We start from the raw sequence: 61,245 nt of genomic DNA, 5'->3' as shown, positions 1-61,245 counted from the left end.
AGAGGAGCCTGCATTGTGTCAACATTAGCTAATTCCCTTACTCGTGTTTATGGATATACTGAATCCTGTATGCCTATGTGACTTAAAAAGTAATAATGATACACAAACATTTTGTGACATTCTCCTTCTTATAGGCCGGTTAATGTTTTTTTTGCTCTCTCATGTATAATTAAATATAAAAATCCACAGGTCTATGAAGAAAAATATTACACCTCGGAGGTATTAGCATGTAATCCACGGCATTTGGTCTTCTCTTATCGTAAGGCAGTATGTGCACAATATACCATATACAGATAAAGCACAAAGTAGAGCTGGGGGAGGAGCAGAGAGAAAAATCAGATTATGATTCCTGTCACATTGTCCTGGCACTGTCTCGGGCCTCTGATTGAATTGACTAAATGTCAGCATATGGAGATGAGACAGAAAGGAGCAAGGCAACACTGTTTTTGTCCACTTTAAACCCTGTTAACGATGTCTTGTCTCTTTTTGTGGAGTCAGCAAACCATGTTTCAGACTGAAGAAGAAATGCTACAGTATGTTCTATGGGTGCTTGAGAGCTAGAGAGAGCAACAATATCCTTCCATAGAGCGGACCTGATTTTGCCTTGAATTGTGGATAAATGTGATACTTGTACACCATCTAGTGTTGAAACTGTGTGTAGAAAATGCACATCTCTTCTCTAAAATGTGTTTTGTTACTTTGTTGTTTCACTTGGGTGCAGAGTGATGGTATGTGCAGAGTTTGAAACTAGAAAGCTGTTTCATCTGCTGAAGGGCTGGAAAAGTGTAACGTGGAAAGTTGGTAGCCTCTGTTGCACATGCACTGAGAACTTTTCAGTGAAATAAGAGACATGTCTGACAATTATACTTTTTAAATTAATATTTGCATATTGAGAGATTCTTTATTTTCTTTTAAGAGAATGTGTGAGAAGATGCAATTTTAAAAAATTCAAACAATGTTATTGAACTTTTTTGGGGAACCACATTAATTATTATTCCAAGCATAGTAAATCTACATTGTGCTCAACATGTCTGGGACAAAGACAATATCAAATATGGATATGGCATCCATGACCTCACCCATAGTTTCTGATGAGCCAGAATGAAACACATACAGTGCCTCTTTCTACTCTAACCTGTGTGAATAATAGGCTGAATTAAAAAACAGATGTCCTACTTCAGTAACTAGAAGTTGCTGTTGATTTTTAACACCCCCTTGCACACCTCTAAGATTGCCTTAGTTGACAATTACCTGGAGAAGTCACTTTGTGTTGCTTTATGTCCAGAAGAGGAAGCTGATGTTAATGAATGCCTTTTGTATAAACATATTTCTCAGGGTTTAGTACCCGACCAGCATCTTCACCTTGCAGGACATGTTTGCAAATCAGTTACACAGCTTAGCTTGGTAGGCTGTGGGATCCTGGCATATGCTCCAGTGTGTAAAAAGGAAAATGTAACATTGAGAAACAAGATATGCATCATACTTTATTAGGTATTTAGAAACAAATGAATTTACAAAGTAGCTAATTGGGTGACTGTAGTAACAAAATAAGAACCAAGGAAATAACGTGTATTTAAAATAATGCATTGTTAATATGTTTTTGTTGTCGGAAGTCAGCCTGAAATGAACTTCAAACATTTATGAAATAATACTGTAAATCAAATTGTAGGATTTATGTCATCAGCATGCAAATATATAATACAAACTCAGAGTGCCCTTAGTGGTGCCAGGGTCTTTCAAAAGAAGTTTAAAGATTAGTAAATTCACAGTTTTAACAATAAGCCTGTATTTTGATTTCTTTAGTTTCCTTGTTTCAACCTTGCCGGAAGCCCATATTTAGCAACAACCAGTGGAGCTTTGCTTCTCCCATGAAATCATTGAAGGGATTAGGTATTAAGTCCTTTCTTTTATTTATGCCACTGAGGGCCGCGTAGTACAATACATAAATAAATCTAAATCATAAACAATCAATCATGCACTTGCCTTTTAGATGTAAAGTTTCTGCCGTGTCTCAAATGGGGTCAAGGTAAACACTGTAGTGTCATATCGCACATATTGTCAATCCTGAGTGACCTACCCGACTCACACGGTCCTGCGGGCAAGAGAAGAAATTCAAGAACAAGACAATACAAGACCATTTTTACAGTGGTTATTGAAAAGTCACTCCGTTTTTTTCTTCTAAAAAAACTAAACAACACACAACTAAAAAACAAAAGTGTCAACCTCATGGTGGTGCTAGATGATAAGTCATGGATCAAAAAAAGTCAGAGGGATTTATCCTCTGGGGACTTTGAATATACAGAACTTCATGGCTATCCATAATAGTTGTTTAAATGTTGAACCAAGTCTGAACCAAAGACTGACCAACATCGCCATCCATAGAGCCACATCCCTACAGTGGCTATAAAGAATAGAGTAAATAATTGGAAACATTGTGGGCACATCAGTGGGGATATATTGTGCCAAGTTCTGTATTCATTCATTCATTCATTCATTCATCTACAACCACTTGTCCCTGTCGGGGTTGCGGGGGGCTGGAGCCGATCCCAGCTGACATCGGGCGTGAGGGGGGGCACACCTGTGACAGGACGCCAGTCTATCTGTCTCTAGAGGCAAACGGAGATGGACAACCATTCACATCTAAGGGCAATTTAGAGTCATCAATGAACCGAACACACGCATGTCTTTGGACTGTGGGAGGAAGCCGGAGAACGGGAAGAAAACCCACGCAGACACGGGGAGAACATGCAAACTCTGAAACACAGAAGGGCAGGAACCCTCTCACTGTGAGGCGACAGTGCTAACCACCACACCACCGTGTCGCCCAAATGAATGAAAACTTTGGATTTCTTGATGATGAAAAAACAAGTGATATACATAGCATGCCATTGCCGTCATTCTGTAAACAAAAGAGGCATGCCATGTAACACCACTTCGTTGGCATCTAGAGTGTGTGTGCGTGTAGTCCCGTCGTGCTGGCCATCCTTTTTACATTTCGATTCCGCTCTACCTCCGGCTGCTGGCTTAACGGAGAAACTTCTGTCCCCCTCCATTCTGTGTCTGTACTTTTATACAAAACGGCGGGGCAGATTAGCTGCTCAACATTCCCACCTTGAAGAGGCTGTGTGAAAGGAGCTACCAATGAACACTTTATAGTAAGTCAAAAACATTTTACTTTTATTGCACGTTATGCAATTTTTAGTGTCAAAGCTCCTTTTGTAATAAGTAAAAAATAAGTACCCAGGTGTGAAAGGAAAGACACCTGTCCATGAGAAGCCTGTGTGTCATTTCTTCCTGAATGATACATTTTCCATTGATAGGGCTGGAAGTGCCATGACACATAAATGCACACTTTCTGGTAGCATTTCAACACAGACCCTTTTTCATTGCTAATCATTGACACACTTCAAATAGTCATATTATTGTTGGAAGAATTTACACTTCACCCATTAACTCAAGAGGACATCCTTTTCAGTTAACCAATTCAAAGAGGAGGTTGCTAAAAGCTTTAAAAGAGATCAAGAACCTCATACTACAAAAAGCATCCGCAAAAGCTGTCCCCTATTGAGATTGTAATAGTTAGTGAAACAGACCGTCAAGGATTTTTTTATTACTAACGGTACATCTATCTTTACTGTGATGAAGATGTTTGTGGATGAGCGGATTGTGACTCTGTTCAAAAGGAATGCCCATCACACACTGACCTACTGGAGTGTTTTCTTCAGCTTCGGACTCTGCATTGCTTTCCTTGGACCTACAATTTTGGACTTGCAATGTCAAACGAATTCAACACTTAGTGAGATTACCTGGGTATTCTTTGCCCAGCAGTTCTGCTTGTTGATTGGCAGCTCTATTGGCGGTGTTTTCAAGAGGACGTAAGTATCATCCCCTCTGTGAAGGTGTTTGGTGTACATGAATAATCTGAAAACATTTGGTTTTCATTATAACCGTATTTGTCTCTTTTCTTTCTTAAAGGTTGTTCAGTGCTCTAGCTGCCTTATTTGTCTCTGCTCTCACCATCTCTGTCATATTTGCCATCATCCCCCTGTGCAATAATGTTCTCCTGCTTGCCATCGCCATGGCTGTGTCTGGGTTTGCGATGGGCATTATTGACACCATCGCTAACATCCAACTGGTATCCATCTATCAAAAGGACTCGGCTGTGTTCTTACAGGTGAAAAAGCCTCTTGTACTTGAACCTTATCTGTACAAATACTGAAATGATCACATTTGCATTCAATTAATTAATAATAGCCAATTCAGACATAATGTTTGATTTGTCTTTCTCCACAAATATTAACAACTTAATGAGACTTTTCTACAGGATATGTTGAGTTGGCTTATTTTCTCAAGTCATGTCTCTGACTTTTGTCTTCTACATTTTTGCAGGCTCTTCATTTCTTCATTGGGTTCGGAGCCCTGGTGAGCCCACTGATTGCAGATCCTTTCCTCTCAGAGACAGGCTGTGGGAATCACACAGGGAATGGGACAGAGATCATGCATCATTTCAGGAACATGCTGAGAAACAGTCCCATTGTAGAGCACAACATAACTCAAAGCCACCTGCCCCACATGGGAGGGGAAGAGGAGTCTGATGTGCACTATGCTTTCTGGATCATGGCACTTATTAATGTAAGACACTAAATAAATGTAAACTAGTAGATGTGCTTTTTTATTTATCTTATATTTCATTTAAAAGAAAATAATATTTATGCACCCTCAGCTGCCCGTGCCCATTGCAGTCCTGTTCCTGATGTATCGGGAGCAGCTGATCCCATGTTGCCCCAGCGGCACTCCTCGTCTTCTGGACAAAGATGAACTAGCAATGGAGAACCAACAGGGCGCTGAGGGCTCGGACGTGGAGCAAAAGGAACATGAGGCTGGAGGTAAATAGGTGGAAAAAGATATTTTTATATAGGAGTCATATTGTAAGATGAATAATGCATACTTCTTCAGTGGCTTTTCAGTTGGTTTAGATGAAGAAGGAAAAAAAAGATCACAATAAATGCCATGTTGTGTGCCACAATCTGTCATTTGTGACCTTACGCTTTGTTACAGGTCATGGGGATATCTTTAGCTGCTGTCAAAATGATAACCTGCGCGGGCTGCCAGTATCCTTCTTTATGATTCATATCCTTGGTGGGATGGTGCTCTTCATGACCGATGGTATTGTGGTGAGTGAAGGATGCAGATAAATAATATGATGTGCATTTCACCTTCAATGTTCAACATAAAATTTTATGAATGCATCCAAAATCTGCTGCACATAACAGGTTTGAAAAGTAAATCACATGAAATAATCATCCTTTTCCTTTCAGGGTGCATATGCCGGCTTTGTCTACACCTACGGTGTGACCCCACCTATATCATTGCCTCATAAGACAGCGGGTTACTTGGCCAGTATCTTTTGGGCAGCAATCACTGCTGGTCGTCTATTGTCCATTCCTCTCTCATACCGTTTCCAGCCTGTGAGACTGCTTATGTTCAACCTGGTAAAGCCAATAAAACATTAAGAGTGCCATCACATTACAGATTAGGTGAAATGAAACTTAAAGGTCAAACACTTTTTTGAAAATATTAATAGTAATACTCTCTTTTTTTGTTTTTACAGGCAGGTGCTATTGTTACTGTCTTGATGCTGCTTATTTTCTACACCAGCAGCACTTTTCTGTTTGCCGGGACCTGTTTATGTGGGCTTTTCCTCAGCAGCATATTCCCCTGTATGCTTGCCTATACTGAAGACATACTTGATTATCAGGGTATAATGAAGTTTTTCACAGCACAATAATTATACTTAAGTAATGGAGTCAAAGCAAGGAGTGGAAATAAACTATACATTTCTTTTTTACAGGATGTGCAACGTCAGTCCTGGTGACAAGTGCAGGGATGGGAGAGATGGTAATGCAAGTTCTGGTCGGCTCAGTAAGTCTGATGAGTATCTTCATTTCTATTGAAAAAAGAATATGCAGAAGTAGAGAAATATGCTTACAATTGCAAAAAACAAGCCCAGTGGAGATTTACATAAGTGTTCAGCAGTTTAATGTTGCTATTTCATCCCCAGATTATCCAGACTGAAGGCAGCTACAGCTTCCTGTTGTGCGGAATGATAATCGCCTGCCTTGGTTTTATTCTCTTCATTGGTCTCCTGCTGTTTCATCGAATGCACAGAAATTACCTCACAGGTATAGCATCAGCCAGTACCCTCATACACTGCTGCCTAGGGTTTGTTTTCATTCATTTCACACTCATCATCCCCCACTCACATACTCCCTCTGCATCCCAACAGGAACAACGAAAAAGTCAGCCATGGTAGAGGAACCAGCAACACAGCAGAATGTATCCGCCAAAACAGAACAGAAAGAAGCAACAGAGATCAGCTGAGAGGGGCCGTAGCTGTGTTTTGTTCTTATGGTTACAACAATCTTCAAAGATGATAGATAAAAAATATTTTACCAAAGCCTATAAAATGAAGATAGTGCCGATGTACTTTTGTGCTGGAAATGAAATAGTATTTCCAAAGTACCTTGTGCTACTTTTAGATTGTTTTATTGTTTTGTAAATCATGGACAGCATTTTTATATTGCATCAGGTTTTGAAATTTACAATGCAAGGGTTGTGATTACCTGTAGAATACTTTTAAATACCTAATTTTCTGTTTGTTTTTTTATTGCAATCTTTTTTTGTTTTCATATTTTTAATGTGTATCTTCTGACACGTGTATATGGAATAGTGTCTCATATGTGTATTAAAGCAATGGTGCACATAGTGTAGTTTTGATTGATACAGACTGCATTTTGACAATAATTGACAAGAAAAGAATGTGGTGCAGCATACGTACAACATTTAAATGTTTATTTTCTTTGCTTTCAAATTTAACTAGTCGAGAGGACAGCCTCAGGTTTTACATTGTTAAACATCTGATGTAGAAGGAAAGACTTTGTACTCAGAGAAGTAAGCCCCTGAGAACTAAGAACAAATGTAAAACAGAGTCATCCAGCCTTTGAGCAGTTAACAGTCAATCTATAACTTCTGTTTTAGGACCAGTTGCAACAAGAACAGGAGGTGTCAAAGACCAGACCAGCAGCACAGTTCTCAAAGTAGGTCTTGCCATTGCTGCAGTTGTAGAATTGGTTCTTGTTTTTTGGGTCTGCGTACATGCCACTGGCCTTTCCAGCACAGAACCCGCTGTCCATGCCGCTTGTGCCCGAGCCCCCACCAGAGGGGCTGCCTCCACTAGAGCCTCCACCGGAGCTTCCTCCAGAGCTGCTTCCGGGAGTCGTGCTTACTCCTGCGATTGGAGGAAGGCGAGTGGCAGGAGGGGCGCAGGCTGAAAAACACCGCAAATAAATTATTTAATCAAAGTCATATTCTGAGAACACTGTGCTTCACAATAATCACCATAATAAAATAATTAAAATAATTACATTCTTGTTCCAGATTAAGGCCCTTTTTGAGAACATTAATCAGTGGGTATTTTCCCTGGTTACAGTAAGTGCCCATGTAGTCATCCATATCAAGAGTCCACACCATGGCACCTCCAAAGTTACTCTTTGTCAGCCAGTCAACCTTCAGACAACCAGAAGAGGGTGTTGTACAAGCATTTAGAGGTCAAAAACATAGAAACTTCATCAGAAGATGCAGCGTTTGCTGACGACTGCACCATGATCCACATTCAGAAAAAAGGTCATATTCTGCTGTAGCACAGTGGGGAAACTTTCACATTGTTTAATACTTAATGTAAGTCTTAACAGTTAATGGGGATTGGGAAACTATTTAAGCTCAGAGGAAATTTATAACAGATTTACCTGTCAATGGAAAAACAAGTATTCAGTGCCGTTTTGTTACCTTGATCTGGAAGCTCTTCATGTTGTCATATCCCACCCACTGGTTTCCCTTGTAGGCATATGGCACATCCTGGGCCTGATTCCAAACCTCAGTAGCTCCATTTTTCAAAAAGCCACAGATCTGTAATTTCAAAGCAGTGCATTTATGACTAGTCTAGGAACTTATTCACTTCTTTAGCTGGAGGCTGCAACACTATGATAAACCAATCTGATCTGTTTATCGAGCATAGAGGAATATTAACTGCCACTGAACCACTATAAACATTCAAGCTTATCGTTATAACTTTTTTACAATAATAAGAAAGCATACCTCAAAGTAAGCAAGCTCTCCGGCCTCTTGTGTGTACTTTCCTGGAGTTCCAGCACCCGCAATAGCTGCTCCAACACCATGGTTAGCCGGGTTCCTAAGAGTGAATGTGTTGCCATATGTAGGGAAACCAACAATCAGCTTCTCAGCCGGAGCTCCCTGATTTTTCCAGTAGTTCATGGCATAGTCCTGGAACAAGGAAATTGGACATATATAGCTTTGTTTTGAAATAGATAGCTTTGTGGATGACTTAATGTAGTTGCAGATAAAGCTTACAGACTGCATATTTATACTTTACACAAGCCCAGTTTTGGTAAAGGATGTTCAAGTACTCACCACATTGAAATAGATGAAGCCACCCTGGTCCTCTGGGCCTCTGAACAGGGGACTGCACTCGCCAGTCATGGGGTCCCAAGATCCATGGAAGTCATATGTCATGACGTTGATCATATCTAGGGCCCTTGGTTTTAAAAAATCAAGAAGGGACCAACTTAAATTAGCTTAAATTAATAACTTAGATTACAAAGTGTAGATTCTGAGTTGTTTTGTTCAACTGTGACTTATTAAGTTGCTGTAGAGAAGATTGGACACCACAGATATTGTTTCAAGTGCTTACTGTCCAAGCTTGGGAATCTGATAAGCAGAATCAATGGTGTCCTTTCCAGCTGACACAGCAGCAGACATCAGAAGACGAGCCCTGTTGCTCTGCTTGGCCTCATTCTCAAAGGCAGCTCTCATCTCCTGTTGAATGTCAACAGAAATAAAATATTAAGTGTTAACTGAACTCCAGGATTCATAATCCAGGATTTGTAGCATGGTCAAATTTTGAGTTGTTTTGATTTTATTCAGCAAAGGGTGAACTCATTCACAGTAAAAGTTATTCACAGTAAACCCCATAGGGATTTATTGTGGCCCCAGAAATTTAAGGCAAGCTTGAAGAGTTATATTTGCTACCAGGTAGGAAATTATGGAATTATTTAAATTGAACAGAGAGAGAAAAATAACCAGAAATTGAGCAGTAAACAAACATAGCAGACGAACCTCCAGGAAAACAGAGTAGTACTGCTTGTCCTGAGGAGGGCCTCCTCTGTTGGCTGGATACTCCCAGTCAATGTCAAGCCCATCAAACTCATACTGCCTCAAGAATAAAATGACTGAGTTGATGAAGGTCTGGCGGTTGGCAGGGCTCAACACCATTTGTGAAAACCTAATGTGTGAACAGAAATAAGTATTAAAATAGAAGATATCCGCTAATAAGGCTACCAAGTCTGCTGATGTCTGTAGTTTATCTCACCCTGCAGAACCAAAGTTCCATCCTCCAACAGACAGAAGAGTCTTCAAGTTACCATTCCTGCAAAACAGTCAGACACTTTTTTAGTTGTTTTTGTTCAAGGCGTTATTTCCTTTTTTTCAAGAAGAAATAGACATTTTTCAGCGACCCACTTGTTCTTCAGGGCGTTGAACTGACTGTAAAGCTCCACATCGTTCCACTCATAGGTGGCTAGTTTGCCGTTCTTTATGGTGGCGAAGGCATACAGAAGATGGGTACAAAGGCATGGGTCGATGTCATTGGGCATAAATATGGTTGGAGGTGGTCTGTACTGCGCCCAGTTGGTGAAGTAGCATGACAGTATGAAGGATGAGCCTTTGATTAACAAGAAGTGTATTATACACCAATTGACCAAACGGGTATTGCAATGCAATTTCTGACCATAAAAAGACATACACACTATGTCCCATATGCATATATTGCTTACCAAGCTGTGCATGCAGCAGCAGGGCCAGAGCTGTAAAATGAAAAGTCACGTTATTTTTGAGCAAAAAGACATTTGCTGGGAAAAGTGCTCAAAATTGTCTGAAATAGATTTACTGTATATCCGGATCCTGGTAAAAGTACAATATTATGCATCTAACCATTGCAGACCCTCTGCTGCACATACAAGAGAAAAATGTTTCAAAATACGTCAGCACTGACTTACCCGTCACAAACAGTACTTTGCCCATGACTACCTTGTACAAGCAGGTCATCTAACCGGTGAACTCACTTTTATACACTCCCAGTTTGCTCAGACTTAACAAAAAGGTGTTTATTGACAAAAGATTGTTTAAGAGAAGATTATCAAAAGTGCTCACTTAGGGAGTAAAATGCGATTACTTATCATGTTTCAAGGCACGTTCACCACAGGCACACTTTCTCCTTGTGTGAAGGACTCATTTATCCAAAGCAAGCATTATCAAAAGCAAGTACAATGCAGAAAGTATGCCTAAGGCTTGTTTTAAAAGTAACACAAATCACCCAAAAAAAAAAAATTAAAGAATTTGTCACAAATGTTAAAGTGGATTATCTATGCATGCACAGCAAAACAAGAGGAGAGACAGATGTTTGTTGATTTGACTAAAGTGCATGAATCTACTTTATCTTATCAAATACGCCTTTCATGTTGCACAGGGAAAATACTGTCTCTGTTCAGCAGTGACACAAAAGGTTAGAAGTCAACTTCTTAAACAACGGGCAAAAGTGCCTTTGAAAAACTACTTAGACGGCAGATATGTGATGATAAGTATGTTTGATAGCTCTCATCATGCTGAAAAGAGGATTGTGATATGTCATGAACAGGGATTTCACATTAAAATCAAAAGCATTCACATAGTAAATGGAGAACTTATCTAATCATTCCGCTTCTATTATAATGCAGCCTTCTTTATCTCTAACACTTTGTTTATACATATTTAACGAAAGATATGCTGGTGTCTTGGCTGAGCCAAAGCCTAGGACCAGAGGTAATGCCGTTTGCTTTTCCAAAACAATCTGCTTTTCATGGTGTGTTTCAAACATTTAAAAACATGTCACACAAATGTTGAGGGAACTGAAAGTGGGATGTTTCATTCACCCACTGATTTTCTTACTTGTGAAAAACTGTCCAATTTAAATGTCAGGGCTATTTCATCATCTTAGGAGAGTTTATGACTTAAGATTTATTCTTTTCCCTGAGGTGCAAATCATAGACTAATCTATCGCATATCATAAATTTGCTTAAATTGTACATCAGCTCAGTTGAAAAGAAAAGACTGGTAACACTGTGACCTCGTCTAACAGCAGTCTGAATATTCACAAACTTAAAATGAGTTTCGTAATAAGTGGTAAAAGCTATTTTGTATATGTGTATCTGTGCCATAATTACCAGATAAAACTATCCTATATAAGGTTAAATAGTTTAAGTAAGCTGTGGTTATAAAGGAAACTTAGAAAAACTGATTTGTGTCCGTGGTTGTTGTAACCTTCATGCTGCTTGCTTACTTATTGCTCAGCACCAGTGCATGTGTCACCGACACCGTTCTGTTTATTCCCCCGAGTTTGACCTCAAAGGACACATTCACGTCATTCCAGCTTCCTCCTAAACTCAGAGAAGCTATTCATCTATGCTACTACTATACATCAGTATTATTTAATGCACTGTCAAGTTTGCAGATTGTAATAAAACTCAATGTTTTAAAATATGATCCATGAAGCTCAGTGTGATCGTGTTTGGAAAAGACATGTCAGTGTTCCGTAAACGTGAACAGCATTGTAATCTCACATGTCTGCTCTCTGACACAATCAGCCCAGATTACACAACGATAATAAATCTCACCTTGTGATATTTGTCATTCGAATATTTTCCTTACTACAGTTGCTACACCATGTAAACATGCCTATTTTTTTTGGCAATGTCTATTCAATTTGGACTGAAACCATTTTAAATATTTGTTGGTTGTTATAAATACTATAACATAGCAATTTGTGCACTATCAATGACAAAAATGAATCAATAAATATAAAGATGACCTACAAATTTAACTGGGATATAAATTAAACATACAAATCTAAATGTGATATTAATTAAGAATACAAAGTCAACTCTTGTCTTCATAGGAAAACTGCACCACTAAAAACAGCAAAGTCAAACCCTGTGAATGCGATATGCACATGGAATTATACATGGCATCAGTTACAGCATTATTAAGACATTAAAAATGAACAGCGGCGCAAAATGGCAAAGAATCATATTAGATGAATAAAAGACCGATGATGTACTCAGACGAATGCAATGGATGTGAAGCAATGGGGCAGAAGTAAGAAAGATAGAGACTTTGTAGCGTTCTCACGACAGGTTTCTGTTCAGCAACAGAGAGACTGTTGTAATGCATGGTTGTGAAAAACTGACAACACTGCAACATTCTTATTTCATTTTCCTCATGTAGCCTTAATTCACCATCTGTCTTTCTAAATTACAAAAAAAGGATAGATCCCAAGATGATACTTTACTGTAACAAACACAGTACTGGTCTTTAGTGCCACCTGCTGTTTATGTAAATAAGAGGGACTTACAGTTCCCACTCCACAGTATCCCCACACAGATGGAGAGAAGATACACAGGAGAAACATTTATGTGCTGTAGGATCTCAACACAATAATATACATACAAACAGGCCTACGCAAATAAACATTGCCGAAACCACATGACTACCTAATTGCACAACCTTTCCACAAAGAAATAAGAGGAAGCGCTGCACCCTTCTGTGTCATAATGATCTTTCAATTCCCATCATGAAGACCTCACGGATATCTCTTGGCTTCTTTAATGGTAATAGCAGCTTTTTAAAATACTGTAGCTGTGTAATGGCAGAGACACTTGAAAAGAGTGATTAACTTGTTTTTTTGCAATTCACAGCTCCATTTCTCTGTCTCTTCTGGATAACAAAGCACCCAGTGGACTCAGTCCAGTTGTCAGCTCCAAAGGTGGTAACAGGAGCATACGGAGGTTCTGTGACAGTCCCTTGTCAGTATGACCGTCAGTTCAAAGAATACACAAAGTACTGGTGCAAAGGACCAATATATGATCTGTGTAACATAGTGGCGAAAACACCCAGGAGACGACCCAGTAACAGAAGCTCCATTGCAGATGATAAGGAGGCAGGAGTCTTCACTGTGACTATGAATTCTCTCAGAGAAAGTGATAAAGATATGTACTGGTGTGTCATCGGCAGACATGGAAGGAACATCCACACTGGCGTCGAGCTCCACATCTCCCGCACAGGTATACTTTCGCTAAGACACTGCATCGAATGTAATACAATGCTTTTGAACTGACCCAGAAAGACAACAGCTCATATAACTGGCTCTAACTTTTAGACTAAACTTAATTGTCTTATGTTCCTTTAAGTGTGGTGAAGCCAAAGACATTTTTCCACATTATGGACAAAAAGTTAACTATCAAAATGGACTTATACTTTAATGTGGAGTGTTTTCAAGAGCAATTCATTTTTCACTCAAAACCCCTCCTCTAGATTATTAGTTATTTCACCCATTATATTTCTTTTCAGGGTTTAAACCCATTTGACCCAGTATGTAGATCATTATACCAATATATTGAAATAAAAGCCTCAGACAAAATACATTCTTATTACAGCAGGTCTGCTTTCCCTCAATTTGGGGCAGGAGGTCGGAGACCTTTATACATATGTAATTTTAAAAAGACATTTATGACACGATACAATTTACTTTATTGTCCCTGTAGGGAAATGTGTCTTGATGCTGCACACATAGCTGTTACATTGTAGTGATGTAATCTTTTTATAACACCACTGAAATGTGTAAACAGTTTAATTTACATGTTCTCATGTAAAGGTGATATGGCAGGCCATCATGTTATATTTAGTTCATGAATCTTGGGCTCTCATGATGGTTAGTAGATCATAAATGTAGTTTTTAGGAATCCGGGTTGATCAGTCAGTAAATGTCATTTGTTGACTTTTAATGCAAAGTGTTCTTTTGCACAGTGATGACAACAACGACCAGCACAACAGCCAATCTGAAACTGGAAGAAGAAATAAGGTGAGAGGAGTTCACAGGGATGATATACTGCAATTTCCATATTTTGCTACCGCCATTGACAACAGTGTATATAATTAAATAAATTAATAAATATTATGAATTCATATGACACCAACAAAAGTGAATCATTCTTATCCCCAATGTCTGTCTTGTTTTTACTAGATGGTGGGCGATTCTCCGTTGGATTGTCTTTATTTTACTGTTGGGTTGTTTGGTATCAACACACATCGCTGTGTGGAAGATAAAGACTGCAAGGAAAATACAGCTGCAACAAAGATTTCCACATCAAAACTCAAACATCTATGATTGAGAGTCATGGGAGAACTATCAACTCATTCGTACGGATGCTACAAAACAATTCTACCAGTGGACATTCTCAGTGTGATTCTCATTATCAGTGTGTATATTCAACTAATACTCCATATTAACTAATAACTCATTCAAACTAATGAATCAAGTGAAAATGTGGCTTTTGGCCTTTTTTAACTTTAGTATCTAAATGATTAAAACCTAATTAATTTCTGTTCCAGGGGTAACTTTGGTTCCAACTTTTAAATATCCAGTCAATCAGTCGTCTTAAAATAAGCACCTTTGGAGAAGTGAGGCACTTGGTTTTCATCTTATTTATTTACAGATTGTTTTTGTATGATTTACAGTTGTATGGGCCATGATAGAAGTTGATATTTTTGTTACATATATCCAACAGTATCTAGGGAATTAATGCAATATGTTAGTGGTGTTCAGCCTGGCTCTTGGCACACAGGTATGAAGTCATTTATTTACCACTAAATAATCAAAACAAGTCCAACAAATAGATGTGAGGAAGCTATGAAGGGAGTATGTAGCGGGTGAAAATGTGCTACATCTATGCTGGCTGTAAAGCCAAGGGGGGAAAAACCTGCAAGCTTCTACTGTGGCTTATATGCGGTGTGTCCCTTGTCACTAAATCCCTCCAGCAGGTCTGAGGCAAAGAGCAGAGCAACAGAAAAGTGCACCAACTACAGCGGTTGTCACAAATAAACGGTAAATTAAAATCCCCGAGAAAATGTGACATGTCTTATTCTCCAGGGAAGCAGTGGTGATTTGTGATCCTTGTCAAGTAGATTTCAAACAGATTTCTGAAACACCTTTGAGCTCTTTTTTCACAGCAGACATTTTGACTTGTCCTAGTCGTCAAAGCACAGGTTTTACTCCTTTAGCTCGGTTATATTCAATCCCGGTAAGCCGTGAGCCAGCAAGCCTCATATTTGGGCCCTGAAACTGAAGTAGCTTAATGAAATGTATTAGTTGCACCTGTGCATTTCCTACCATTAGAAATGTATTTTATGAAAGTTAGCAAAAGTAACACATCAACATATCACAGGATTGAGTAAACGTACAAACAAAAGAACATTTAAGTTTAGTATTTGTTTCAAATCTGTGTTTTCATGTTTTTCTGGCTCAGCTTAATATATAAATACAAATGACATGTTTGAGACCCAAATGTCTTAGTGTCTCTTATCTATTTTAAGTTTAAATATATCAGTCTTGATGTATGAAGACGTGTTGTGGAAGAGGTAGAACTGAGATTCAGGTGAGGATGCAACGTGTGAGCGATTTAGGAGGTGATGTCACCACTTGTGCTGCAGGAACCTTTCGCATGAACTCGTGTCAAGGTAGCTACCATAACCGGAGATGCTTAGCTTTCAAAGTAAAAGCACAAATTGGAAGCGGCATACCCTGTATGACTAAACGGTGTTGGAAGAAGTAGGCTTTTATTTGAATAAAAGTAGCAAAATAACAGTGTACAAAATATTCTGTTACAAGTAAAAGTCCTACTTATGTAAGTAAAATACATGAGTGTCAGCATAAAAATCTAGTTATATAGATACCAACAAGTAAAAGCACTCATGAGGCAGAATGGCATATTTCGGAATAATACTTAGTCTATAATATCACTGGATTATAGATAGTGTTGCACTAATGTGTGCATCAGTACTGTTGCAGCAGTACTGATGCACACTGCTAATACATCACCGTGTATTATTGAATTATATTTATTTTATTGATAAAAGGATCTGCAAAATAACCAGTAACTGATGTTGTAAATGAGTAAAAAAAAAAGTGCAATACAGGCTTCCAAAATGTACATAATAGTGTATTAAGTAGCATACAATGGAAATGCAACAACTGCAGTAGTACTTGAGTAAATGTTTATTATATGTGAATAAATTACACAAAAACGACATTCAGAATCAGCTTTAATTGCCAAGTAAGTGTGACACATACAAGGAATTTGAATCTAGCTTTTTGTCACTCAATGTACAGACACAGAAATAGACATACAGCTAAAACAAGGATAACAAAATGAACAAGGGTAAACAAACATTTCACTTATATGTACAAATTTAGAAATAAGTATATACATTTAAAAAAAAAAACAGAACACATTGCACAAAAGTGCAATGGTGCAGAGTGTAAGGGGCCCTTGAATAACTATGGGAACATTAATGTTACAGGTAGCTTTGTACTGGTTTTGTTGGGACTATGGATATTAAGTGCTCATCATGGGGACATCTTATGATCTTGAAAGATCTGGTGGTTTTGGTATACAGTGTTCTGTGGCGCCTAACAGAGGGAGAACATACTTCAAATTAACCACTGTATATCTAATTATGACATTGTATAGGTACTTTGGTAATTGGTACCTTTCTATAATGTACTTTGTAGCGTCAGATTTAGCAACGCGTGCTAAAACGTTTTACTTTGAAAGGTGATTTCCGGTGTTATTCTCTGTAACTTGACAGTCGTAGCTGAAGTCTGGACTTACTCACTGCAAGTTGCTGATCGCTGGTGCCAACGCCCGGCGACAAATACACAGCTAACGTTAGCTAGCGGAGATACGAAGGGACATTGGTACGTAAACACAAACATTTCCTGACATCCCCGCCCGCTGTTAGAATACAAATACAAGTTCTGATATTGTTTTCATGCTTCGTCGTGTTAGCTAGGACTCAGATAACAACAAGCAAACCAGTTCACAAGCTAACGTTAGCCGGTCGGTTTCCATGCTACTTGACGCTAGCTAGCATTGTGTAGTGATTGCTAGCACTGCATTAGCTTAGCTTGCTAGCCGAAACACAAACAAATGTTCACTATGATTACACGCTTAATAAAGTATGTTGTGTCTTATTGAATATTTCCAAATATGAACGTTAGCAGTGTGATATTAAAAAAAGCGATTAACAAGCTAAGCAAGTGAGTAACGTCGCTAACGTTAGCCTCCAGACCCGTTTTTGTGATGGGGTGTGACACTAAACTAGCTTTCCTGTTAGCAAAGCTGCCATTTGCAGTTAGATACAAGGGGGATACTAAGACATCCTGCAATTATTTCACTGAGCAAATTTGAATACAAGCCTAACATATTTAATGTCCTAATCTCTCTCAGCAGCTAACAGTGATTTATCCAGCAGAATTAAAAAAGACCAGAGATGCAGACGATCAAATGTGTGGTGGTGGGTGATGGAGCAGTGGGGAAAACCTGCCTATTGATTTCATACACCACCAACAAATTCCCCTCCGAATATGTACCTACAGTAAGTACGTCTGGTGTGTTTCAGTCAGATGCATGCTGACACACACACACACACACACACACACACACACACACACACATTCTGTTTGTTAAAGTAAAACATAACAGTTAGTCTTGAACGAACTATAACCAGGGTTCATATTGGTGCTGGGAAAAATAATAACAGGAACAATATAAACAATATTTATAAATATTTTCAATTTACACTAATGCCATCCCATATAACATACATTTCAAGCCGCTTCAAGCACTCAAAATCCACGTACCTTTCAAACCTTGAAAACACCACATTATAATTTTAAGTGTTTTCAAGGTTCGAAAAGTATGTTGATTTTGAGTGCTTGAAACAGCTTGGAATGTATGTTATATGGGATGACAGTGTACATTTAAAATATTTATAAGTATTGTTTATATTGTTCCTGTTATTCTTTTTATATTTCACTGTTTATATTGTTCATGTTTTTTCTATATTTCTACAATTTATTGTTTCTTAGATGCTTTTTCAATGTTTGCTATCCACTTGCTGCTGTATAAAGGAAATTATATCTTATCTTATAAATTATATATCGTAGCGAAAAATAGATCTACATATTTTAGTGACTATTAAAAGCATTTTCTGCATTTTTGCATGAAAAATTACTTTTGACAGTTAACAGATTATCAAAACATTGATTATATTTCTGTCGATCTAAGTCGACTTAAGAAACATTGGTTTCCTTATATTCCCTCTGTAGAATGCTGTGTAGAAACATCATTTTGGTTGTTTATAGCACAATAAATTCACATTTTAACACGGTGAGCAAGTGCAATAAGTAAACTGCAAAAACTGTATGTGCTGTAAACAAATGTATAGTTTGCCACAGCTGTAAGGTGCTGGAATAGCACGAAAATGCACCTTGAAGTGCTTGAATTTGATTTTAGAAAAGGTGAAGGAACCCTGTATTTCACACAATTCATTCTTTTATTACAGGTTTTTGACAACTATGCAGTAACTGTAATGATTGGAGGTGAACCTTACACCCTTGGCTTATTTGATACAGCAGGTAAGATTTTTATTTTATTAAATTGCATTCCTAATTGAATAAACTACAGTTTTGAGTCTGTCACATGATAAGTTAATCTGTACTATGGTCTCTTTATAGGGCAGGAGGATTATGACAGGTTACGACCACTAAGCTACCCGCAGACAGATGTCTTCTTAGTCTGTTTCTCAGTTGTATCACCTTCCTCGTTTGAGAATGTTAAAGAAAAGGTGAGTACAAAGTGTTATCTAAAAGCAGTGTTGCCCGCCTGCAAATCTGATTACATTATTAAACTGCCTTTATAGCATACTCATATAGCGCTCTGCTCTGTTATTAAGTAAATTGAGGATTGTAGCAAATAGGTAATGTATAGATTGGTTGATAGTATGGGGAATGATAAATCGAGTAGAAACTTCAAAAATAGTATTAGTACATTGTCAAAATACTAAAACAGGCGGAAACTAATTAGAGCATAAGGTATGAAACGTTTTTGGATATACCAATAGCAGAGAGCAACCCAGCGTCACGTAAAGGCCACACCCCCTCGCCAGTGAAAACAAGGGTGAAGACCTCATTGTTCTATAGGCGCCAATACCAAAAACAGGAGTGAGTATTCAGTTTATAAAAAATTATCTGATCACATTTGAGGAAATACATTAGTCTATGGGAAATACAAGTAATATTTCCATATTTATTGATTGAATGATGGCAGAAAGATTGCAGTGAGTGTGTAAGAGAGAAAGACATTTAACCATAGGTGGACAGAGCCACCTGTTTGTTTTGTTTTACATAGCCTACTATAACGACAGAGAAAGGGATCGTTGTCATAGAGCTCCATTATCTGGCGATTCAGTGAAGAAGGAATAACTGGGAGGGTTTGTCACCTCTGGCAGCTGAGTGGGGTTGTTTACCCACCTCTCCTCCGTTAAACTGAACAAACATTTCGTCACTTTTTAACCCCCCCCTCCATATAACGCCGATCATCGCTCGGCAACAACGTACTATAGCTGTTTGCCTGACTAAAGTTAGTCATTGCAGGAGGTTTCCAGGCCGGTTAACGTAAAATAGGTGAAATCAGGACAGATCACAGCGGGATTTGTATTTACCGCCAGTCAAAACAGTTTGTTTTCGCCGGAATGGGGGCGTGGCCTTATATATAATGTTTCATCTGAAACATAATTTAAGTATGTGGGTTAAGTACAGATGTCGACTCTAAATGTAACACATTGTACGGCTCAGTATTTCTCCTCCTTGCTGCCTCTGTCATAAAACACTGGAAGGCATATTTTTCCAGGGAAACAGGATCCTATGATCTCGGAAAGGGATGTTGGGATTAACCGATTTTGCTATAACCATGGTTACATAACATCAGTTTCATAACTGTAAGAACTGTAGAAGGTATGATATTTATGGCGTCCTAATTCCTGTCGTGTTGCCCTGTGAAAACGAATCTCGCGAGTGAAGTCTCCTCTTGTGAGTCATGTAACTAGTGTGTGTGCGGTGTGCCGGTTTGCTGCCATTCACCTGAAGCATTGAAAAGAAGAGCTGTAAAAATGTCAGAGGGAACATGAGCACCATGCACCGTACAAGCACAGTGATATTTCCATCGACAATATTGTTGATCAAAATCAAAGTATCATATTGTAAGTACCCAATAATGGTCTAAATAAAAGTCTAAAGTGAGGGATTTCAAAAAGCCAGCTGGCCAGATAAACGTGAAACCCATAGATTGCACCCATGTGATACTGAAACTGTTTTTCAAAAAATTTAAATATGATTTAGTCATACATGGAAATATGCAACGTTTCAGAATATATTTCTTGAGGCATTTCTGAAATATCCGGGTAACTGTTGATCCTATTTTTTAATAGAGATTTTCTATCCATGGGCATTCCTGGTCATATTGGTTTAAAATGACTATTATATATACAAATGATATATGTGAATGATAATAATAATAAAAGTGCTGAGATATATATAGTATGTACACATTTATAATATAGTGTAGAACCATGCCAATGAAGGTTATATTATTGTAAAACATCTGCCTTCATTTTTTTTCATGCCAAAACCTGTAACGCCCCCCTCCTTCATGTCACCCTCTTACCTTTTTAGAACAATTATATTTTATCATCAGAACCCACTTCATAGCATTTGAATGCATACTCTCCTACATGGAGCATCGGTGTGTATCTAAACAATTGTATTTGCCTTGTGGTGATGAGTGTTTTGTCTCTGTGTTTGGAATCTCCAGTGGGTTCCTGAAATAACTCACCACTGTCCCAAGACCCCGTTCCTGTTGGTTGGCACTCAGATCGACCTGCGTGATGACCCCTCCACAGTGGAGAAGCTAGCCAAGAACAAACAGAAGCCGATCACCCCTGAGACAGCAGAAAAGCTGGCTCGTGACCTTAAGGCTGTCAAATATGTCGAGTGCTCAGCCCTAACACAGGTAAGATTTCCCGTAAAAGAACAATTTAAAGCCGTCAGTGTCGCAAGCATGTGCTTGAATGTCACTTTTCTAACAAGGGTGGAAATACTTTGCCTTGTCTTTTGCTAACAGCATTTGGCTAAAACTCCATCTAACTCTGTGTTGTGTGCCTGTCTTTCTCCCTTTTCCTCTTTCTGTAGCGGGGACTGAAGAACGTATTTGATGAGGCTATCCTAGCCGCTTTAGAGCCCCCTGAAACTCAGAGAAAGAGAAAATGCTGTTTGTTCTGATGTATTCTTGCATCTTGCTATGCCTCTCGATTGTCTGCTGCTTAACTCATTGTAAAGAGATGTCACTAAAATAACAACAATGCTCTTTTAAACTTCAACACTTCATGCCCATTACACTTTTCCCTTCTGTTTATGCATGCTTTCTTTTCAACTTGGCCTAATCACAATTATCCATGCTGCCTGATATAACAAAGAGTGCCAATCTTTAGTTCTTCTTTCTGTTTTCAGCACCTTGTGTGCAAGTCTGTGAAACTGGATATGAGTGTGTGTTATTTTTGTTATTTAAATAGACGTCCAGTTATTATTACCTCAGTATTGAGCTCTTAAGCATCAGTTGTACCCTACAAAACATTTATGTCCACAATCTGGTCTTAGACAGTAATAACCTTTTTTTTTTCTACTGCAGCATCCAAATTCCCTATGGGCTTTTGTCTTTACTCAGACAACTTGATCATGAAGGAGTCTTGTATAATGTTATTTGAATAAAGGCAAATTTTGATCGCCCCGCTCCATTTTTACTCCATGCCTTCTTCCAATTAGTTCCCTGAAGATGTTAATTTGTATTTGGAACACAGCCCTGTTTTGAATATTAATATTTTATTTCCACAGAAAGGATTAAAGAATGTGTTTGATGAGGCAATACTGGCTGCCCTGGAGCCTCCTGAACCTAAGAAAAGACGTAAATGTGTTCTGCTCTAAGTTTCGTCGCAGCCTTCTACACACCACTTTCCAAATCTAGGTTAACAGTACAGAAGAGGTTTGTTGCAGCACATTCCAACAGGAGTTAAAATATTATGAAATATCTGCCCTCTGACCGACTTAACCTAAATACATATCCAATGTGTTGAACATGATTTTAAGATTGAGTAACATTTGTTGCCGTTTGTGATGATTTGCCATTGACCTGTTCTTATATGATGTAAACAATGAATACTTACGATATATCTAAACAAACCGTAGGTGTTAAGTAGCATTTAGTTTGACCACATTGTGTTTAGAGTTCATTTAGCAGATTCCAAAAAAGAGCTATGAAATGGTATTTTAACAGAACCCCGGTTTTATTGACTGCCCTGTAAAACACAAACAAGCTGATAATGTTGCGTCAGTGAGCTGCTTTAATTATGTCTCAGTATCCCACATCTTTTGTTTTTACTTTTCAAGTCATTCCTTTAAAGTTTATCCTTTTATACAATATTTTCAACCCTGGCACACACGACTGCATGTGGTTAACACTGCATCATCATAGAACTTTGTGATTCTGTTTCTTATCCGTTTCAATCATCAGTTATTTCTTGAAGTGACACATTTCTCAAAGGGTTAATAAAAGTTGCTGTATTTGACTCATTTTGGACATAATTTCATGTTCAATGTCAACACAGCCTCCAGGCAAATCTAAGACATATTTGACTGAATATGACATTTCTAGGCTATGCTCCATCATAGTTCTAGTTGGCCAAAACATAACCTCATAAATTGACACATGTCAAAGTAGAGGCAGAAGCTGACAAATGATGACAGAAATGTGTGACGTTTTAAATACAATTTTAACATGAAGGTGATGCGTGCCCTGAATGCCTATGAAAAGTTGAAATAGCTGAACTTTTTAGGAGCATTCCAGCCTATAACCCCAGGGCAATGAACTATTTTGTAAACTGAACATACTTGCTGCTGAAGTCAGATAACACCTTGTGACAGTTCTTACAAAATGCTATACATAGTTTGAAACCCTGTGAAGATTTTTGAGTGACTGAACTAGAACTATTTGCATTTGTCCTTTACTATAACCATGCCTGGATGATGGGCTTGAATTCGATTTGTAAATGTCGTGAGAAAAACTCATAACTTATTGACTGAATACAATGTGTGCATTGCTGATACAGAGATTTAGAGGAGCTGAGACGACGCTGAAATTAAAGTAACCAGGAAAATGTTGACAGAGTGAGTTTCTTGGACTCTTTGGTTTTTATTCAGTTTGTCATCAAAGTTGTACTGTATCTTGCTTGTGATAAAGCATCACAATAAACCAGTATTATGAATAAACCTAACTTCAAATACTACACGTTGTTGTCTGACTTATTGGTTATACAAAAAAAGGTTATGAGCTTGTATACATTTTCCACAGATAATGCTTTTCAACAGACCTTACAGCATCACAACTTACATATTACAGAGCAGTGCAAAGAACAGTATTTCCATTATTAAGGATGGTTTGTCAGTGCTGCAGTGCTACAAAAGCATATAAAGACAGAATCCCTTTTCTTCTTTCCATCTTTCAATGAATAGGACTGAGAAGCAAACATAACAGATTCAAGTGAACGTTTTCATTCAAAATAATGTGGAATATGGAAAATGATGTACTGTTTTGTGAACCTGAAACTGATTGTGACATGGCTGTTTTCAAAGTGACTAAGTGTGCATGAAGCCCATTTTAAAAAAGGGTCAAATAGATGCCATGAAAGGTACTGATAATTAAACTTGAGTAAAATAATGTATACTTCCGCTAAATATTTCAAATGGTCTCTTAGAAGTGATTTTATTTAACGCTAGGATTTGCATATTTAAGAATTTAACATTTTCAATCCCACTTGTCATTACAAATATGTTAAGCCCGTTCAGGAATATTTTAAATTAAGGTCTTTGTAATAACAGCTAGTTAATTAGGTAATAAGCCTTATAAGGCCTTGACAAGATGTTTGACACATGTTAATAAAACATGAGTGTTAATAGCATCACAAACATGTTTATTGTTAGATTATAATACATTTATAGGCACTTATAAGAAACTATGCATTCATAAGCAGTTAAATATTTACTTGGGCAGCTCTTATGACATTTGAAATTGTTGCATGCCAATCACTCTTTATAATAATAAAAGCTTTATCCACTCTATAACAAAGCCTTTTTCTCCCTTTAGATCCAGTAGCTACAAAAAGCGTAGTTGACTGTTAATGCGTGTAGAGTTAACTGCTAATAAATGTTTCTTATAAGTGCCTATATATGTCTTATAATCTAACAATAAATGTGTTTTTGCTACTATTAACACGTGTATATAGACTTAACACAATATTAAAAAGCATCTTACAAGGCCTTTATTACCTATTTAACAATATTCCAATGACCTGAATATAAATTGTCACCTAAAATTTCAGTTCTACTACTTTTAACTGATGAACTTTGTTAGGATACCATGACTCTACACGTATGTCTTCTTAATGTGCGGCATTTAGAGTATTTGTGTCATAACAAAACTGATACACATACAGTATTCATAGCCTTCTACCCGAAGAACCGTTCCTTCAACATGTAAAATGACTGCAGATTATATAAGGATTAAGATTTGGTGCAATTTACAAAGAGAAGGTGCATTTTTAGGCAAAGGCAGGAAGCAGGCATTAGATGAATCCCTGAAGGCTATGTTTCCATTGCTGGACATATCTCAACACAGCTGTCGGTAACACGAATTCCGTACCATCCTGCCCAGAACTGCGTGTCTTTGCCTCCGTGGATAAAACGGATGTATCTCACTCCTGGTCCATAGTTCTGGAATACATGGGTCATCTGAAAAATACATCATCACTAAGTCTACAGTTGTACTTGAGCTTTGTACCTCCTGTGAACTCGATCGTATTAATGAATTCCTCATGCTTTATACATACCTGATTCCATTTCTGTTCGTTCCACTGCTCAAAGTTAACGGTCTCAGGAGCAAATGTCTGCAGAGGCTTCTTTCTTTGATTCAGCAACTCCACCCGGATCTCGTATTCACTGCCACAATCCCATCGTGGTGCATACCTTGTATAACAAGGACGCAAAAGCATATGCACATAGATCAGACGTCTGCAATTAGGTTCAACCACGGGGGCCAGCTTATTCCACAATGCTAATTGGAGGGACAAATTACAGCCTCGGTAGAACACATTCATTTAGGTTTTTCCAATATGTTTCGTTTATTTATTTTAATTGGTTTGAGAGTTAAAGCCGTTTATGTTAATCATTGTTTGGCAAAAAATTACTCAAATGCAAACGCATGTTGCACTGAGACTTGTAAATAATTTTATTTTGAGTATAAAATCATGTAGTGTCACAGTACACAGTACAAAAAAGAAAGATTACAAACAGTGGCCTCCATTTATAACTAAATGAAAGCTCTATTGTCGACACAAATCTGTTGTGATCAAATAGGCTAAGCTTCGTTATTTACCTGTGTTATTATTTATTTTGGAAATGTATTAGACGTCATTCCAGCACCATGTGCCGGTTTCACTTTATGTGGGGGCAGTAATAGACATTATAAAGTCATATTTATTGAGCCTTTACATGAGCCTTGTATTTATATTGCTATCTGAAAATCACATAGAACATCAGCTTTTTTCAGGGGGCCAAACATTTTTTGTTTAAGGGCCAGATTTGGCCCCCACGATGCCATCTGTCTACAATTGCACTGGGTGCTCATTAACTTGGATTTTATTTAGACATAGACAACGTTAAATATAGATGTTAAACGTTTAGATGTCATTTTGGTCAGTCAATTTCAGAACTTATATTTAAATGTAGTACTTCAATGTTTTTATTAATGACAGTTTTTAACACAGCAAAATAACTAACTAAAAAAATCTGGACAATGTTTGTGACTGATTCAATTTGCCATCATTATGAATTCATTTAGAGCTGTGAGAGTACATTACGTGCATGTGTTCTTCTCACCAATCAGATATTCTGATGTCTGGCTGGAAGTGGTCCATGAACGATGAGTTGTAACCTTCCGCCTCCAAATCAATCAGTTGCGACTTCCTGCACAATCTGCAGAAAACAGACAGGGTTTTAGCTACTACATAATTGAAATGTAGCATATCATAATATTATCATGCCATTGTGTTTTCTGGACCACTGCTTACGAAATACTCACTGGTAAGAGGTCACAAAGTTTTTCTTGACTTTCTCATTTGGATGTGGAGCCATAACTCCCTCCACTTTCCAATTATCACCACCATTCTCCAGTATGTGCCAGTTCTTCATTTTATCTATGAAATCAAAGATTGATTATTTTGTAGAGCAGATCTATTTTTCAGCAGGACAACAATAGACCTCAAACACAGTCTAATTTGTTCTGTGGCTTCTTACGTTCTCCCCTTGGATTCTTGAGAAGATTTCTTCTCTTCCTGCACACAAAGTAAAACAACCTCCAGTCTTTGGGTATCTTGGAAGCATCTCTGAGGTGATACCCTTCTCTTCTGCATCGCTCTCTCCACAGGGACTCACTGTCAGCCACTTCTTCCCACTGATGGCACACTAACCGGCAAACACTAACCACCTGATGGGGAGGAAGATTCAGGAAGATCTCCTCCAGGATCTCCAGAGGAACAGGGAACAGCTGTGCAGGCAACACACAGGTGGGCAAAAACTCAGTATAACGTGTTTAGTTTTCCAGCACTGGCTTTGGACTGATGTCCTCCCACTGCTTACATAACCCCAGCATCTTAACTCACTCAGTCCCAGTATTACACAACCACTTAAAGCAAAAATGTATGTGTCGACTTGTAGCTTAGTTTCTGAGCCAATTGTGTTTGGTCCTTTGTGTAGATGCTTCCTTTTTGTTGTGCTTTTTGTTTTTTTAAATGATTTCTGTTTATTGTTTCCCCCTTCAATAATGAAAGTAGTTTCCTTCAGGCTACATGCGCCGCCTCCGCAAAATAAAACAGTCTCGCCTCAGAAACCAAAAGAGAAACTCATAAAGTCAAAAATTCAAAGTTTATAACCAGCCAGTAGGGGAAAAGTCCACAATGCTAGATTTTCCAGACTATGACATTTCAGTTCAGTGGTTGACAACAAGTGCAGGCTATATAATAGTGCACATTGACAGTGTGTTTAGGCCTACCAGTGAAAACGAAATGTACATAATCAGATTGCAACATGTAACAGCTGGTAGCAAAACAAGGGTAACTAAGAATACCCCTAATGCAGTCATGTGAAACTCCTGGAGCGGGTTCTTTATGTCGGGAATAATGTAAAGACTCACGTCTTCCTGTGAAAGCGAGGCTGCAGCTGAAGACACAGTCCGACCTGAGGCTGAAGCAGAGCTGTGAGTTGTTCCCATAGCTTTAGCTTTCCTTTTCATGCCTGGGGCAGACCCAGGCTACTGACGGTTTTAGTACAAGTTAGTTAGTCAAATGTAGTGAAGCCACGATGTGTATAGCCTAGTTGCTTATAAAGCTACTGTGTCACAGTCATTTATACCCCATAACACACAACGCGGAAGTGTTCGAGGTAACGTTAAAGACACTTGACAGGCCCAATAGAAAGTGAGGTGAAAAAAAGCTACAATGTTTCCCACAACCCCTAAATTTAACAAATGCCTGACATGACAGACATTTTTCACTTGTTTTCCCAAAAGACACGAGTCTTCAATAGCAGTCGACGGAGATAGCGCTCGTTATTCACCCCAGGACACTGGAGCAGGACACGAGAGACAAAGGCGGAGCTAGCCTCCAAAGAGTACGCGCACTACATCCATGGCGATTCAGGACATCCACAACAACCGGGATGCTGAAATAAACAGATGGTTCAGGGAAGTAAAGTATGGCATTTGGAAGAACGTAGGCTTGTTTTTGCTGTTGACTCCGCCCACCTAGAGGAGTTTCGTTGTACGCCGGTAAAGTTTATTAGCTAACCCTCTTGAATCCTTCCTTTAAGAAAACTTCCGGTGTGTCTCGTCCCTGTGGGCGGGCGAAGCAGAGGCAAAGTCACTGTCACTCGATGTGTTTACACAGAAACACTGCTGCTGTTGCAACTCTGTCGAACTTTATATGGCCTCTCTCTTCTTATTCTCAATACTATCCAGCTGCAGACCCGGAGCACAAGCCCCTTGCTTGACGGAAGTGACGCAGAAGTTGACGCAATAAGTTTTTTAAACTTAATTGAAAACGTATAAAATATAGCAACAGTTAAAGGAAATCATTTTTTTTAACTTTATTGAAAAAGTACATACAATTCTCCTCAGTCAGGTCCCAGTCCTTCACAAATAGTTAGTGTATATTCATCAGTTAGTGTATCTTACAGTTAATTTAGTCCCGAATTTTGTGACATTACAAAAATAAAATTTAAAATTATATATTACAATGTGGATGTTTTAGTGAAGATAAACATCTGCAAAGTTTTAAAGGAAACAAAAATGAAATGCAACTTAAATAAAAAAAGAATGTAAAAAGCCCTTTATAACAGGGTGACGTGAAATTTCAAAATAAAAGTAGTTGGCAGTAGAAAAGGACGATACTTGAAGTCAGTCCACGACCACAACAGTCCTGTGGCTGCCAATAAATATTAATAAAATTGAAAAATATAAAAAAAATATATCAATTTATATTAATAATAAATGACTGAGTTATGTTTAGTTAATGCTTGATATAAATTAGGGAGACAAGATTGCATGTAGTTAGCAACATTATCAACATAGCGACGCTTGCGCTGTTTTTAAACGTCTCCATTATCTTCATCATTTTCAGCCGTGACGGGGAGTATGCTCAAATTCCCGCCTACTTTCTCATATCATACGTCACCTCCGTCAAGCCAGGGGCTCGTGTCAAGTGAGGGGCTTGTGCTCCGGGTCTGCAGCTGGATGCTACTCCTTATTCTTCTAGCTGGAGAAATAGCACTTTAGTTTTCCGTCACATAATCAATTCAATTTATTAATAGTGCCAAATCATAACAAAAGTTACCTCAGGACACTTTACAGAGTAGGTAAAGACCACACTCTGACTTATTTATGATAAACATAGACCCAACAATTCCCCCGTAGAGTACGGTGGCAACGAAAACCTTCCTATTACAGGCAGGAACCTGCACAGACCCAGCTCTGTGGAGGACGGACATCTGTCTGCACCGGTTGGTAAAGAAGAAAAGGAGAGAGAAAAGACAGAACAGATGGACAGAGAGATGAATTGGATGGAGTGCATTACGTGTTCCCATATGCAAGCAGAGATTTCATTTTTTAAAATGCATTTACTCAATTTACTCAGTGTCATGCCGGCAGCTGAAAGAGGGTGGAAATTGCTTTGTGTTTTTTGTTAACAGTGGGGCACACAGCTACAACACATGATCTCTTATGCACTTTTTATATATCCTCAAAGCAATTTCAGTCAAAAGCAACTGGACTTGGTTATTGGGTTATTTCCTAGACAAATAACCAAGTCCAGTTGCTTTTGACTGAAATTGCTTTGAGGATAACGAGGACCTGGACAAATGAGAACATTCACAGGCACTTTTTATATAGTTATACTTCTTATATTTACTGTAGATATTTGTGTACTCCTAGTGTTTGTGTATCGTGTGCTTTTCTGTTTTTGTTACGGAACCTCGAGTTTGCGCCAAACTAAGTTTTGTTCATGTTGTGACAAAGTATTTATCTATCCATCTGCTGCTTATGATGATAGCACATCTTATTAAAATATAATGTAGTATATCACCACCATCAGTAATTGAATGGCTCCATCCATCAACATGTTCCTGAGTGTAATCCTGAATGTAATCTCCAACTATGTAGTTCTTCTGATTATCTGGTTTGATAATAGATTGGCTAACTCTACAGTAGTTATCCTGGAAAACTTTAAATGCAAGTGTAATGGTCTGACAGAAGGTGCGACTGATTGACTTGTAAGTGATAAACAGGGAAGAACTGACAGGAACAAAAACATCTTTAAAATTGATTCCGATCAGTTGAATTAATGAGATAGGTCACCAGGATAATCAACTGAAATATAGATTCCCCTGATAAAGAAATACAATGTGAACACTCAATTTGCAGTCATGTATCCCAGATGCAATCACTGTTAATGTAACTATTAACAATTGGAGTTCATCTAAAAGTTCCCTCTTGAATTTACTGGGATGTGGGTCTTTAATCAACACAATTTACATCAGTTGGTATTAAAGTAACACATTCTGACAGTAGGCTTATACAATACTGTGAAGTGTGTTATTGAGATTTAACTTTCAATGCAATAAAATAAGACATTTTTTAATTAGGTTATACTATTTATACTACTAAAAATTGTCACTTCTGTGACAACTACTGTTTCAAACCCTTTGTGTGCAGTAAATGCATTGTACCCCTGATCCACCAGGAAACATTTGGTTAATCTGCAGCCCTCTGTATGATCCACTCGTTATGATTCTTGAAAACGCAAAATTGCATTTCCACAGGCAGTAAGGCAATCTTTGGCCTTGTAGGGGTTTCAGTTAATCCCCCGCTTTCTATTTGTGGCACACAAACTGGCAAACAGGTGAAGGCAAGGAAGATTCATGAACATTTCACCCAGATCAAGCTAAGAATCATAGGTAGAAAATCTACAGTATAATCCAATTACAAGTTGCACTGCGATTGTTTTTCCATTCTTAATTACATTTGAATCTTCACTCACCGGCCACTTTATTAGGTGCACCTGGTGCCTAATAAAGTGTCAGTGTTGTCTTCTGCTGCTGTTCCCTCTCTGCTAGAAAGTAGGTGGTGTTGCGTGTTCACAGATGCTCTCCTGTATTCCTCCTTTGGAACCAGTGGATATTTGAGTTCCTGTTGCGTTTCTATCAGCTCCAACCAGTCTGGCCATTCTCCTCTGACTAAAACAAGGCATTTGCTCCCACAGAACTGGATATTTTCTCTTTCTCGGACCATTCTCTGTAAACCCTGGAGATGGTTGTGCGTGAAAATCCCAGTAGATCAGCAGTTTGTGAAATACTCAGACCGGCCCGTCTGGCACCAACAACCACACCACGTTCAAAATCACTTCGATCACCTTTCTTCCCCGTTCTGTTGCTCAGTTTAAACTACAGCACATCTTCTTCACCATGTCTACATGCCTAAATGCGTTGAGTTACTGCCATGGGATTGGCTGATTAGAAATGTGTGTTAACGAGCAGTTGGACAGGTGCACCTAATAAAGTGTGTATTTAACCTTTGTCACTTGTGGATATTCCTTTCCTGCCTTTTTATAACCTTCGCCTTTTGTATCAGCAGCTGTTGTTAGTCTTCACCACATATTATCATTCAAATCCACACATTTCAGTAGTTTCCTCAGAAAACTGACAAATCAGCAATGCTTCGATTACTTAAAACAATCCAAAAATAAACTTTTTTTTTTGCCAAAATGTTTAGCAATATGAGACTGATTTTAATAATATGGCAAATAAACAGAGGTGCATTCATTGTCTTCAATCAGATAGGCACTGCAGTTTGTGTACAATACAGTACATAGAACTCAATCATAAATTACAAGCCATACCAAGCCATACCAGGAGACCTGGATCATTAGATGGTAGCCATCGGTGTTTGTGGCACATTATTAAAACTTCAAGCAGGCCACAATCCTGTCCATGGATACTGAATTGTGATCAATCCAGTCTGTGATGCTTTTACCCCGCTCTGCATATTTAAATGAATATAAAGACAAAAATGTAAATGCACGATTTCTGAGTAACAAGGACTCCAATCCGTGTCATATCTAAAACATGTTTATCCATCTTCTGTCATACAGCTGAGAGATGAGTCTTTTTGGTCAGCGGAGGAGCTCCTATGTGTCTGCGTCAATCCTGTGAGCTGCATAGTGAAAACAAGAACAAAGAAGTCAGGAATAACGCTGCTGGCACGTAATATAGCGGATTTGAGGAGACATTCTCTGACTGAATATAAATTATTCTGAGAAACGTTGCATCACACACATCTACAAAGGCTTAGCGTTTCAAGTGAAGTCCCCCCGCTGTCAGTAAGATCTAAAACAGTGAGACAGTTCAAGAAAGTATATGATGCACCAAATCATTAAACCTGCACTGAAGTAGCTAAATATTATATAAATGGGGGCAAAACTGTGACACAGTCCCCATACCCTGCTGTATACTGCATTGGCCTTACATTGCTTTGGTATCCTGAGTGGTTCTGTGTCTCCTGACAGGACTTGATGCATGACTCCGCGGAACTGATACAGCACCTTCAGGCTCTTCTCCTCCCCCACGCAGGCGTCATAGAAACCAGGGAGTCCGGACTGGAAAGACAGCCGAAGGTCATGCACCAGCAGCACCAGCAGACAGATTCATCAAACAGCAAGTTAAAGACATCGGTTTGCTACACTTACATATATACTTATTGAAATCTTACCTTTGTGGCCTCAGTGAGAATGAGTTTAGAGTCTTTCACCAGACACTGCAGTGGCACAGTCACATCGATGACCTTTGCCCTCTCGTGTTTCCTGCTGTTGTCTGTCACAAACTTGCCATACCAGGCGTTGAGGATGATGAGACCTGGTTTAATGAAGCAACATCAAGGAAATGTAAAGTATTAACAGGTTCTTTTTTTTTAATCTGTTTCAAAAGGTTAGTCAATGGCCTACTTAGTTTGATTTAAGAGTAGGGGCATAAGAATATATTTATGCAGTTAATCGCCATATAATGTTTTGTGATACTGTATCAAACACTTTTTATAACTAATCGTTTACACGCAAAGATTCGTGGCACACGGTGGTGCATTTTGGTGGTTCACCCCGACCGCTGGATAGTAGTGTCGTAATATCTTCAGCCATATGACTCTTCCACTCCAACATAACAATGCAGGCATATGGTGGTGTTTCCTAAAATTAGATTTCATATAAAAACACAATATATTGCCTTGCCTAGAGTATTACAATATATTGAATTATATTTTCTGGCAATTTAAGAGTAGATTTCAGAAATTCAGACAGATTTTTAATAGATTGGTAGAAAAGTACAACACAAATCCCAATTTTCACTATAGAATAATTAGAATCCATTTTAGCCACATAATTAATAGAAACGGAGCTTGTGCCATTTTGAGACTTGTTTGTAGAAATTATTTAGCACGCATGTAACAAAAAAACTTGCAATTCATTTTAATTGATGGCTGCATAAACAACGCTGTAACCATTTCATAGTGTGGTGGTCCACTGAATAATGAGAAGGAGCTGTGTGTCTGTCATTACACACAGACACACTCCGCCTGCTATCAACTGTTACTTTACAAGTGCAAAGTCTGTGGAACATCTGATGGTTCTAAAATTAAAGCGACCTCTACAATGACAGGTGTCATAAGCCAATTATCCCTTACGTAACTCTCCAAGCTGAAAATGATACTGTGTCTTGTGAAACTCTTTGTTGGTGTACTTATCAAAAGCCAACCAAAAAGCGCCAATTGTCACTTGTCAAAAAAGAAGCTGGTGGGTTATTAAAAAATCCAATTAACTCCATTTCTTTTATTAACAATTTTTAACCCTATTTTAAAAGCTCTCCACAAAACCACACTAGATATTATCAGCATGTCTTCTCACACTACAAAAGAAAGGCCCACACACTAGAGGTGTAGATTTCAGTACAGCTCAAGAAGATCACTAACGGCATGTGTTCTGCTTTGTTTAAGATTTTTATTAACGCACGGACTGACAGTTACGCCGTGTAGAACCAGCATGTTTTCATTTAAACTCTGTGAATTAAGGGTTTATTTTGACCTAGTTCCTCATTGCCAGACCTCTTCACAGTGCTTTGGTAGCACAGGAGAAGAGTCTGGACTAGTTAAAATTCTGGGATAGGGAAATATACTGTATGTTCTGCCTTATTTGTATTTCTTTAAACCAATTACAATCGTCTTGGGATACAGCGACGGTGCCCTTGCAAAACAGACAGCAGAGATAGCCATATAGGCGGCCAATGGCAGGCCTTATCACAACAGTCTAATCTGGTGATTCAGACTAATTCCGACCAAACGAATATTGCCGATTGTTAGGACAGTGGAAAGATAAACCAAGACAGTTTTGGTGAGTTTTATTTTGTTTCTGACGAGTCTGAATAAAGTGTGTTTTTTTACGATGGTTTTAAAAAGGCAATTAAGCTAATGAGAGCGCTAGTGGAACGTACACGCTCACTGCACACACCCGCATGAATATATTAATATTACCGGTTGCTGGGATGACTGTCTGGTAGGAAATGTTTAACATATCGCCCAACCCTATTTCACCTAAAGCATATTAAAAATCTGTTCAGAATGTAAGAGAATCAAATAGTTTGACAACCTGCTTAAAAAACATTATTCCCAGGATAAGCTCATCCCTTAAATATTACTGATCTTACCCATTCTAGACTCCTCAGTTTCAATAATCCTGCGCACAGACTCCTGCATGAGCAAGACCTTTAGAGATGAAAAAGGCACACAGAGGAAGGGAAGGAGACCGACACAAACAATGAGATTTCACATCATATGGATTATACTAATGAATTTTACTAAGACTTTGCATCTTATCTAATCCCATTTTAGCCCACTCGTCTGACTGCTATGAGACTTGTAATATTTCACGACAGTAACCCCATAATACCTACATCTCTTATCTCACAGTGAACCACTATGTAGGGTTGGTACCAAATGCAAGTCTGTAAAAATACTCACAGCAGCCTCTGCCTCCTGTTTCTTCTTGGCTATATTAGAGGCTGCGCCCTCCCGCTGCTTCTCCAAGTCCCTGGTGAGTTGCAAGAAAAATGGAGAAATTAAATTAGCTCATAAAATTTGGCCATAATAATACATGTGCTGCTCTAACATTTCTTGCATGAAAGAGCCAACTTAGTGGAGGTTTCTTACTCTTCTTTCTGGGCCCGCACATAGGGCCGAATAACAAGCCGTTGGATGGCGAGGTAGAAAACCAGTGGTCCAACTGTGGCGTAAAATACAGCACTTGGCAGGAGTTGGTCAGTCAGGTGGATGGGGAAGAAATATGTCTGGCTGGCTCGGTTTAGTCTGCAGATAAAGTGTTGGTTTCATTATTTATATCTGAATGGCAACTTACTGGCTGGATATTCCATGTAATATTGGTGGGAATTTATGTCTGAACATGTCACAATATTAAAGTCACATTCAAAAGTAATCCTCAAAGCAATTTCAGTCAAAAACAACTGGACTGGTTGTTTGTCTAGGAAGACGTTTCACCTCTCATCCAAGAGGCTTCATCAGTTCATGTACACATCTGACCAGGCTGAAACGTCTTCCTAGACAAACAACCAGTCCAGTTGTTTTTGACTGAAATTGCTTTGAGGATAACGATGACCTGGACGAATGAGAACATTCACAGGCTTCAAAAGTAATAGTAGTAACACATACTGTATTATCTCAGCTACACACAGCTACATGGCTAAAATTGCAAAATGAGTGCCATACTCTAGATAAGACTGGACAGTGAGAATTATGTGCTGATTGTTCCACATATGTTTGAGAACTGTCCCAAATAGACATCGTACATATATACTTGTACTATGTCTGTAAACTGTATGTTCATTTTTAAACTCTTAGTCAAGAACCAACTTGGACCAACAGTCCTGTGTTTACATGCTCAAAGATGCATCACCAGTGCAGACACAACTTGTTGAAAATTCACTGGACTGGCTGGCATGATGTCCTGCTCGATTCCTATGGGTGCCATGGCAACAGTGCTATGAGGAAAACCCTCTGGAACCTGCATCAAACAGGAAACTGGAGCAAAGAGGTGCACTTACTTGATCTTGAGAGAGACACCCTGGGGCACTCCCACGCTGACGGTGGCCCCGAGAACACTGTGTCGACTGATCTTCCTCTCAGCACCGTACTCTACCACGGTCCCAAAGAAACCTGATCTGCAACATAAACACAAAGTCACTATTGCTATCTAGAGTCAAGTTTAGTTGAATCTTCAAAGTTTTTGCACAAAAACTTTTTTGTATATTGAAATAGAAAGAAATTTGAGGTGCTGTACAAACAGACTGACGCTATACAAATCAAATTATGACCCACAACTGCTGTCTTTGATTTTTGGGGGGCATTTCTACTTTTTTGGAAATTGATAGCTTGGAAAGAGACAGGAAAGCAGGGGAGATACGGCCAAAATCTTTTAGCCCAATGTAGGTCATTTCAAATTTCGATAACAATGTTGCATATGTGTAATATGTCTCATCAATGCATGTTACTTATTCAACGTCTTCCCCAGAGTTGTTTGTGCTTTGTCGTCTCGCAGGTCTCTGCTGATCGTGGTGGTGCCTGCTGCCGTGGTCCTGCATGACGCTTCCTGCTACTATTATAATTTATAACCTTAGCTCTGCTTGTTTCTACTATTCTGCTGTATTAACTGCCATAACATATAAGTCATATTCACATTACTATAGATATTATCATAGTTACTGGAAGTGTATCTGTCCCTGTTTGTGTCTGTCTTTGTCTTTCTCTGTCCATCTGTTCTGTCTTTTCTCTCTTTCTCTCTCCTTTTCTTCTTTCCCAACCGGTGCAGACAGATGTCGTCCTCCACAGAGCTGGGTCTGTGCAGGTTCCTGCCTGTTATAGGGAAGGCTTTCGTTGCCACCGTACTCTACGGGGGAATTGTTGGGTCTATGTTTATCATAGAGTGTGGTCTTTACCTAGTTTGTAAAGTGTCCTGAGATAACTTTTGTTATGATTTGGCACTATTAATAAAATTGAATTGAATTAATATAACCACATGGTAAAGCCTATTTTTGTATACGCCATTTTCGCTAAACAGCACCTTTATGGTTCACTCCTACTTTGTTCGCACATGAAAAGATAACACTGTAAAGCATAAACCAAATTACGCATATGTTGCTGTAACACAGTTCACCTGCTGTTTTTTCGACACGCAATAGAATAGATTAAACTGATAGGCATTTTTATCTTGTTTTGCTGATACATCTTATCATATTGCACAGCCCTTGACTCAGCCTCAATGCATGGTGGGTGCTCTCTACGAAGTAAGCTACTCCCCAAGTTATCGGAGCGCCCCTACAACAGGGGTCTTAATATGAGCCTATGATTATTACATTCTCCAAGTAACACATACTTTACTGAGCCCTTTATCTTTGTCTGGTCATCATCCTGGAACTTGTACTGGTAGCTCATCATCACAAAAGTGTGAGGTACGCCAAGCTGCAGAGAAAAAAAAAGTAAATAATCATTTCGGCTCAACCCTGACAAGCAACTGTCGACTTGATGGTGTCTTGGCTAACATTAAATTTAAATGCTGTCTGCTAACCTGCATTGCGAAGGTGAAATGGCTGCTCTTGGTGTCCCTGACTATGCTGGTGTTCATAGATGACTGGACGCCCCAGCGCCACTGCAGATAGCCCATAGTGTTCTTGTCTAGGTGGCGGGCCAGCACCGTGGAAACCCCGGGACGCACGCCTCGGGATGAAAACTGGAGCCCACATTGAGCGGTCACAAAGCTGAGGTAAACAATAAATAAAAACCACTGAATTGTTCATGTTGTAGTAGCAAAACACAAAGTAATGGTTTCTTTTATCTTGCGTTTTAAAACATACAATCGAGGCGTCAAGTTTCGGAAAATCTTCATTCCTAAGAGAGGCCCATGGGTGTCTCCAGCACCAAGCTCTACCTCTCCCCACCCCTTGGCTGAGGTGACTCTTCTCAAGGCCAAGTTAATGGTGCCACCTCCATTTCCATTGTGGGTTGACAAGGAGCCAGACAAAATGGCTGTGTCTTTTGTGGTAAGAGGAGCCTGGAGTAGAACACATAAAACAGTAAGTCTTAGCTTGAAAACCTTCCATAACAACTATCACAAATTTACCTGTGGTCACAACTCTTTCAAATAGAAACCATACTGTAGGAAACCTCATGTAAGTTCTGGAGCGATCCATTACCTCTATAGATTGTGATATATGCATCTTGTTGATCTCCACATGTGGAACTCCCCCTCCAGCCATATCCTCGTAATCCTCCTCATACTGGTCAAAAAGGTCTGTGGCATCAATACCCACACTAATAGTTCCCTGCAAATAACAAGTTCAGGAATTAGTATTGTTGATTAATGATGTATATAGTATGCACAAGATGCGTAGTGAGAGGCTTGTTATCTTCGTGCGAACATACCTTTGGGTTGGTCCTTTGCTGAAGCCGTCTCTCCTCCCGCTCTTTCTGAAGGCGCTCATACTCTTCTCGAATCTCTGCAGGGGTTCTTTTCCTTTCCACCACCTGCAGTGAGAAGATATGACTTGAAAGCAGGGGGAAACGGTGGATAGGCTGCTTCACATGGTGAAGATAAAGAGTTACAGCAAAAGAAGAACTAGTTCATGCAGGTAAAGGAGGCAATTTCCTACAGCATAGAAAAGTTGTGTGGTAAGAGTGCAGGCTCCATTAATGAGACGGCACTGTCAAAATATTATGCCTATACAGTGTGGTTGATTAACTGGATTCTTCTGTGTATATGACATTAATAGTGAAATAAAAAAACACTATTTTTATACAAGAGGTAAGCCTGACAATCATGCTTTTAAAATTCAGCTGAGCTGGTCCCACAAGGCTTCAATTCTTCCTACCCACATTGCACCTGAGAGGTTCGTCATTACCTTGACTGTCAATCAACATAATCGCTATCGTTTCTAACTGCATGTGGTGGCTTGTTTATGAATTATTGGCCATGACAGTCACTTATGAACTTACCTCCCAACCGTCAACATCCAGTCCTCTCTTGCCATAGATGTCATAGATAGCTCGTGCCTGTGGGTCACGAAGCACTAGAAAGACATGAATAATCACCAATTATATTCATAAACAGAATGTTTATATTTCTAAATACTGTAGATCACAACATGAGCTTCATGTGTTGCTGAATAGGGGGTTAACTCTATGATGCTTACCTTCATAAGCTTCATGTACAAGGTTAAAAAGCTGTTCTGCCTGACTCTTGAGTTCAGGGTCTCGGTGTTTGTCTGGGTGATACAGCATGCACAGTCGTCTGTATGCCGCCTTCAGCTCATCCTGTGTTGCCTGAAGCACATCATTGAAATGGAGAAATGTTAAAAAGAGAAAACTTTTGGGATAACTTCAAGGTACTCCATTTGTGATGGGCACAATTACAGAAGTATTTGTTAGGTAATGAAAATCTGAGGCCTCAGGCACAAACTCAAATCATGAAAGTAAAAGTAAAACCTGAGGTGAAGACAAAACAAAAGTTAAGATATAGGGCTGATATATACTGTATATAAATAGGATAGAAATAAAGTAATATAATGTGTATTGCAATTGAATAAAACTGAATGTAAACTAAATGTGAAGGGAATTATTTAAATGTATATATGCATAATGAGAAATAATAAAGGAGTGTAAACAGTAAGTAAAAGTAAATAAAGGTAAAGTGAAACTTGATCAACAATAACACACACGACAGAATGTTGCTGCAGATCAACTTCATTTACTGATCATTCATCACTTATTTGAACATCTTCAAATAACTGCTTACAGTATTGTCCAACCATTAATGTATTAAACAAATTGAACTGAACACACAAGGCCCCATTTAAAAAAAGAATGATGGTAACATTTTAAAGTGCAGTTTTGTACTGACACTCTCTTTCAACTTGTGAACAAAACAGTCAGCAAAAGCAAAATCAAGTTGCTGCTTGAATTCAGGGTACATCATTATATCTCTGTAACATTGGCTGTAGTACAAACTGTTCTCTACAAATTCACATTCAATGGGATGGGTTGAACATTTTCCAAACGTATTCTTAAATGTGAAGTATGTAATGATCTTTCCCATACTGCTCCCCCACTTGAAAGCAACATTAGCTTTTAAAGTGTAGCATATTTAGTCGCTTTGGAACAGCATGTCCCTGTGAGTTATTTTTATGCCACATTTGCATATGATCATAATCTTCTCTGCTTTACAAATCCAGATGGACTCAACGTGTCTGATCCCAAACATTAGAGAACATTTATAGCCTATTTTTTTCCGATCAACTGTAAATGGTTTCAGGATGAAGCCTTGAAGTTGTAGCATTAGCTAACTTAGTTAGCAGTAGCACTGTCCACAGGATCCAAGTGATAGTTATGAAACTGAAAATAACTGTCACTTTGTTATCATTTGGCTCCCAGGTTACCGCAGTAACACACGATTCTCTATCTTACTTCGAGACTAACAACTCCTGTTGGTAACGTGGCAACAACACAACCTGTTGTGTGCCCTGTAAAGTCTCCAGCCGAGGAGTCACAGCACACAAACCAATGTCGAGGGTCACACGCTAGCTACCTAGCTAAAGTTACATGTGATTATACGCGAAACCTTTAAAGATCAGCCTGAGCAAGTTTATAGAATGACTCGTACATGCACCCGCACACACATCTGTTCAGATCACAACTGCACATTGTACCTCTCTTCTGACGTTTAGCAGGGAATAATAATCATCGTTAAGGATCTCATCATCGTCCAAGGCAGACGCCATGTTTACACCCGGTCATCTCTTCTTCCTGTCATTTACGTCAACCAGAGGCTTCTGTGCGCACTCTGTCGCCCCCTTCTGCTGGGGATGAATCACAACACATTCATAACTATTCATAGCTCAAATGCTTTTCATTTTTCAAGTGTAAAGTGTACAGTTATACATTGTTATATAAGATGTTATGAGGGCGACCTGTTTCCAAAATAAAGGCAAGATATTTTCATACATAAGGAAATTACTGTTTTTTATTTAAATTCCTTAAACGTTGTATTAATTAATTATTATAACGAATATTGCAAATGACAGTGAAGCTAGGTCACCTACTTTCCCATTTATGAAAAAAACGTGCATTTGAATATAGTGTTAAATTTCCCATGCAAAATAAAAACTAATAACACTGTTGAAAGTTACATAATATGCCCTAACTCCTAAAGGGTATTATCTGCATCCTATCCACTTGGGGACAATTCAGGCAAAGGTTGAGAAAATCCCTCCACTGCATTAAGTGTTTCATTAGTTCATTATTACTTTCTCTGTAATAACAACATGTCGTTGACTGTATTAAGCACGGTGTAAAAGCAGGCAGTGTGTAAAAGACACAGCAACAGCAGACAGCACAGAGGAGCTGTCCTTTCAGCACCACCCTGCACCTCAACTGCATTTCAGCACTGATGGCAACAGAGCCTGTTAATGCAGGATGAAGCCTGTCCTTAAGTGATGTAGTTGAAGCCAGTGCCAGAAGCACAGTCTATTAAGCACGATGATCTGTAATTAGATTGCCTGTATAGTCGTACTATTGTAGAGCCTATGTAACTCCGCCATAATGCTGGAAGTTGAAAACCTTGACAGCATCGTGAGCAGGACTAAAGTAACTGTGTTGGCAGTTGGTCTTCAAATCTGTGCGTCACATTGACTACCAAGTACATGGCAGATGTGTTTGAATAGACTCCAGCAGCAGCCCCTGAGAGTTGAACCCACATCTCCCAGTGATCCCTGCAGCCTTCAGCATCATGGTGCCACTTTCTGAAATCAGTTCGACGTGCGAACAAACTTGTCCACAAGCTTTCAAATGTAAACGGACTTGACTTCCCTTGATTGATGGACTGCGCAGACTATTACTCCTGTTAGATATGTCTGCACTGTTTTATTGTTTGTTTTTATCAGGCTACATAAACCCACGACTCCCTGGGAATTAACCTTAAAAAGAAAATGACATTGTTGTTTCTGCACAGGCTTTTCCTGTTATCAGTTGTATGAAAAGGTAAGACCTCAATTATAAGTGAAGATCAACAGACTTATCTCTGAAGATATAAAAAAAAGTAATAATGATAATAAAAAAAACTTGATGAAGGCAATTAAACAGTAATTTAGCCTAATATAAACGCACTGAGATAGTTTTACATTGTTAATTCAGTGAGAGACAACTTAAGTGGGACGGCACAAAAAACATTTCATATTCACAATCTCATTTAAATTGAACTATATGTAGCCTCGCCTACTGAGCATTAACTACTTTCTTTTTAACATAATAACGCGTCACCATCTTTTAACAAAAGCGTCATGCAAGACCTGCAGCGCCTCTGAGCTGTTTTAAATTCACTGTAATAAAAAAAAAGAAAAACACGGCTGCTGGTGTCAAGGTGAGGGGAGCGGTGTTTTTTTCATCCCGGAGCCTCTCTTGTCAGTCACCGCCTCACAGCCAATGGTAAGTTCGCCTCGGTCGGACCGACTCGCCGCTTGCTCCTCCGGTCCCTCCTCGTGCTGTCCTCGCCGTGCACGCGCGTGGTACCCACGGTCGTGAGGAGGAGGAGGATGTTGCGCGTGAAGGGGAAATGGCTGCCGAAAACAAGCCGGAAGGTAAGAGAAATATAATGGGATTAATTTACTAGTATGACCGCGGTGTTATTTCAGAACAGTTGTAACTCTGTGTGGAGACGACACGCGCGCGAGGACAAGTGGAGAAATGTTCGGTAGAAAACGGACTCCGCTGGTTTTTCCTCCGAATAGGCAGCTAAAACGTGGAGACATCACCTAGCCAGGCTAATATTAGCTTGCATTCTAGCCAGCTACTATTCCCACCGTAGCCCACATTTAAAGCACGCCACGGGGACAAACAGTCAGCGTGGTCAAAGTAACGCGTTTACCCTTTATCTCGCTAAGGGTTCGTGTCAAACGACGCGCAATTCAAGTTGTTAACAACAAGGCTAAGTTAATGACAACATGTCATTGGCATCGACTAACTTCTTCCCTTATTACCCAGCTTTCAAAAAGCGGCTCGGGTTGTGTTAGTTTGTCCGTCAACACAAAAGGCGCTCCTCTGCAGCCGAGTCTTTTGAAGGCGTTGTGACGATTTGGACATCTGTTTTAAAAATGTATTAGTCTAGTTTTTTTAAAATTTACGTCCCCGTCTTGGGAGAGGGTCGTTCAGTTCCCGCTTGGAGAGCGAGGATCTCCTGTTTTGGCATTCAGCGAATAGTGTTTGCGAGTCAGAAGTGATGTGTGTTTTTTTTTTTTGTTCCTTTTTTTAAACGAGCGGATATTATGTTTTCCAGATGCCAATTATAGCCCACTACTTGGCCTATATTTGGCTTGTGACACGGGCTTCAAAACGCTGTAATGCCCGCTCCGCTTGCGATGCCCTATCGCACTTGAAATGAAATGCCATCACACAGCAGCGGAAACAGGGAGGATGGAGAGTAGGGTTTCCAGCAGCCTGCTCATTGCACTACTTTACACATAGGACAAAATGATGACTTTCCCCCCTCAGCTTAGCGCACACGGCTCACTGACTTAAAATTAAATGCACTAGACCTACTTATTTCCTGTTTAGTGGGATATTTTACTGCAAAACATATGCATAAGAGATCTGTTCTCATTCAGAGAGGCCCATGGACTTTTTGGGTGAGTAATTATGCAAGGCACATCTTAAAATATAGATAAGATGTATTACATCAATGCTAAAGGGACTAGTTTTTTTTTGTTTTTTTACCCAGTTGTGAGTTTCTACCGTTAAAAGAGTATTTGGACCAGACTGGAATGAGTTACGTTTACAAGAGCTGACATTCTTAGATGAGGAAAACATAAAGCAACTAAAAGATGTATTTTATAGAATCTCATGTAAAATAGTTTGCTTGTTAACCCTATGTGCATGTTTAATTACAGTTTCCTGTTTATTTTTTTTTGTTGTGGTCTCAGTTGCCTCATACTTTAACTTTAGTTGCTTTGATGAGCAGAATTGAGTTTAATGATAATCCAGCATGTTCTTGCTATTATTCCTAAATTAGTTGTATTTTTTCATATTTGTTTATTTATATTGAACCTTAGAGTGGAGCAAAAAAAAAAAAAACTCATCCTAGACTTTAAAATTGGCTGCATAATTTGAAAGGGAGAAAAAAAAGATTCATTAGGTGCAGCTGTTTCTGAGCGGTTCATAAAGTACTGTAATTGTTGCCGGCTCGGAAATTGAATAGTCCTCCGTCAGATTCGTCAATAACCTCAGACATGAATCCTTTTTGATGTAGAATTACTTCAATGTTTCAAATGAGAGTAAACCAATTGCCTCTGTCCATATCTAGGGAAACGTTTAAAGACTGGGAGCTCAGTTGTTTGGATGTCAGTGTGCCAACCACTAATCAGAGTCCCACCAGGGGGTGGTATGGAGCTACAAAAGCACACTTACTCTATGAGGGATCTGTCTGTAGCTATGACAAAAACATAAAGACATCTGGTTTTATGATAGTAATGACTTCACTGTGGTGTATTAGTCTTAATGTATTCATCTACATAGCTGAACTTAACAAACAGGCTCAGGTTGTTAATCCTGATGCCTTCCCAACACAGGGAGCTCTCACTGGAAACCCTGATTTGAAAGTCCCATTGCTGAGCAGGTTAAGTTATTTTCAGTGTTCCTGTGAGACCGGTCAGTGGAAAAAAGGAGGAGGAGGAGCAAGGGGAGAGACAGAGAGGGAGAGACAGAGAGAGAGAGAGAGAGAGGGAGAGAGAGCGAAGGCTTCATACCTTCACATAATTGTGATGTCGTCTCATGCAAACCTGGCCCTTAAAGCTTTTACATAGAGCTGTCATGCTGAATCGTTATTCCTACATCCAGGTTTTCTTAGTTTTGGCTGTTCATTAAAGTAGAACATGCTTTTTGAATGTGCATCACTGTTTCAGTTTGTACATGACATGTCCCTGGATGCCAGGTAGCCACTGAGAGAGCTGAACAGGGTTTCCTTAACCTTTTGTCCTTGTGGTATGCGGGCAGTGCTGATCTCTCTTAGTTGTTTGGCAGGCCTTATGATGGCCCATAACAACTGAGGGTTACATCTTGTGTTAAACCCAGGGGCCATGACCCAGTCTCACTCAGTAATGTAATGTTTACATCCTGGGGTATTTCTCTCCAGCCTAACTGATTGTCAGGGCCCTTGGGGGTATTTTTTTTCTCCTCTTCACACTTCTAAAAAGCACCGTGGGTCCTTTACTTTAAGTACAAGGCCACGAGGGCACTGAAAAGTCAAGCTTGATACATCTTACACTGAGACTGCTCTGGAGCCAATGGTTTTATGAACCTACCAGGGTAGAACAATCAGAGTAATAAAATACAGCTGTTCTAAAGCTAAATTTGAGGAAGGAAACTTTTATAAACACAAGCTAAGCTACAAACATTTTATGGTTAAAGTTAAGTCTTGAATTTATTAATCCAGATAATGCCATTTTTTGGTAAACGTAGCACAACAGTGTAGCATGTTTACATTCATTTAAAATGAGATAAATGCAAAGCCAACGATGGGAAAGTTTACTGACACAAATTGAAGGGGGATCCAGTTTGAACTCTTATGACAACAGAAATATTCAGCTATGGTTAGTTTTTCTAAAATAGAGAAATAGGCCTGTAACCTCAGCTGTGCGGCTGGAAGTAATATTTATCTTTTATTTTCAATCTGGTGCGGCTTATAAAGTTTCATGATGTTATCATTTCACTCAAAGTTCAGGGTAAAGCAGCAGCAAAACATCAAGTAAGCACCAAGTCAGCCATTAACTTACAAAAGTGCTTGTGCAGCAATGGTATAAATATTTCTCCACTGTTTTGTAAAGCAGGATGAATTTAACCTCCTCGTGATGTCGGACGGCTCGCTCTTACAGCTTTGTGTTGAATCAGGTGCTAGATTTTTTCTCCAGTTTAATTGAATCAGTGAGGCGAGGATGGATGGGACCCAGGTCCGGTCTGCGGTTGCTGAGATGTATCATTCGTAATGCCTGCCTGTAATAGACCTTTACTGACTGCTTTGCGCGGTCTTCACTGATTGATTGCATTGATTCATCCAGTTCACTACTGATACAATACAAAGTGTTATTGACCCCTTTCAAACCAGGCCAGAACTACAGCAATCCTTCGCACCGGCTGTTTTTCTTATGATTACAAAAATATTCACGCACTTCACTGTTTTAAATGACAATAGGGAAATTCACTGTGATTTTGTACCAGTATTATTATCAATATTATATTCAGCTCTTGTGTGTTTTAAATGTATTTCAATATACTGTCTAGCTTCTGTTGATATTGCTTGCATGGGGAGTTTGCTTAGTTATCACAGGCTGGGAGAATGCTTCTTTTCCTCGATTTTCTCTACTTTTCTCTTTGCCTCCTGAAGGACTGAAGAAAGTTCGTAATCCGGATCGAATGTACAGATCAGCAGTGTGTTATGCTGGCCATGGTCCACCTAAGAGTATCAGTGATGACACAGAGACAAACAGTAAGAGTCAGTTATTAATACTGCATTGCTGCTCCAAGAGGCCACTAGCTGGCCAATCTATTATTCATTCATTGATTCATTTATTTACTTCTTGATTTCATCCGTCCCCATGCCCCCTCCTTCTTCTATTCTCCTCCAACACAACATCTCCTCCGGCTGCTCTGTTGATTGAAGTGTCTGCTTTACGGGATCACGCTGTCAATAGCTGAAGTGTTGTCGTTAACTAAGAGTGATTGTTTCAGGTTGAGGCCAGGGGATCAGGACCTGAGCAGACCCTCAGAGAGAAAGCTTACACTTTGAGCCATCAATTATGGCCCTGTACTTGCCTTTTCTGTTTCTCTTAAACCTTCTGTTGATGGGGTGAAAAATATACCCAAGTTAACAGAGCGACTTTAAAATCTTGCCAAATTAATTAGTGTATGACAAAATATTTATGCATTGCTGTAGCCTATGATGTTTTTTTCCTTCAAATGGATTAGTCTTTGCCTTTGCTTCCCTCTCATTACAGTTGTGCTCTATGAGAACTGTGGACTAGGGGCAAAGAACAAAGACAACACAACATCACAGCTGAGGGTTTTATGACTTGTAAAAACCAGCTTCTGTGGGAATTGCTTCAGTGCACTTACACGACTGTGTACAAGTGCTATTTTCTGTCACAACAAAAATCAGTCAAAAATATAGGCCAAAGTCTTGCTTTTATTTGTGGGTGATTTCCCCTTCATTTCTCTTTAGAAAATGTGTCGGAATTTTAGCCTCTTTGTCTTTACCCATTGAAAAAACTGTCCTTTGTAAAGCAGATTGTTTCTCAGCAGAAAGGAGCCCCATCATTGTTAATAAATACACCAGTCTCGTCGCTGCTGGAAGACTCGATCTAGACTAGAGACTGGGTAATTAAGTGTGCTCATGTATTGTCATTTCTAAATTGAGAGTCTGAAATCACCCCCAAACCCTTGTTAGACTCCTCACTCGATATCTGTCTCTAGGAGAGCTCTTCTGCACCAAATCTTTTTGGGTTTTTTAAAAAGAGAATCCTGTGAGAGATTTAATGGCAGGGGACTGCTTGTGCAGATCTATGAAACAGGGATGCAGACTGTAACAGAGACATTGTTAATAGACTTTTGCGTTACCCCCTCATGTGTGACAGCTGTGACTGGCAATACGTTTTGCCGGTCTTACTATTTTCCCTCACGTTATTGCGTGGTATTACAGTGCCCTGTACCCATGTCAGACGCCCTGTTTAATGCGTTCAGCCTAAGGGTTTTCTGCCTCACCAGGACACTCTGTAGCAGAATACAGCGGCTCAAACAGGCAGGTAAACCATTGATCTGAGTAATCGTCTGAGTAATTATGGGAGTAGTTATGATACAGAAAGAAGGGCTTTGTTTGTGGGCATGTGTAAGCAAGAGGGAGAAAGTGAAAGGGAACAAGAGCAAGAGAGAGGGGGTGAGAGAGAGAGAGAGAGAGAGAGAGAGAGAGAGAGAGAGACCTCACCTCTGCTCTCCTTGAGATGGGATTTTTATGGATGGGTGAGCTTGGTGAGGGCCGAGAACACATAAAGAGTCATTTTCAGTTTGTTGCAGGCAGTTAACCGTGTGTGCATGTTTGTTGAACTTCCAGTAATAGGCCTAGGCTTTTTTTTTCAGCTGTTTGACTTTTTGACAGTCTCCCCTTATTATGCTATATTACACGATCCTATTATTATTATTATAACTACATGGAGCCATAGTGCATCCAGGGTATGGCCATTGAGGGAATGTAAGCGATGTAATTGTAAACAATGAATTCTCCCACCCTGAACATGTTGCATATTGAATGACCATACTACAAATTAGGGCTGAGCAATAATTTAATATGATAATTTATCATCTTTTAATGGAATTGATATTGTGAAAAAATTATACTGAGGGTTTGTGATACACAATAACACCGTATAAATTGACAATGGCATTAAGTTAAAATTCTCAGAAAAGGTTATCTGAGATACTTTAGGGAATATCACTTGAAAATCGAAGTTTTTGGTTCTATAATCTCACTTTATAATCAGACTTTACATTACAACACCGTTTAATGCGAGTACGTCAATTTGCTAACAAAACCTATGATTTCACATGAGTAGATATCATGATAACTTGAGATATAAAGTCCTTCAGGGCGATATGAAAGCAGGCGATCGAAGTAGAAAGAAGATACAGATCGTAAAAACAATATAAAAATGTATACTGTGTATATTATTCTGTATCGTTTCTATCTCACAGATAAAAAAAACAGTGCCTGATCTACCTTATGGCAATATTTACGACATTTAGATGACGCTTTACGCTCTGATCCTTGCACCTTATTCTGTACTTTACAACTTAAGTTCCTAATAAAATGAGAAAATACTTTCATTTGTCAAATATTTCACTCACACAATAGAGTATACCAAAATAGGCTTTGCCTTATGTGGTTATTTCACATGGACTGTTTATTTATTGAATTACCCTAAAACATTCAATATTGTGATACAGTATATATCGTTATCAAGATATGAAACGACCTATATGCCTATGTGGTTTGAGCCATATCGCCTAGTCCTACTACTAATACATAGGGAATAGTGTCCAGCAAGATTTAGTGTAATTCATATCTCTTACTGGCATTCAGACTCTTTTTTTATCTTTCCCACTGGGAGAAAAAAAAACACCTTTTGCATCTTTTACAACAGCTGTTGTATGTGTTGCAGGACAAACACTCATCCAAGATGCTATAGCTAGAAGCCATGTAATGTTGTCTTTGTCGCAGTTTTGTTCTAACATAGAAACGCTATAGTAAAGTTCAGTAAGCCTTTTTTTGGTTTGTTGCTCGGTTAGTAATTATACTGTATGTAAGAGTGTTATCGAACAGGCTATAGGGCAAATGATAAAGATAATTGGTTTCCTCATCCTACACTACGTGGCTATTTTAAGTCCTCTCCGTGTACCCATCAAGAGCCATCAGGCTGTGGGTGTATGGGGAGATCTGCCCCTGGACTATGGGCCGATCATTCTTATTACTGCTAGGGAAATTTGACACCAAATTGTCCCATGTTGTAGTAAAGCTCAGCTCAGAATCTCCCACAAGTAGTAGGCTTTAGACTCCGGTGTAATCAAGTGCTCTCTTCACCGGTGGCCAAGTACCACTAGTGTTCCTTGCATATGCGGTATAAAATGGATGATAAAAATGCAAGGTCTGTGCAAATTTTGACATTTCAAGCATCTTAAAATGACGGAGTTTGGACTGTCATGTAAAATAAAGTTGTGACAAAACAGAATATCATTCACAGCGCAAATAATAGTTTAAAAAAAAAAAGTCATATGTTTAATACTACATTCGGTTAATTACATATTGATGGGTAATCGTTTTAATGATTAACCTTTGCTTTAAAACTTTTAATTAGGCTGGTAGTCGTGACGTTTGGCTGAAAATGATTAGTGATGAATTTTGGGTCTTAACTGAATCAAGTGTCCTAATCTGAAGGCTGCAGGGGTAATATCCCATTACTGTAAATGCCATCGCAATAGCCTCCTGCGGGTTCAAGCCCTCCCTTTAACTTTTCTCCTTCTTCTTTCACGCCTCACAACCAGATTGATAGCTTTTAATTGACAGCATGTCATTAGTTGACCAATGCACCTTGGCTGTCTGAGTTCATTTTTGCTTCACATTTGACCACATCATTCTTTTTATTTTTTTTATTCATCTGCCATCATCTTGTAACCGCTCTCACCATCTTAACCTTTCACTGTGCCTTTGCCTTTGGTCTGAACTTCAAGTCCATTCTGTCATAGTCTGACACATTCCCTCCTATAGATCTGGTCATTTTACTTAGTGCATGTCACATCCCACACATACCAGATGTTGATTGCATGAATAATGAATTTAGATACTTGTCATATTTCTTGCCGTATCCATTCATTTCAGTGATTGCATGCCGTAGAAACAATTTCTATCAAATCCCCTGCCAGTGATGCAAGTACTGTAAAGTTATTTAAATAAGTGTTATACTGTTTGTATCCCTCTCAGTGTTATTCTGTCCATATAATACACATTATGTAATCAAAAATATCCCACACTTCTTCAGAAGTAAGCTTTTGGAACAAACATCATTGTTGGTTGCAGGTGGTGTAAAAGATAATGGTTCATAACCAGGTGAAACAATGAGGCTTATTTTATCTTAAAAAGGACTTGGTGTTGGCAAATAAAATGGGTTCCCTCCAGTGAAAATATAGTCACTATATTAGGAAATATGCATGATGTTAAAGTGAGAGTAGGATTTTGATGCACGGCTCCCTGCTTTGCATATGTTGAAAGGTTTGCTATTTCATTTTTACAATATTTTTTGTTATCTACATACAGTATGATTCACAACCACTGATAACTTGTTGCTTGGCTACAGTTTATGTGCAGCAGATTACAGAATATGTTTTTTTTCTGGTGTGTTGAAGTTTCTCACCCCAGTTGATCAAATATGTCTGAGCTAAGCTCATTTGGCTGACTGGGCTAATTTTGGAGCTAAACTCTTAGGGGCATTTTTGGTCCAGCCCAGTGCATGGCTGTCATCCAACCTAATGATAACAGACATTGCCATAGGCCTAATTCAGTTTCACAGCACTTCTTACTGGACATAGAGGAGAGCCAAATGTTTATCCACAGGACCGCTTGTTCTTCTATGATTCACCTCCCTCATGTTACAGGTATAGCTACAAAAGGACAGATACTGTAACACAGCTCTTCACATCTAAGCCATATTAGTCACTGAACCGCTGTGTAAAATGTTTGCATTCAAACGGTTACTTTGGATATGCACCACCAGCAGCGATTTGTTGAATGATCTATAGCCAAAACATTAGCTTGCAATTTCTCCACAATATGGGCACAGATTAAAAAGAAAAACTGTCACTCCCAGAGCGCTCGGAGACAGAGACAGAAGAGAGAGGGTTTTGCGTCCAGGGCTCGGCTATTGATTAAAGATTTGTTTTTGTCAGCCTTTCCACTCTCATGACCCTCACTCTCGTCTCTAGGGGTGGGGCTGGAGCAAGCTAGCATGACAGATACCCTTAAATTTGGCCCAAGTGTTTGCTTAGCATCCAGGATCAGTGATAATCCAAACATCAGCACGCAGAAATATATATATCTTCATACCAGTTTGACAAAGGTTGATGTGAATTATGAAGGGGCACAGGCTGCATCTGTTGAGCACACAAATGGCCAGGGATGGCAACATGAATGCTGCAGACCTGTTAGTCTCAGTGTTGAACAGAGCTCCTTTGCCTGTTTGGCCTTTTGTGTGTGAGCTCGCTCATCAAGATCTAGGATGTAATTGGCTCCAGTGTGCCAGCTCAGCTCAGCACATCCTCTCCTGTAACAGGCTCTGGTATCAGCCTGTCTTGCACTTTAGTGTTTTACAACCAAATAGTAGTTTTCTGTGTATCCCTTTCTGGGCTAATGCACATGCAGTCATTAAGTTTGCTGTTTCCACTCCAAAATAAATATTACACCATACAGGGGAGTCCACAGGAAATGGAAAGAAGCTGAGTTCCTCTCTGGCTTTGATCAACTCCTGGTTAAAAAAAATATAGATTTACATTTTCTAAGCCAAATTTCTGTGGGTAATGTGTTGTGTATGCACTAATCAAATCAGACAATTTGATTAAAAAAAGAGCTTGTCTATATCCTGTAAACCTATTCCAAATCTGCCATCCACGCTATTCCCCTGTCGGTTGTTTTCCAACAGTATACGTGGATTTTCATGCCATGGTGGACATATCTTTAATTAGTAAATGATACTTTGCTGGAACGCTCAGAGTTCTTCTTCACATCTGTGGAAATGCCCGCTGGAGTGAACAGTAGACATTCAGCAGCAGAAATACTATTAGTGAAGATAAATAGCAGCTGAAAGAACAAAACAGTTTACAGTGAGGAGAAAGCTTATTTAATGCTGTACAAAAGAAACCTCAGCACTCAACAACAGTTATGTTGAGTTCACCTTTGTGTGCTTTGAGAGCCTCATAAGAAACATTCTTGTGTGAAAACAAGGCCCCTCTCAAGTTAGACAAGGACTCACAGATTAGAGAAGGCCATCTCTGAACATCTGAAAAACAGGTGCCACATCTAAAATACACAGTTTATTTGACAGCACAAAGCACAGTGCAGTGTTTCAAACATGACCATAGTTTGCCTGTTATTCAAAGAAATACAGTTATCCTTATCCGAGATAGATAAAAGCTGGAACAAAGCGGCCCTCTCTAATCTAATGTTAATGTAAATGTACTATAAGTTGTTAAAAGGCCTTTATTATATATGGACCATATGTACAGTTGACAGCTTCTTGATTTCTTTGCTTTTTTTCTCTACATAGTTTAGTGTTAATTTAGCGGTGGAAATTAACATCCACACCAGCCTGTCTTGAATAAATAATGGGTATGTCACAGCAAAAATACCCCAAATAGGCTACATGCAACACTAAGTGCTTTGTCCATTTTACTGTTTATGCAGCAAACACCAGGACAGTTTCTCAGAATAGAATAGAATAGAATGATACATTTACAAATGCAGATATCTTACTAACTATTTGATGTCTGAGATCGGTATACTGCTATCATATAAAATACATGGTTGCAAATCATTTTGCGCTCAGTGACAGTCTGAAATTCATGATCCATAAACATCAACAGACACTTGGCGTGTTCCCGGGTGATGTTCTGCCAGGCCTGTGCTGCATATTCATTTCTTGCTTGTTTTGGGACCCTTTTGCATTCAGTCTGGTCTTCAGTAAGTGAAACACATGCTCAGTTGGACTGGTTTGAGGTCAGGTGACTTGACTTGGCCAGTCAAGAACATTCCACAGTTGGGCCATAAAAACAACTTGGTTGCCTTGCCTGAATGATTAGGATTGTTGTCCTGCAGCATTTTCTTATAAATGGGAGATTATGGATATAGAAGGCAGTCCACAGTTGTTCACCCAAAAGTGCTGGAGAAAGTATTCTGATCGCACTGCATGTCTTTACCATAGATTTGAGATGAATTGCACTTGTAAAGTACATTATAAAATATGTACTACAGTCAGGGTTTTAAATATTGATGCATGTCACGAACGAGTCGAGTAGCCTACTCATTTACAGGGACAGATTAATTGGAGGATCCTGTAACATTTTGTTGTTATATCATACAAATTAAATTGAAATGTGTCTGTATAGAAATGTAAGGGTAGTTATTCTTGACATAGGCCTCTAGGCTACTTTCAACCAGCAATTTGACCAAATATTTAAAGGTATTCAAGATGAAGAATCTTGCAAATTATTGCAACACTTAAGAAAGTAACTTTAGACTGTCACCAGAAAGTTACATGTGTATATGGTACTATTGATGTGTAAACACACATATGCTAAATTATATTATTGGGAAGTTTATATCTGATCCAAATCTTACCCTAGCATCATCCAAGTAACTATTTTGCAGATAAACCTCAGCAAATGTCTTCATGTGTCTTTTACATTCACTTTATGTGCACATTAGTAATGAATCCTCAGTTTCGGTGGTAACCCAATTTCAGAGGTGTCCATGTAAGGTTAAGGGATTAAGAGAAACCCAGTTAGAGCCTTGTTAGGCCTGCATGGTTTATAAAGGCTGCTATGTTGCTTGTGCAGGGTTGTTCACACTAGACATTTCAAAGTAAAATGTATGTTGCAGTCGTGTCACCCTTTGTGTGCACAGAATACTGATTTGAGATGTGTGGTCTCCAAACGCCAGTGGGCCGTGGCAGAGAGTTGTAGAGCCAACAATACTTTGCACAAAAACATATTATTATTGTTGTAATTATTGTAAAATCGGCAAATAATAAAAAAAGTATGGATTTGATTGCATTTGTCCTTTATATATAAATATTTTAGCCTGCTGGCAGATTGAACAGTCTACGGTAGATATCCACCCCGACTCTGTGAAAAAATCATCAACATACTTGAGAAATATTCCAATTCAGCTCTGTCTCAATGGTGTCATAGGAGGGTGTGCCAGAGAGCAGCACTGAATCCAGAATAATCTGTGCAGTGACAGACTTGCCATATGTATCGGCTGCTACTGCAGTCTGCCAGTTGCAAAGAGCAAATCTTCAGAGCAAATTTCGTAGGATGGGAGATGGCCAAGACGTTTTACTGACCCTTGCTGTATCTGAGGGCGGATCCAGTGAGATTTTCTATTTGTGAGTGGGCTTCAGTATTGAAAGCCTTTTAGTGAAATATAACAAATATATGGCACTGCTTTAAAGCTGCAATGCTTATAAGTTGATTCTGTATAATAATGTGTTTACACATAAAAACTACTTTTTTCTTTGGTACCTCTCTGATCATTCAGTTGCAGCGTGTTTTCCAGTTCTGTCAGTGAAACTGCTTTGGTGGTACCTAGGAGCAGATGCTGTATGTGATTCTTAATTGGGCGAAGCAAATGATTACGGATACCTGTGCAGCTCATATAAAACAAAGTCTACATGCACAATTATAGGTACAGATGGAAATTGCACATACTACAGATCTGCTCCTGCGTTCCTTTGGGAGCGATGATGTTCCACCTTACGCCTTACACTCAGATGCTCCAAGCCAGCTCCATCTCTGTGGACCTACTGCATTCGTTCCCATTGAATTTTCCATATGGGGTTTTCTGGGCAGTAGCACTGTTCTTGCTGTGATGAACAACAAGCTACATACACTCTTGTTTTATCCTCATAATTAAGTGCACTACTGGATTATTTGTATGGGCTTCAAAGTGGTATTTTGCTTCGGTTTAACTTTTTCTTTTTCACAGTCAACCACTGATATCAGCCACCCTGGGGATCCATAGTCAGCACTCATACTCAGGCTTTTCTCTGCCTCTGCCTTTGCTTGCCCATTCCCTGGTATCCTAACCCACAGATCTTTAAATATGAAAGAATGTTGTTTTCTAGCTGTAATGTATTTTCAAGCAAAATTGCATTGCAGATAAATGCAGTATTTTGCTTTACTTTTTGTAAGTATGTATTTACCCTCAATCCACACACATTACAAGTGAATAATACATTCATTTGCAAGTTTTTTTCATCCATCACATATTTTATTATAATTAACCTAGTTTTGACAAGAGCTGGATAGCTTTATCGACATTTTTTTGTCTTTGTGACTGAAATTTTATTGAACTTTGGACATTGGAAGACATGTGAATATCAACAAACATAGGACAAGGAGTGAAGGACAATGCATTAATAACTTTAAAGTTAGACATTAAACAAGAAAAAAATAAATACAAGTTAAATAAGAGTAGAAAAGAGGAGTTTGTGAGCAAATGCAAGGGTCTGGTGTGCAGTTATTTACAGGTAAGGAAGCTAAACCACGGGTTTGTCTTTGAGGGCATGGAATGGAATGACTGAATCTTTCCCATTTCAAATATTCTGTCCTGCCCAGTAGAGAGAAGGACACCCGTTCATACTGTATGTCGCCACCACAGAAAGCATATTATGCCAATCTGTGATTGATGGTGCATGAACTGACTTCTATTGTTGGATGTAGTGCAAAAGGGAACACACCTTATTTGCACATGGTTGAACATTGCCCGGATTAAGTAACTCTGAATCCAAGATTTGCAGTGTTACAGTTTGTAAAGGCATGTGAAGTGTGGTATATACAAGATTGGATGTTCACACTCCATGTGAACGGGGGACTGGAATAACATGAACTTCAGTGGCAACTAGAGACAAGAAAAGCTCATATTGTCGCTTGCTGTGCTTAAGATGATATGCAGGGTGAAATATTTCCTCAATGACAGTCTTATACAAGTCTCTGTCCACCCTCGTAAATGAACCATACACCCTCTCCACACAGACTTTTTTTTTTATGTTGATGCAGCCTATATTGTTTTATTTTTGACCAGTACTGTAGCATTGTCTTCAACCTGTTCCTCCTTTTGCATCTAAACTCATCCTTGCTTAGAATGTCCTAGTTTTGTAGTTTTAAATGACCTAAATGATGTCCACATAAGCCTGTATCTCATGCTCTGATAAAAAAACAACCAATGACTATAATATGATTTCATGATATTATAAATTTAACATGTTTATGTCTTTCCAAACATATATAATTAAGCCATCCGCATATTTGAAGAGGAAGAAAGCAATGGAATTAGATGAACATTTGAATGCGTCCATGCATGTGGGCATCTTTGAACCTTACTGTTTTATAATGGTTGTGAACTGGTGGTGAAATGTAAATTATAGATTGAACGACATACAATATGATGTAAGCATCAGGCCCGGTAATTGTAATTATTTCCCTGAATAATATACGACATTCTGGCGTGCAGCGCACAGATTCTCATACTAATTCCCCATACACTTTAAAATCACTCAAGGGTGTTTATTGTGTCTAAATAATGAATAGACACAGCCTTTACAAGTTGACAGTGAAGAATTTCTGGTGATCTCCCTTGATAGAATGCATTTCACAGTAAAATAATTTAGCCGAGCACAAAATAAAATGTATGCATTACTCTCTCTTAAATTCATTTCCTAATTCAGATGGGGATAGTTGTTTTACAGTCAGCATTTTGCTGCAGAGAGGATGATAAAGAGGGAGATGAGCAAGTCAGTAAGGTATGAAGTGTTGGCTAAATATTCTGTTTTGTCTTGCTCTTGTTCTAGATGAACATGGACATTTGAAAATATACCTGCCCAAGAAGCTGCTTGAATGTCTACCAAAATGCACCTCGCTGCCAAAGGAGAGACACCGGTGGAACACTAATGAGGTAAGGCCACTGCTCCTTATCATAGCACTTTCTGCTCAATCCGTCCCTTCACAAAATGTACCTTACCATGAGACACGTCGTTCTTTCAGGCCTAGTTCAGACAGATTTGTTAATTATGTAAAGTCTCTTTAAAACATCAAAAAGTTGCATAGGTTATATATATATATATATATACTGCATATATATAGTATATATATATCTATATATATATACTGCATATAATCAGGTTTAGTTAATTATCTGGTATTCCCTCCACAGATTACAGCAATTAGACAATTAACATGATAGTATAACTGCATAAACGGTTTTTAACAAGATGCGTTATTTTAACTATAACTGTAATTAACTACTTAAACTACATTCCTACATTTATCATGTTTTACATTTAAAGTGCAACTTCAGACACATTTCTGAGCACATCACATTTGCAATCATTTAAGTGAAATGATTTCAAATTTGAATATTTTAGCTGCATTACAATTTCTTTCCCTAACAGATAATTAATTGCCACTGGGCTTTGCATGGAGAGGAAAATCTTTTTTAAATTGATACAGTGTGTTCTTGGGTCGAATATAAGAATAAAAGACAGAGTAAACTCTCTGTCTGTCTTCACATTTAAACCAAAACAGTTATAAAATGTCTATTTCTTCTTGCAGTTATTGTTTACTATGGATTTGCCAATGCTCATTCTGCAAGCAAAACCCTGTTGGCATAAATCGAAGGTTAAAGTCAATTGCATGTTGAGTCTTATTCAAAAAACCTCACTGCTGCTGCATTTAGAAAGCATTATAGGGGGCTCTTGATTTAAACGTAAACAGTGTTTAACATTGGTGCCATGAAAGCTCAAGGTGTCTCGCATTTCACATTTGCATCACATTAGGGAAGATAACACACCACTTTACATTTTCTTTCTTGAAAATCAGATCTGAAAACGCTTTGACAATGTCACAGACTCCCTTTGCTGTGGTTTTCTTTTTCATTCCTTAAGAGCCTAATGGACATTTTTTTTTTTTTTTAGCTCTTCGGTCATTTACTTTAAATACATGTTCCTTAGGAATTCTGCATTGAGTTACTGTTGCCTACTACAGGCACATGGTAGATAATGCATAATTTATTCTGGTATTTTTTTGAGTAATTTTCTAAATGCACTAAGAAAAATTACAAGACAATCTTCATGATCTATGCACACATAGTAACTGATTTCAAGTCTTACATGTGTTATACTGCATTTCCCTAACAGGGACTTACTGTTTTTTGCATCATTTGCTTCAGAACTAATTTGCCAACCTGCTCTTTTTCTCAGGGGACATGTTGATGAGTTTATCTCTTTTGTTTCCACTATTGATACATGACAAACTGCTTGTTCTTTTCTGAGAATAACTGCTAGTAATTAGCCCTAAATACACACCATGACAAATCTTAAAACTAATATGCAAAAATCAACCATCCATGGCTTTGATTAACACATTGTGACCATATAAATATAGTCATCTGCAGTGATGAAAGCTAATTGACTGAAAAACAACCAGATGATAAGGCACCAGACAGGCTAATTTCTAAGGACCAGGATATTCAAAAAGACAATCAGTCATTGACAAACAGTTAAATATTATTTTACACCGACATTGTGTAGTCAATATATCTTAGAAAATAGATGAAGGAATTAATTAATGTGTGGTTAAGATGTGAATCTGTACAAGTAGTACGGCAATTACTAAGGCAAACAATATGCAGGTTCTGATGCGCTACATCAGTTGCCGTCTCCATCCAAGTCTCTTTGCTCCCAAGCCCCAGTTATGAAAAAATGTACAGTATATCGCTTGTGTGTTTCTAATTGGCTGATGTTGTAACTTGTTTGCCCTGTCTGACCTGCATTGTGCTGCTAGCAGTCTAAATTAATTAACATGGCTTTGAAATTGATCTCAAAATGTAAGTCTAAGCATTTGCTGGGGATAAATGCTGTCAGCTACAGTTGTTAGCATGTCTTGTCATTTATTACAAAATTTAATCATAACAGACATTATTTCAGGAATTACACCACACTGGGCTGCTGTTTCAGCTGTGGAAGTTTGGTGGGGTGGTAGGAAATTGGAAAGAATTAGCAAAAAAAGATTGTTTCAGTGGTGTTTTGGTATGCATGCCAATAGTGTTTTCGAGGGTTGAACAGAGGAAGGCAACCTTTCCTAAAATCCAGGACGATTCTTTTTTGTGCAGACCATGCAAATCAAAGTGTTTGTGCCTCATTGCTAGCAGACGGACAGGAAGGGAAGGATCTGAGAGGCTTCTTGTCGGTGCAGTTGTGTGACTCTTAGTGAAAGTGACACCTCATCAATTCTGTGCATATTTCTGGCACTAGCTCAGCATGCTTAATGCACTAATTTCCCACTTTTTACTCTTAATGAATCTCAGTAGTATGGTAGGTTAGAGCTGCTAAGTTAATTCGATATTATATGTTTTCCCCATAAAGTTTAGCTGCTTTAAATTTGAAAACTATTGCTGTTAAAGAGGACAGAAGGGAAGGAGTGGGAGCCACTCACTGTGCAATTAATAGTCTACTCATACATACCTCATACACTCTTCTTTTTTTGTGCAATAACTTAATTCACCACTTAAGTGCAATAATTTCATTTCTGTCATATACAGTCATGCATATTTTATCTTATACTTTTTTTCTACATTTAACTTATCTGATTTCATTTTCCATGTGTTTTATTTGACCTGTATTCTTACATCCACTTCATATATATTTAACTGAGAGTTTATTGTTTACTGTTTATTGTTTTTTTTTAAACTTTCTGTATTTATTTAGCTAAGAGTTTATTGGTTATCTTATACTGTATTTTTTTTATACCTCCCTTGTGTTTTTGTAAGCTACTGGAAATTAATTTTCCTTGCGGGAGTCTAAGTCTAAGTTAGTATAATTGGCTTTAAGGTAAAGTTAAAGTCCCCCTCAACTCAAAGATATCTTTTTCTTCTTGTTCCTCCTGCTTGGGCTTCACTGTGTAGAATGATGTATGTTCAGAGTTTGACACAGGAAGGCTGTTTTCACATTGATCTGCTGAAAGTGGAAAGATTCTCTGTGCTCATTGCAAATCTGATTTTAAAGGGCGAGCCTATGAGCATTATTTGTGACATCACAACTACTTTGGAAGTCAATCCTGGTCCAATATTCAATTTATTCAAGTGATGTGGAAACTTGAAGCAACCAGTGCACATACAGAGAATGGGCTTGTAGTAAGGTAGGAGACATCTTGTGTCCAGCAGGAACATTTTATAAATAAACTAAATGTGCATATTCACAGATTCTGGAAGTTGTAATGCAGTAGAAGCCTCATACATGATTTTAATGTGGAAATCCTACTTTTATTTGTGGAAAAAAGCCGGCTATTTTTGAATATGTCTTAATACATGTCTGGAGGGGATCACTCAACACTCACAACTATGTCTCTTCATTGTAGCTAGGTTAATACCCTTTATTTTTGCACATTCACATATCCACTGGACTTCCACAAAGGCATCATTTGCATTCTTGAAATGTCTGTAAAACCACTTGAAAGTCGCACGTACTGCATGAAGGAATAATCATAAAGTGTCTATTATTATTTTCCCCTGCCACCCACTTTTTGCAGTTTTACATTATTTGCACCTTGTTCAAATCTGGGATAATTCAGTTTCAGTTTCATTCAAGAAGAGGTACACACTTTATTTTACTTCTGGTGGAAATGATTGAGGATACAACTTGCTGTTCGGAAACTTTAATCTTGAAAAGGGGGGGGGGGGTGTTGAGGTGAAGGGAAGCCAATGCAGAACAATTTATTTCTGTCTCATTCTTATGATTCCCCTGCGTAGTTTCATGAGAAGGTGTGCAGCAATACATTTCAAGCATTTACTAGAAAATTAGATAAGCCAATCAAAATCAAAATTCAAGGGAGAGGATGGGAGTTTAGAGGGTTGAATGGTACTCTCCTCATTGAATCAAGAGCAGCGTGCAAGGTATGGATATGCTATCAGCCTTCAAATTATCAATGGAAGCGAAACACATCTGTTATAATAAGAAAAGCCCACAATAAACAGTAGTTGCAAAGTTGCAAAATACAAATACTTCCAGGAAGTCTATAT

The 61,245-nt window shown here is 38.7% G+C and overlaps 7 protein-coding genes across 9 annotated transcripts in view; 4 read left to right on the top strand and 3 right to left on the bottom strand.

Moving 5' to 3' along the window:
* Nucleotides 1-3,645: 3,645 nt before the first annotated feature.
* On the top strand, nt 3,646-6,381 carry mfsd4ab (major facilitator superfamily domain containing 4Ab; the record flags this gene model as incomplete). The annotated part of the gene is made up of 10 exons (XM_083920917.1): nt 3,646-3,875; nt 3,976-4,174; nt 4,390-4,632; nt 4,724-4,886; nt 5,059-5,174; nt 5,319-5,492; nt 5,612-5,759; nt 5,852-5,922; nt 6,062-6,182; nt 6,287-6,381. 10 exons carry the CDS (start codon nt 3,646-3,648, stop codon nt 6,379-6,381), a joined length of 1,560 nt encoding a protein of 519 aa, XP_083777043.1.
* A 653-nt stretch (nt 6,382-7,034) lies between these two features.
* On the bottom strand, nt 7,035-10,179 carry LOC310951468 (acidic mammalian chitinase-like; the record flags this gene model as incomplete). The annotated part of the gene is made up of 11 exons (XM_083919692.1): nt 7,035-7,327; nt 7,425-7,566; nt 7,846-7,965; nt 8,155-8,340; nt 8,488-8,611; nt 8,768-8,892; nt 9,193-9,358; nt 9,446-9,502; nt 9,595-9,796; nt 9,909-9,938; nt 10,131-10,179. The coding sequence occupies 11 exons, from the start codon at nt 10,177-10,179 to the stop codon at nt 7,035-7,037; spliced, it is 1,494 nt and encodes a 497-aa protein (XP_083775818.1).
* Nucleotides 10,180-13,000: 2,821 nt separating this feature from the next.
* On the top strand, nt 13,001-15,376 carry LOC310952006 (CMRF35-like molecule 3; the record flags this gene model as incomplete). Its single annotated transcript, XM_083920493.1, has 3 exons — nt 13,001-13,229; nt 13,972-14,026; nt 14,189-15,376. Coding segments are annotated over 3 exons (432 nt in total), but the record flags the coding sequence as incomplete, so codon positions are not given.
* A 1,430-nt stretch (nt 15,377-16,806) lies between these two features.
* On the top strand, nt 16,807-22,089 carry LOC310951611 (cell division control protein 42 homolog). 3 transcript variants are annotated; one of them, XM_083919926.1, is made up of 6 exons: nt 16,807-16,921; nt 17,457-17,601; nt 18,571-18,643; nt 18,743-18,852; nt 20,877-21,074; nt 21,953-22,089. In XM_083919926.1, exons 2-6 carry the CDS (start codon nt 17,497-17,499, stop codon nt 22,040-22,042), a joined length of 576 nt encoding a protein of 191 aa, XP_083776052.1. In that variant the 5' UTR covers nt 16,807-16,921; nt 17,457-17,496; the 3' UTR covers nt 22,043-22,089. The 3 variants fall into 3 exon arrangements, with proteins under 3 accessions (XP_083776052.1, XP_083776053.1, XP_083776051.1); XM_083919927.1 differs by having other exon boundaries at nt 16,824-16,921; nt 17,479-17,601; XM_083919925.1 differs by having other exon boundaries at nt 16,847-16,921; nt 17,454-17,601.
* Nucleotides 22,090-24,735: 2,646 nt separating this feature from the next.
* On the bottom strand, nt 24,736-27,941 carry LOC310951610 (F-box only protein 6-like). Its single transcript, XM_083919924.1, has 6 exons — nt 27,360-27,941; nt 26,465-26,714; nt 26,250-26,364; nt 26,048-26,143; nt 25,000-25,135; nt 24,736-24,901 (listed from the first exon to the last, which is right to left on the bottom strand). The coding sequence occupies exons 1-6, from the start codon at nt 27,456-27,458 to the stop codon at nt 24,755-24,757; spliced, it is 843 nt and encodes a 280-aa protein (XP_083776050.1). The 5' UTR covers nt 27,459-27,941; the 3' UTR covers nt 24,736-24,754.
* A 3,562-nt stretch (nt 27,942-31,503) lies between these two features.
* Nucleotides 31,504-40,603, bottom strand: dnajc11a (DnaJ (Hsp40) homolog, subfamily C, member 11a). Its single transcript, XM_083920658.1, has 15 exons — nt 40,526-40,603; nt 39,014-39,143; nt 38,817-38,890; nt 38,247-38,348; nt 38,018-38,146; nt 37,679-37,875; nt 37,393-37,582; nt 37,201-37,286; nt 35,873-35,989; nt 34,965-35,120; nt 34,776-34,845; nt 34,463-34,520; nt 32,484-32,626; nt 32,241-32,370; nt 31,504-31,928 (listed from the first exon to the last, which is right to left on the bottom strand). The coding sequence occupies exons 1-15, from the start codon at nt 40,595-40,597 to the stop codon at nt 31,903-31,905; spliced, it is 1,680 nt and encodes a 559-aa protein (XP_083776784.1). The 5' UTR covers nt 40,598-40,603; the 3' UTR covers nt 31,504-31,902.
* A 1,693-nt stretch (nt 40,604-42,296) lies between these two features.
* The window catches only part of camta1a (calmodulin binding transcription activator 1a), a gene marked incomplete at both ends in the record, with an annotated part of 289,669 nt that continues 270,720 nt past the window's right edge, over nt 42,297-61,245 (top strand). Inside the window, 4 exon segments of the mRNA XM_083920379.1 lie at nt 42,297-42,331; nt 42,333-42,451; nt 46,246-46,347; nt 57,023-57,126. Of these exon segments, the coding sequence (XP_083776505.1) occupies nt 42,297-42,331; nt 42,333-42,451; nt 46,246-46,347; nt 57,023-57,126 (360 nt within the window).

The sequence above is a fragment of the Echiichthys vipera genome (assembly GCF_963691815.1).
Source record: "Echiichthys vipera genome assembly, chromosome: 9".
Lineage (NCBI taxonomy): Eukaryota > Metazoa > Chordata > Actinopteri > Perciformes > Trachinidae > Echiichthys > Echiichthys vipera.
The sequence above is the reverse complement of the archived record's forward strand: the minus strand, read 5'-3'. Positions and strand labels throughout refer to the sequence as shown.

Excerpts from the sequence above, each read along its gene's own strand:
- dnajc11a (XM_083920658.1), bottom strand. The coding sequence starts at position 40,597 with ATGGCGTCTGCCTTGGACGATGATGAGATCCTTAACGATGATTATTAT. Across the intron at positions 37,876-38,017 it reads ATATATCACAATCTATAGAG|GCTCCTCTTACCACAAAAGA; the intron begins GTAATGGATCGC and ends GTTCTACTCCAG. Across the intron at positions 35,121-35,872 it reads GGTGTCTCTCTCAAGATCAA|ACTAAACCGAGCCAGCCAGA; the intron begins GTAAGTGCACCT and ends CTTTATCTGCAG.
- LOC310951611 (XM_083919926.1), top strand. The coding sequence starts at position 17,497 with ATGCAGACGATCAAATGTGTGGTGGTGGGTGATGGAGCAGTGGGGAAA. Across the intron at positions 18,644-18,742 it reads TGGCTTATTTGATACAGCAG|GGCAGGAGGATTATGACAGG; the intron begins GTAAGATTTTTA and ends GTCTCTTTATAG. Across the intron at positions 18,853-20,876 it reads TTGAGAATGTTAAAGAAAAG|TGGGTTCCTGAAATAACTCA; the intron begins GTGAGTACAAAG and ends TGGAATCTCCAG.
- LOC310951610 (XM_083919924.1), bottom strand. The coding sequence starts at position 27,458 with ATGAAAAGGAAAGCTAAAGCTATGGGAACAACTCACAGCTCTGCTTCA. Across the intron at positions 26,715-27,359 it reads CCTCGCTTTCACAGGAAGAC|CTGTTCCCTGTTCCTCTGGA; the intron begins GTGAGTCTTTAC and ends TTGCCTGCACAG. Across the intron at positions 25,136-26,047 it reads GACATCAGAATATCTGATTG|GTATGCACCACGATGGGATT; the intron begins GTGAGAAGAACA and ends TTGTTATACAAG.